At 47.0% G+C, this 70,694-nt stretch overlaps 2 protein-coding genes and 1 long non-coding RNA gene across 3 annotated transcripts in view; 1 reads left to right on the forward strand and 2 right to left on the reverse strand.

Annotated features, from left to right (window-relative positions):
* Positions 1-14,365: 14,365 nt before the first annotated feature.
* Morn3 (MORN repeat containing 3) lies at positions 14,366-28,637 on the forward strand. The gene is made up of 9 exons (XM_028766112.1): positions 14,366-14,480; positions 14,821-14,994; positions 15,244-15,350; positions 18,483-18,656; positions 24,065-24,222; positions 26,093-26,252; positions 27,709-27,893; positions 28,084-28,167; positions 28,577-28,637. The coding sequence occupies exons 2-8, from the start codon at positions 14,915-14,917 to the stop codon at positions 28,159-28,161; spliced, it is 942 nt and encodes a 313-aa protein (XP_028621945.1). The 5' UTR covers positions 14,366-14,480; positions 14,821-14,914; the 3' UTR covers positions 28,162-28,167; positions 28,577-28,637.
* A 7,060-nt stretch (positions 28,638-35,697) lies between these two features.
* Positions 35,698-50,239, reverse strand: Orai1 (ORAI calcium release-activated calcium modulator 1). Its single transcript, XM_028766114.1, has 2 exons — positions 49,846-50,239; positions 35,698-36,800 (listed from the first exon to the last, which is right to left on the reverse strand). The coding sequence occupies exons 1-2, from the start codon at positions 50,158-50,160 to the stop codon at positions 36,186-36,188; spliced, it is 930 nt and encodes a 309-aa protein (XP_028621947.1). The 5' UTR covers positions 50,161-50,239; the 3' UTR covers positions 35,698-36,185.
* A 19,584-nt stretch (positions 50,240-69,823) lies between these two features.
* The window catches only part of LOC114620173, a 5,778-nt gene continuing 4,907 nt past the window's right edge, over positions 69,824-70,694 (reverse strand). Inside the window, exon 3 of the long non-coding RNA XR_003711276.1 lies at positions 69,824-70,680. This is a non-coding gene — a long non-coding RNA (uncharacterized LOC114620173). The remainder of the gene's footprint in view (positions 70,681-70,694) is intronic.

Raw genomic sequence — 70,694 nt, forward strand, 5'->3', positions numbered from 1 at the left:
CATCAAGACTACAGAAAAAAAAAAAAAAAAAGAAGAAGGAGAAAAGGAACATAAGGATGTGTTTATAGATGACAAAACCTTTTGCTCTCCTCATTGGCTACAGATACAAGAAGCCCTGGATCCTAGACCCCAGCCAAATCCATTATTTTGAAGCAAAATTCAAGCAGCAGAGAAAACACCAAAATTGTCTATAGTTTTGTCTTTGCTGCAGAATTAAGAGAAATGCTTCTCTGATTAAAGCATATTTCTAGGGTTCTTTTATGTAATGGCAGATTCCTCTGGGAAATTCAAGAGAAATGTTTTCCAAACACATGGCCAAGGCTGGGGGTTGTGGCCTACACCTGTAATTCCAGCACTAGGAGGCAGGAAGATTAGGAGTGGTCCCTGGCCATCCTGGGTCAGGCTACATGAAACTACCTTATATCAAAATAGACAAACAAAAAACAAGGTACAGTGTTGGCTAGGCTGTTTTTTTTTTTTTAAATAAAAATAAGGATACAAGCTTAAATCTTGTTTCATTGTGCCCCCTGCTGGTACTTTTGTAGAATTTATTTTCTACCAACAAAAAGCACCAGTGTTATTCAACACAAATTTATCCCTGAATACCCTGTAAGGCTGAGATTGAATGAAAAGAAAAAAAAGAAACAAATTCATTTCTTATTCCTTTTGAAACGTTATTTCAGTAATCACACAACATACTGAATCTTATTATTATGTTTTATTATGATATTTGTATGTACTCAATGACACCCCCAAATAATTCTTTTTGTTTTGTTATGTTTTTCGAGACAGGGTTTCTCTGTATAGCCCTGGCTGTCCTGGAATTCACTCGGTAGACCAGGCTGGCCTCGAACTCCAAATAACTCTTTTTAAAAGATTTTTTTAAATTATGTATTTGTGTGCATATATGTGCAGGTGCCCACAGAGCCAGAGTTACAGGCAGTGGTAAGATGCCAAATATAGGTCCTGTGAACAGACCTTTTGTTCTCTTAGTGTTTGAGCCATCTCTCCAGTCTCAATTATGCTTTAGGTTGTGCGTGCGTGTGTCTGTGTGCGTGTGTCTGTGTGTGTGTGTATCTGTGTGTGTGTGCGTGTGTCTGTGTGTGTGTGTCTGTGTGTGCGTGCACGCACATGCGCGTACAGGTGGAGGCAAGAGGTCAACCCTGGGTGTCCTCAATTCCACTTCAGTTTATTTTCTGAGACGGGTTCCTAACTGAACTGGAGCTACATAGCAGAGTCAACCAGCCTGGCTGGCCAGCAAGCCCCACGGTTCCTCCTAGCTCCTCCTCCCTAGCACCAAGACTACCAGGTGTGCCGTCACACCTGGCTTTTTTAAAAAGGTCTTATTTTCTTTTTATTTATGTGGACATGTCTGTGTAAGTATATGTGCAGGTACCTTTGGAGTGCCCTTGGAGCCAATGAGGAGAGCAAAGGTTTGGTACCCAAACCCTGTACTGAAAAACAAAACAGGACTGGAGAGATGGCTCAGTGGTTCAGAGCACTGACTGCTCTTCCAGAGGTCCTGAGTTCAAATCCCAGCAACCACATGGTGGCTCACAACCATCTGTAATGAGATCTGATGCCCTCTTCTGGTGTTGTCTGAAGATAGCTACAGTGTATTTATATATAATAAATAAATCTTTAAAAAAAAAAAAAAAAAAGCCTGAGTAGCCACGACTGTTCTGGAACTCACTCTGTGGACCAGGCTTGCTTTAACTCAAAGATCTGCCTGCCCCTACCCTCCTAGTGCTGGGATTAAAGGTGTGCACTTCCATACCCAGCAATAAATACACACTTAAAAATTCTAGCGTGGCTATTTACTTAGTAAATTACCACAGTTATTCCTGCATTTAACAAATACATTCTGGCTGGGCCTTTAATTCCAGCACTCAGGAGGCAGAGGCAGGAGGATCTCTGTGAGTTAAGGACATGCTGAGACCCCCCATCTAAAACAAAACAAGACAAACCATCATAAATGCATTCTGAGTTCAGCCTCAATAGCCATTTGAGAAATACAAACCAAACTGCAATAAGATGCTTGTTCATAACCATGAGCAAGGCCAACCTGTGACAAACACAGAGAGGAGCTGGAAACATGGCCCATGGTTAAGATCACTGGCTGTTCTTCCAAAGGACCAAGTTCAATTCCCAGGCCACACATGGGAGCTCACAGCAGGCACCAGGCATGCATGGAGGGCACATAAAAATGAAAACACTTACATGTCACTAACACAAGTGGAACACAGCACAGCCACTTTGGAAAACAATCTGACAAATTTAAATACAGGACACATAATTCCATGTCTAGCTGTAGTTATGCTACCAAGAAAAATGAATGCATATATTCCTATGAAAACTTGTGTGTTATAAAAGCATCTTTGTTTGTTTGTTTGTTTGTTTTTCAAGACAGGGTATCCTGGCTGTCCTAGAACTCACTCTGTAGACAAGGCTGGCCTTGAACTCAGAGATCCTCCTGCCTCTGCCTCCTGAGTGCTGAGATTAAAGGCATGTGCCACCACTGCCTGACAAAAGCATTTCTGTCTCTCTTTTTAAAGAATTATCTATTTATTTTATGTATATGAGTACACTGTAGCTGTCTTCAGACACAGCAAAGAGGACATCAGAGCCTATTACAAATGGTTGTGAGCCACTATGTGGTTGCTGGGATTTGAACTCAGGATTTCTAGAAGAGCAGTCAGTGTTCTTGACCTTTGAACCATCTCACTAGCCCCGCAAAATCATCTTTCATGATGGTCAGAAAGAGGAAACAACTACTGGATACAGAGATGCCTCAGCAGTTAAAAGCACTTGCTGCTCATGAAAAGACCTGAGTTCAGTTCCCCAAACCCAAGTCCAAAGATTCACAGATGTCTATAACTGCAGACCCAGCACTCTCTTCTGCCCCGGAAAAACCTTAACAGTGTTACAGTAAGTGAAGATCAGGCTGTGTGCAAGTGCCCCTACCCCACTGAGCCATCCGGATCTCCCAATGCAGCCCAAGTATTTTCCTCATAAGTGAGACTTTCTAAAGTTCATTTTGATTTATATGCATGTATAGGAAACCCTGGAGCTGAAGTTCCAGTGAGTTGTGAGCTTCCCCATAGGTACGGGATTTGGAAACAGAACTTGGGTCCTCTGCAAATGCAGTATGTGCTCTAAATTGCTGAGCCGTCTCTCCAGTCTGCCTGCTTGAATCTTGCTGGGATCATAGGCATGCAGCAGCACACCAGATTTCCATTTTTCTTTTGCACCATCAGGCCTATCCCCTGCTGCATAGGACAGCAGAGATTCTCTATGCAGATTCACCGCCACCACTCCCCCCACCTACACCCCCCTTCCCTCCCCCACTCCTCACCCTCCCCTTCTCTCCCCTCCACCCTGCTAGACCACTGACACATTAGGGTGGTTTCCGGTTAAGGATTTAAAGAGAGTGCTACAGTGTCCCTTTCACCTGGTCCCTAATTGGAGACAAGCATCTACCTCTCCAGTCTCCAACCGCTTGACACTAACCTGTCTTTCATGGAGATTCACTCCCCAGAGGATCCCAGCCTCCTGTTCTCTCTAATTATCTTTCAAAAGCACTGTTACATTTTGGTTAGTGGTTTTTAAAAACATCCAAGTGTGTTTTCCTGAAAGCTGCCGGTGGACTAATTTGCACTAAAGCAGAGAAGTACCACTTGCCAGAAGACAAGCACTTGGAAGACTTGAGGGAACTCGGGCCTCTTAGCTCGGCTCTGTGTTTGACAACAGGGCAAACACCATCACCGGTACATTTCCCACACACCTTCCTGTGAAGAGCCGCTAGCTGTTTACAATACGCTCCCTGAACTACTTCACTTAATTCCTGTAGCTGGCCCGTTGGTCGGAGTGATCACTGTGTATTTTTAGGATGATGAAAGTACCCGCCCGAAGCATAGCAGCTGTCCAGTGGCCGCCCCGGTCAGCCACGCTGCAATGTTGTTGTGGTTTGTACACAAGGTTGTTTTCTTTTTCTCTCCTTTTGTTTTTCCATCCCCGGTTGTAGATTATTTCTCTTTATCACACCTTCGCTAGGAAGCTGAGATACAATCTTCCTGCACAGGAAATTCTATTTTTCTTGTTTGTTTTTGAGACAGGTTCATGTAGATGCCAGTGGAGACTAGAAGGGGGCACTAGATCCCTTGAAACAGGAGTTACGAGGTGGTCCAAGGTGGATGCTAGGACCTAAACCCAGGACCTCCGCAAGAACAGACAGTTCTGCAACAACTGAGCCGTCTCTCCAGCCTCTCATTTACGCGTCTTGTATTAAGATCTGACTTTGTGTCTCCCAACATTTTACAACCCTAAATCCCTCAGGGTTGTGGTGGTATAATGTAGAACACCTGAACAGTATCTACTCTATAATTTGTCAGGGCCCAGGGCAAAATGACAGTGAGAGAGTTCATGAAACCAGTTTGCCCCGTGTATTCTACTACCTAGTGGATCTTTTTGATTTTTTTGTTTTGTTTTTTGTTGTTGGTTTTTGTTTTTCCAGACAGCCCTGGCTGTCCTGGAACTCACTCTGTAGGCCAGACTGGCCTCGAACTCAGAAATCCACCTGCCTCTGCCTCCCAAGTGCCTGCCTCCCAAGTGCTGGGATTAAAGGCATGCGCCACCACCTCCTGGCTTTTTTGATACATTTAAGAGTTTTCTTGCCAGCCTGGTCTACAGAGTGAGTTCCGGGACAGCCAGGACTATACAGAGAAACCCTGTCTCGAAAAAAAAAAAAAACAAAAAAAGAAAAAAAAAGAGTTTTCTTTTTAATCATTTTTCTCTGCTATTTTTGAAGTTCATCCTCTTGGCCTAACACTCTTACAAACCCCTTCCTCAAGGCATATATAACTTAGGGAAACGCGACCTATGCCAACAAAAAACTCTTTTCTCCCACAGAACACCTGAGCAACTTCCTCGGGGCACCCATGAATCCCTAACCTTTCCAGCTTTTTAGGACAGTGATTAAGATTCGTATGGCTCATAGGCCTGAAGGGATTTTGGCCCAAGAAAGTATCTGTTCAGGACTTTCTTAGGGGGAGGGATGTAGCCGCCTGCGGCCACAAGTCGAACGGGTTCACCTGGAAAGAGGGCTGGGAACGAAAGGGGGACGGAGAGCGAGAAAAGATGAAGCCAAGACAAAGTTCTCTGATCAAGGCTCGATGGTTTAATGTTAAGCTTTCAATTTAAAGGGAAAGACCCCGCCCAAACCCTTCCTAGTTTCAGCCGGTAGAGTTGGGTGGGATAATCCGTTCTTGGTCACGGGTCACGGCTGGAGATGTCTCAAGGCAAGCCCAGGGGCAGTTCTTCTTTCAAGTTCCTGTAGCAGGATCATTGTGCAGCCAAGGTGGGTAACCCCACCTAGGTGTCTATTGATATGCAGCCAAGGTGGTTAGTTCCACTTAGGTCCTATTATCTGGTCTCTTGTGGTAAACAAGGTCTCGGGCCTGCTCAAGGCCGGAGGAAGGGCACAGAGGGAGAGGAGGCTCAGGGGCTAAGAGAGGATTTGCCACCAAGCCCGAGGTGCTGAGTTCAAATACGGAGACTTGCACGATAGGAGAGTGACTGATAGCTCTGGAAAGCTGTCTCCTGAATGCTATGCTCATACCACCGCATGGGTACAACACACACATGTACACATACACAGGTAAATACATGGAAACATAAACATGTAATCTTTCTTAGACAGTTTGACTAATTTCTCTCTTTTTAAATTGGTGATTTTGATCTAACAGTCACTTCCGTCTCATTCCCTACCACCCCTGAATGTTCAGGAACATACACGGCTTCTCACCCTTCACTTCGGTCCAAATATCCTCTCCTGGCATCTAGACTTCCTCTCCCCAAGTCCAGCAGCGCTGTATTGACTGGACAGTCTCTGATATTCGCAGATGTCATGACAGTCCCGCACCTACCTCTGAGACCGCCCCTACATCTGAACCACATGACCTTCTCCCAAGAACCCTTTAAGAACAGGGGCTGAATTACAGACTTCTTAGTGTCTCCAGCCGTCAGAACAGTATATACGCTGAACCAACAACCTTCAGGACACAAAAGCCACACATAAGTCTCTGCAGACTTCTTTACTAGCCTTTCTTTATGCAATGAATCTGCCTAACAGACAAGAACCAGGCTTCCACTTACTAATAATACTTGTTAGTCTCTTTGAACACTTGGAGGTGAAGTGAGTTCTGCTTGGAGACCTGGCCTCCTCACTTGTCAAAGGCTGGCCTCTTAGCTCCCTGTGTAGCTGAGGATTTTGAACTCCTGGGTGATCCTCCTCCCTCTAGCTCCCAGGCGCTGCGATTACTAGCCTGAGATACCATGCTTGGTCCCTAAAATGCTTCGTGATGTTTCAAGCATTCTAAAGATGTTAACAAATTATTAGGGATAAATACAAAACTAAAATTTTCCGGACCGAGAATCCCGGCGTGTGGGATAGCTGAAGAAGGAGGATTGGAGTTCGAGGCTTGCCTGGACTAGTAAATCGAACTAGTCCCAGAAACATATAATGAAAGAAAAAAAGTTTCTTCATGTAGGCAAAGGTAATTTTGTGAGACCTTTTAAAATCGAAAAATAATTTCTGTGTGGCCCTGTTCCGGTCTTCACGTGACTTGGAAGGGCGCCCCAGGCGGAGTCACGAACCTTTGACGCCCGGTCTGGCCCGCCCTCCGTAGGTTCCGCGTGAAAACGCGATTACGACCCCTCTCCCACCCACTTCCGCGAAGAGCACCCAGAGCGCAGGCGCAACTTCGGGCCGCCTTTCGGAGACTTCCCCGGCTAGTGGTGGTGAATGCGCATGTGCAGAGGGGCTAGGCCCGGTAACTACGCGGGAGCAGGTGGGTCTCGAGAACTCACGCGACTGGACTGGCTCCTCCCACCGAAAATAAGCAGGCGGAGCCGCTTCACCCTGCGCACGCGCACCGAGTGCAGGACTGTAGCGTGGTGGTGAGCTTTACGCATGCTCATTTAAAACCAGAGAAGTTTATGACGTCAGCCACGCCACTCTGCCTGTGTGTATCCTGTTGCCCACGATCCCGCTTTTAAAGAGCTAGAATCTCGTTCTACCCGATTGTGGTTTTGACTTATAATTTTATTTTATTGTGATTAAAAATTCATTATGATTCTTAGAAAATTGTAAGTTCGCATAGTGTGGTTGGCTAAATAAAACAAGATGTTTTGTTTAATATTTATGTGTATGAGCCAGGCGGTGGTGGCGCACGCCTTTAATCCCAGCACTTGGGAGGCAGAGGCAGGCGGATTTCTGAGTTCGAGACCAGCCTGGTCTACAGAGTGAGTTCCAGGACAGTCAGGGCTATGCAGAGAAACCCTGTCTCAAAAAACCAAACCAAAACAACAACAAAAAAAACGTGTGTGTGTGTGTGTGTGTGTGTGTATGGCTGTTTTGCGAGTACGTATTATGTACCACGTGTGTTCCTTGAGCCAGAGGAATCCAGAAGAGGGAGTCAGATCCCCTGGAACTGGAGTAACAGACGGTTGTAAGCTGCCATGTGGGTGTTGGGAACAGAACCCAGGTTGTCTGGGAGAGTAGCCAATGCTCTTAACCACTGAGCTGTAGATATTATGGTCGGTTCTTCCTCCCAGTCCCATGTTCTCAGAAATAAGACTCAGACTTAAAATAAATTTACAAATACCTTGGCCATCTAGATAGGCTCTTCTCTGACTTAAGATAACCCGTTTATTTTAATCTATACTCTGCCACATGGCTGGTTACCTGTGCTCAGGTCCCATGCATCTGTTTTCTCGCATCTTCCCAAGCCCATCTCCTGCCTGGCTCTATCCCAGAGTTCCTTCTCTCTCCCGGATGTCTCACCTCCTATTTGCTGTCTAAGCCATAACTCATCAGATTTACTGTTGACAGCTACCACAACCATACAGACACAGCTCCCTACACTGAGCGGTCTCCTCAGCTTTTGTTTTGTTTTTTTGTTGTTTTTTTTTTTGGAGGAAGAGTCTCCCTCTGTAGGCCAGGCTGTCCTTGAGTTTATGATACTCCTGCTTTAGTTTCCCAGGTGCCAGAATTACCACCATGCTTAGTCTAAGATGCTTTGGGAAATTAAGCATTTAGGGCTGGAAAGATGGCCCAGTGGTTAATAGTACTAGCTGCTCTTCCAGAGACCTTCAGTTTGATTCCCAGTACTCAACGTGGTAGATCCCGATGGTCTGTAGCTCCTGCAAATCCGATGTCTTCCTCTGACTTCCAGTAGCACTGGACATGCATACATGCATAGACCTGTCACCATACACATCAATAATAATGATTGTTATAATAATAATAATAATAATGTGTTTATTAAGGTCCTATTGTGTATACTAGGGCAGACTTTATAATATATAATATATAATATATAATATATAATATATAATATATAATATATATATATATATATATATATATATATATATATGTTTAAAGCTTTATTTATTTTATATATGTGAGTAACATTGCCTCCTCAGACACACCAGAAGAGGGCATTGGATCCCATTACAGATGGTTGTGAGCCACCATGTGGTTGCTGGGAATTGAACTCAGGACCTCTGGAAGAGCAGCCAGTGCTCTTAACCACTGAGCCATCTCTCCAGCCCCTAGGGCAAACTTAACATCTCCAGTATGCTTTAATAAATTTTCCTTTATATAGTCTGTAGTGGGCTGGCAAAACAGCTCAGCAGGTAAAGTTGATTCAAGCTGAGGTTGATCCCTGTAACCCACATAAAAGGAGAGAAGAGACTCTCACAAGTTGTTCACTGACCTCCATGTGTAATATGAATGTGTGCACACAAGTAAGATAAAAATTTTAAAATATGTAGCAGCTGAGTGTGGTGGTACATGCCTTTAATCCCAGCACTCAGGAGATAGAAGCAGGTAGAATTCTGTGGATTAGAGGCTAGCCTGGTCTACATAGTGAATTTCTATGTAGCCAGAACTACATAGAAGACTTTGTCTCAGAACAAAAAAATATAATAATTATATTTATAATTGTGGTTAAAAACTCAATTTTAAAATATGTGTATTTTTAAATTTTTTCTTTTCACACCAGACTGTACTCTTTCCTTGAATGTAGTTCTATAACATATCAATCAAGACAACATATTCAGATGGTCTTTCCAAGGTCAAGAAGTTTGACACTAAACCTGAGCCCCCTTGACCTTTTTTATTTTAAGAAATGTTACTTAAACTACTGAGTCTAAGGGTTGGCTGGCTTTCAAAATGCATATAGTGCTCACCCATCTCATAGCACTGTCAGAAGTAATTTTGTTTTTAATTTTATGTGTGTGTTTTTAATTTTATGTATGATTACAGGTGCCTTTGGAGGCCACAAACATCGTATCTTCTAGAGAGCTAGAGTTATAGTCAGTTGTAAGCCACCCAACAAGGGTGCTGAGACTCAAACCTGGGTCCTCAGCAAGAATAGTGTGTGCTGTTATTGTTGTTATTGTTTTGGTTTGTTTGGTTGTGGTTTTTATTTTGTTTTGCCTTTTTTTTTGTTTTTGTTCTTTTTTTTTTTCAAGATAGGATTTCGCTGTGTGACAGCCCTGGCTGCCCTGGAATTCGCTCTGTAGACCAGGCTACCTCTGCCTCCTGAGTGCTGAGATTAAAGGTGTATGCCACCACTGCATGTAAGTGCAAAATATTATCGCTCTTTCTAATTATAGATTATACCGTAATGTATTATAGAGTATATAACTATATCATATACTATAGTATATTATGTTTATACTGTAGTAGTCCATAAGTGGCATTCTTCACTCAGGAGATAGCAGTACTGCCCAGCTGCAGGCTTCCAGAAAGTTCCTTTTCAGGGTTTACCTAATTGCAAGAGTGGCCAGGTGTGTAATGGTCTCTCAGACCAAAGGGTAGTCATCATTATGGCCCATTCTTTTTCTGTACTTTCTCTAGTCTAGACAGTATGCAATAGCATGGCAAGGTCACTTTAACTTTCATTTCTTTAATTGCTGTTGAGGCCATGCATTTTTCCTCCCTTGGGATAACTTATTAGGCTTATTGCTTTGCCTAATGACTGTTTTTGGACCCTGTAATCTCCTGTAGACAATCATTCTTGGCTTTTGAAGGTTTTGCTGACTTTTTTTTTTTTTTTTAGAATGTGGGAGAGGCCGGGCATGGTGGAGGCTGACTTTTGTAATCGAAGCATTTAGGAGTTAGAGCCGAGAGGAAGCAGAAGTTCAAAAATTCGACCTTGGTTATATAGTGAGTTCAAAGCCATCCTGGGCTATTTGAGATCCCATCAGAGAGAGAGAGAGAGAGAGAGAGAGAGAGAGAGAGAGAGAGCGAGCCACAAACAGATGGAAAAGGGATGGAGGTTCCCAGACAAAGCTCATCCCTCTAAAGCAGTTCTGCAGAGTAGAACTTTCTAAGATAAAGGAGTGTTCTGAGTCTGCCGGATCCCATAGCACCAGCACCACAGAGATTAGTAATAAAGAAAGGAATGGGGGATAGGAAGAAGAAGAAATCTACAGACTTACTAGGAGGTGGCGCACAGAGTTGCAAAGGAACTCAGAAGAGTCACGTCTGACGTGGATCCTGAAAGAAAAAGTCCCAGGGAGAGTAGGTTTTCCCCAGAGGTAATGAACTGAAGCAAATGCTGGTGCATAGCTGCAATCCAAACACTTGGGAGGTGGAGACGGGAGAGTCAGGAGTTTAAGATCATCCTCAACTGTAAAACAAGTTTGAGCCTAGTGTGGACTGTGTGAAACCTTGTCAGGAAAAAAAAAATTCTACTCTCATATTCAGTAGAAAGTTAAACAACGGCTTGGACTGGGATTCACTGGTAGAACACGTAGCACTTAGCATACCCAGGGTCCCAGAGTTCATCCTCAGCGGAAAGACAATTACAATTACGGGGGGCGGGGAGACGCAGTACACACCTGTAACCCTAGCATTCAGTAGATTCAGGAGTTCCAGGCCAGCTTGGCCTACAAAGCCAATGTCTCAAAAACAAAACCAAGACTGCGCTGGATTATTGTTAGGTTTTTTGTTTGTTTGTTTGTTTTATTTTTTGAGACAGGATTTCTCTGTGTAGCCCTGGCTGTCCTGGAACTCCGTCTATAGACCAGGCTGGCCTCGAACTCAGAGATCCACCTGCCTCTGCCTCCTGAGTGCTGGGATTAAAGGCATGTATCATCCCAGCCCAGCCCAGAAACTATTATTTCAATATTTCTGTGATTTTTTTTTTGTTTTTTAGTAATACACCTCAAAAAGGAAGGAGGAAGATCCAGGATGCAGCTCAATTGTAGCTGTCTTAACCTGTAAACAGCTCTTGGTTCTATGCTTACCACCATTAAAAAAAAAAAAAAAAAAAAAAAAAACGACAGGGAATGCATGCCTTTAATCCCAGAATTCAGGAGGCAAAGATAGACAAACCTATTTCCGTTGTATAGCAGCCTGGTGCTACACAGTGAGTTCCTGTCCCAAGACCAAACCAAACCTCTGAGAGCCTCTAGAGGGCGCTCCTTCTGCACCAAAGACTTGAGAAACAGCTTTATTGAGATATAATTCATATATTATAAACTTCACTCATTTAAAGCATACGGTTGGTTTTCAGTCTTCTCACAGATTTGTGAAACCATCATCACAGTCAACTTTAGAACAATTTTATCACCCCTAAAAGAGAAGTCCCAATAAGCCTGGCCTGTTACATATTTCTGATCCCACCACCCTGGAAGCTGGGACAGAGGGATCAGAATCCCAAGGGCATGTGCAGCCGCATAGAGAGCTGGAGACCTGGCACAGTGGCACATGCTTTTAATGCCAGCACTCGGAGGGCAGAAGTAGGCTGATGTCATGAGACTGAGGCTAGCCTAGTCTACATAACAAGTTCCAGGCCCTCTGGGACTGCACAGTGAGACTCTGTCAACACACAAATGAACAGCACAAAATCAACAACTTGTGGTCACTAGATGTTACTGCCCGACACCCACTAATCTACTCTCTGTGTGGATGGATTGGCCCTTTATGGACTCTTCAAATGAACAGGGATGACATAAGGTGTCCTATGGTGACCAGCGCTTTCGCCCAGCGTTCTGTCTTTAAGTTTCATCCACGTTGCAGTACGTGTAACATCATGACTCTGTTCATTTTACAGCCAAATAATATTCCATTGTACAGACAAACTGTGTTTTGTTTATGCGTTCACCCATTGATGGATACTTGGGCTGTTTCCACCTTCTGTCCATTGTGTTCAACGAGACTGGCTGGTCCAGACAGGTAGGTCTTTCCTGGTACTTCTGGGAAGGCTGAAACCAAGGTTATTCTGATACAGGAAACCCCACACTCCATGTCAAGTCATGCTGCACACTTAATGTGAGCGGCACCCACTGACTCTGGACAATTCTGAATGAGGTCTTGGGTTTCTGTGCTAGGACAGATCATCCAGACTTAAGCCAAAACTTTGGAGTGGGTTAATGTCTACAGGATCACGCCTCCCCGAGGAAACACTTATTTACGTGTGGTGTGTGTGGGAGCCTTTCTCACTTCACATCCATGGAAACACCCTTTTCTCAAGCTGTAAATGAAGTCTTCTAGAAGAGTCTAGTCAAATCCTCACCTTGCAGATCCGGCAAGTGATTGTCATGAAGGTATTTAAGGGCTGGAGAGAGGGCTTCCAGGTGAAGAGCATTTGCTGTCCTTACAGAGGACCGAGGTTTGGTTCCCAGCACCAATATGGAGGCTTACAAGGAGGTGTAACTCCAGTTCCAGGGTATCTGGCACCCTCTTCTGGCCTCTGCCGTAAGTAGACAGGAATGGGGTGCATTTTACATAGGCAGGCAAAGCACTCAAGCACATAAAATAAAAAAATTAAAAGTCTTCAACAGAAGGGCATTTGAGATGAATGCTTGCAAAAGTCATATACTGACTGGCCAGTCCAAGCAACCTACTCACGGGCTTGTGAAAAATGCCTTTGGGGCTCACTGGTTAAGAGCAATCAATGGCTGCTCTTCCAGAAGACCAGGATTCCATTCCCAGCACCCACATGGTGGCTCACAACTGTCTGTATTCCCAGTTCCAGGGGATCTGACATCTTCTGGCTTCTATGGACACTACACTCACATGGTACACAGACATACATATAAATAAATCTCTTTATATTTCTTTTTTTTTCTTTTTCTTTTCTTTTTTTTTTTTTTTTAGGTTTTCGAGACATGGTTTCTCTGTGTAGCCCTGGCTGTCCTGGAACTCACTCTGTAGACCAGGCTAGCCTCGAACTCTCGAACTCAGAAATCCGCCTGCCTCTGCCTCCCAAGTGCTGGGATTAAAGGAGTGCGCCACCACTGCCCGGCCATAAATAAATCTCTTAAAAATGCAATCAGGGTGCTGGGGATTTAGCTCAGTGGTAGAGTTCTTGCCTAGCAAGTGCAAGGCCCTGGATTCGGTCCTCAACTCTGAAAAAAAAAAATGCAACCAGATTTTGACCCCATATGGAGAACAATCTCATATGCTTACAGCCTGCCCCTGTGGCTGGATTGTAATACAGATAAACTATGCATAGTTCAGATCTTTCTCTTCCAGGCAGACCTAGCTTCCTCCAAATTTTATTAAAAACTGTACAAACGTGCCACTCGCAGTGAGGAACTGAGATGCAGCACGTTGGAATGTCGTCTGGCCTACAAAGGGTAAGGACATGAAGCTGCCGCTCAGCAGGTGGCAAGGAGGCTCGGGGCAGGGCCACCAGCCAAAGGACAGTTTGTACCCAGCTGCTGGCCAGGTGCCTGAAGGGAAAAGCAGCATGCTGTGAGGAGAACCAGAGTCAGCCAGCGCAGGCTCTAGAAGCTAGCTGGGCCAACTGAGTACTTGAGATAGGAATTTGGAAACAGTTAATTTCTGCAAGTAATTAAAATCACAGTGATGGGGGGGCGGTGGTGTCACAGGCCTTTAATCCTATTTTGGGGTGAGGTAGAGGCAAGTGGAGTTCTGCGAGTTCAAGGGCAGCCTACAAAGCGAGTTCCAGGGCAGTTGGGACTACAGCCGAAAAACTCTGTCTTAAAAAAAAAAAGACACCGTGATGTAAAGAGCCGGTCGCTTTTTCAACAAGAGCATGAACAGGCTGATGGCGGAATGAGAGAGGCGTCTTGGCTCACGCCTATGACCCCAGCCCTTGGAGGCAGAGGCAGGTAGATCTCTCTGAGTTCCAACGATAAAAACCTACAAAACCTTGTCTGTTTTCAGATTAGGCAGAATGGCAGCGCGGGTTAAGTGCAGGAAGAGGAAGTCGCCGGTGTTTGTTTCAGCTACGTTTTCCTGAGTGTTTAAAACTTTTCTTCTGCGTGTGCATGTGCGCGTGTGCCCTGTGGAGGTCAGACACAACGTGCTGGCGTCGGCTCTCTCCTCCCGCAGCGCAGTGTGCGCTAGGGATCTATCAGGCTTGGCAGCGGGTGGCTTCATCCACCGAGCCACCTCACCGGCCTCCCTTTCATTTTCTTTTTACGTTTGAGAGGTTTGTTGTGGTTGTTCGTTTCTTTGTTTTTGAAAGTGAGGTTGCCTTTCATATCAACCCTCGGGAGGCAGAGGTGGGCGGATCTCTGGTGAGGTCAGCCAGATCTAAATAATGAGTTCCCGGACAGCCGGGGCTACGTAGTGAGACCATGTCTTTAAACGAAACAAAACAACCCTGAGAATGGAAGAAAAAAAAACAACAACTTTGTCTTTAAAGACGTACAATAACGATAGTGGGTTGGGGGATGAGCGGGTGAGGGAGGGCTCAGATGGCAGCCCGTGCTAAGTGCTTAAACGGAATAAACAGGAATGAAACACTCGGAGATTTCTATTTTAAACAGGGCGGTTCTGAGAACTCCTGGGTGAGAAGCTGACGTCTGAACAAACCTCTGACGGGAAGGAAGGCAAGATCCACGCTCTGCAGTGGAGGAAGAGATGTCTTGGCGGCTGTCCCAAAAGAGCCGAAGGCCTGCGGCAGGAACATGGCGCACTTTCCAGGAATACCAGAGAAGCAAGTGTGTAGTCGCTCCAGTAGAGGCTGAATGGGGAGGCTTAGGGGGACAGGACAAAGAGAAAAGTGAAGGGCCTAGGCAGGTATTTCAGGATCTTCAAAGCATTGCAAGCAGAGCACGAATTTGCATCTGTAATATGTATGCCATCCAACTTCCACGGAGACGGTCTCCAGATACTCAAAGCAGTCCTAAGACGAAGAACAAATGGGACTTTGTCTGTCTTTAAAATTTCCCGCTACCCTGCCTCTGCAGGAAGAGGCGGGCACTGCCAGTCAGCTTTGGTGTTGCCATAACAACCTCCCTGGGCCCAGACTCACAACTCTCGCAGCTGAGAGTGAAGCCCGAGGCTGCAGTTACAGGTGAGCCAGGTGGATGCAGGGGCTGGATCTCGGGAACGACCCCAGCTGTCTGTCCCCCCTCCTCCAGTGTCCACAGAGCTCTCCTGCGTTCTTAAGAAACAAAACCTGCGCAGGCTTGCAAGCCTTTTGTTTCCCGTCCACTTGAGCCTCTCCTTAAGTTCTGAAAAGTGGAGGAAAGAGTTGAATCTCTGATAACACAGATGAAGCAGTAATGCCTATTGACGCCTCTGGGTCACTGGAGCCTAGTGCAGAGTTCTCTTACAATTCTAAGCAAGAACACGTTGTCACTTGGGTGGCTATGGCACCAATACCTCACTTAACTTTTGCTCATCTCTCATTTATTTTACTTTTAAATTTTATGTGTATGGGTGTTTCACCTACATGTATTTCTGTGCAGAACTCGTTGCTATTGGATTCCCTAGAACTGCAGTTACACGCATTGTGAGCAGCTATCTGAGCGCTGGGAATCGAACCAGGTCCTCCACAAAGCGTGGCAAGTGCTGCTCTTAACCACTGGGCCATCCTCTCCTTTCTCTGGTTTCTGTTTGTTTTTTTGAGACAGGGTCTCACTCCCAAGCCGACCTCAGACTGGTGATTCCTCTGCCTCAGCTTTCCAGAACTTAGGTTTTCAGGTTGCATTACACCTCCCAGCAACTCTCTGCCCTTAGTTGAGAACCTACTAGGTGAGGGTACTAGGTGCAGTGAGAAATAGAAAAACACATGGCCCCTGTCATCTTTACTGAGAACAGTGGCCAGAGCAGGGGTGCTTTTCAGAGAGGAAAGATACTGCCAAGATTGTTCTTGAAGGCCGGGCGGTGGTGGCACACGTCTTTAATCCCAGCACCTGGGAGGCAGAGGCAGATGGATTTCTGAGTTCGAGGCCAGCCTGGTCTACAGAGTGAGCTCCAGGACAGCCAGGGCTACACAGAGAAACCCTGTCTCAAAACAAACAAACAAACAAACAAACAAAAAAAGATTGTTTTCAAAGGACATGTAAAGACACTGCAAATGCAGATTGGTAGCCCCAGGATTCTGCCAGCAGTGAAGCCTTCCATGCCAAGGTTCCCCTCTCAAGTTTCCCATTCTCTGTCTGAGGCCCCCTAGGAATCCAGATGTTTACACAAAAATTAAAGGGCATGTGGAGACCTGACTGTGTATGGGCCTGGAGAGATGGCTCGGCGGTTAAGACCACTGCCTAAGGACCAGTAAATAGAGTGCTTGCTTAGCATACATGAAGCCCCGGGGCTTGGGTTAAGCACTGTAAAAACCAAATGTGATGGCTAGTGCTTGCAATTCCGGCACTTGGGATCCTGCATAGTGAGTCTGAGGCCAGCCTGGGTTACATGAGACCCTGGTTCAAAAAAGGAAAAGAAACAAAGTCATTCTCAGCTACATTGGGAGTTCCAGTCTAACCTGTGTTACATGAAACCCTTTCAGAAACAGAGAGAGGCAGAGAGAATGAATGAATGATTGAGTGATGAATAAATGAACTTCAGTGTAGTGATACATGTCTGTTATCTCAGCACTCAGGACAAAAGAAGAACAATGCAAATTTTAGGCTAGCCTGGTCTATATGTGGAGTTCCAGGTCAGCCAGGGCTACAGAGCCATAGCGAGCCTCCATATAAAAAAAAGTGGGGGCTGGGCGGTGGTGGTGCGCGCCTTTAATCCCAGCACTTGGGAGGCAGAGGCAGGCAAATTTCTGAGTTTGAGGCTAGCCTGGTCTGCAGAGTAATTTCCAGGACAGCCAGGGCTACACAGAGAAACCCTCTCTCGAAAAAAAAAAATAAAAAAAAAAATTTTAAAAAGTGGGTCTTTTTTGTTTTTTGTTTTTTTTTTTTTTTTTTGGTTTCTTTTGGTTTTTCGAGACAGGGTTTCTCTGTAGCCCTGGCTGTCCTGGAACTCACTCTGTAGACCAGGCTAGCCTCAAACTCTCCACCTGCCTCTGCCTCCCAAGTGTGGGATTAAAGGTGTGTGCCACCACTGGCCGGCTTTTGTTTTGTTTTTTGTTTTGGTTTTGTTTTTGGTTTTGTTTTTTTTTTTCAAAATAGGGTAAACAACAAGGCATGAACCAAAAGTGATCCCTTCTGTGGGGACAGAGGCTGTATGACTTGCACAGGTGGCAGGCACAGTGTCCAACCTAAAGCACATGTTTTTGAGGCTGACTCTGTGGGTGGATGCTGAGATACCATGATCTCCAGGAACTGGCTTGAACCTGAGGGTATTTTGATTGGCAGCGCCTGTGTGTATGTGCTGCTGGTGCAAGATTTAATGGGAGTAGATGTGTATAGCCTCAGAACCTGTGGAGTATAGAGTCGTATTTGTTGAGGGAGAACAGGGACCCCAGGATTGACACAAGAACGTTGTTTATCACCCGTGAGCAAATTGGAGACAGGTGAAAAGACATGAATGTCCTTTCTGAAGAGTCTGGGGATGTGAGGGACACTGGTGGGGGCTCCCAGATGTGGAGAGGAGGCCCTGGGCTACCCACAGTTTCTCTCTGGAGTCATAGGGCTCAGATGCGGAAGGAAAACCATGAGCTGAGAACTTTCCTACTGTGTTTTGAGACAAGGTCTCACTGTATAGCTAGACTTTCAGTCTGGGACAGTTAAATCACTGTGGAATCAGTCTCTTTGGTTTGTGGGATCTCCTCAGCTGAAAGGCAACCCCTGAACTTCATCTGTCCAGTCTTCCAGGTATGTCGGGCAAGGGCTAACAGCGCAGGCGCTGGACCAGGGATGTCCACTTCCTTCCTACTTCACTCTTCTGCCAAAGTCCGTTCTGATGGGTCCTTCTAGTGATTTAAGTTTGTGAGCTCATTTTTCCTAGGGGCAGCTTCTCCCCAGTGTCATCACAAACCCTGAGTTCCTATTGGGTCTCCCTGGGTTCCAAAGGAATTGTGTCATCACATCCCCGACAGATGGATCCCAGAAGAATGCAAGGGAAGTAACTGTCCTGAGTCAGTCCGGCCCAGAAGGATCCCCACTGAGGGAGGGCTACTCACCTGCCCTGGGGACTCAGAACACACATGACCTCCCCTACTGGAACTCAGACAGGCACCTCCCCAGGAAGCGCCAGGATCCCAAGGATACACGAGATACACTGAGCCCCTGATGTCCCTACCTCCTGCCAGCACCCCCTAACACCACAGACGCAGCCAGCATGCCGGTCACCAAGTGTCCAAGAAAATCAGAGCCGCTGTGGAAAGGATGGGACCGGAAAGCCCAGAAGAATGGACTGAGACACCAAGTGTTTGCTGTGAACGGAGATCACTACGTGGGAGAATGGAAGGGCAACTTGAAACACGGTAAGCAGATTCTCAAGGGATTAGTGGCCAGTGTGGGGTCGGAGTGGGTGGACAATGCAACTCCTGCTTAGTGGTAAATAATGTTTGACCAGGACCAGCAGGGGGTGGGGGCGGGGGCGGGACTTTCCATGCTGTGGCTCTGAAGCCCAACCCAGCCCTGATTTCAACTGAGCAAGAGTCTAGGGACAAAACAAAACACGGGATTAGGGATCAGCAGCAGCCAGCCCAAAGCTGGGGTTCTGGGGATGCTGGGTCGCTTTCTGTCTTTTGACAGGGTGTCTGAGCCTGGGACTGGTTGGCAGGAGAAAAGGTCAACACATTAAGAAAATGACTTGTAGTAGGCATTGTGGGCTTCAGACCCAGCCCTAATGCTCTGCAGATGGTGGAACGAACACAAGGTCTGGGCCTCAGGACACAGGTTGGACCTATCCAACCCCCAGAAGTAACTGGGTGACCATGATTACTCCCGTAAGCCTGAACTCAAGTCTTAGCCAGCAGGGGGCGAATGGATTCTGGCTATGTAAATTCTGATTGTGGGGGAGGGATGGGGGGCGGGGAATGGCATGACTATTTAAAAACTCCAGTCTTGCAACTCCAAACTTAACCACCTTCTTCTCCTGCCTTTCTGGGTTATCGACACTAGAATCCCTGAGCCTGCACTGTTAGAATCCCAGGTCTGTCAGTTTTCTCATCTGTTAAGTGGCAACAATGTCTCTTTATATAGATAAGATCTGTAGGCTCACGCAGCAAGAGGGCTCAGAGAGTAAGGGTGCTCGCAGAGAATCTGCAAGGTAGACTACCATCACGTTTCCCAAATGAGGCAACTGGGGTGCAGGGGGAAGAAGAAACTACTCAAGAGGTGGTGGTGTTAGGCTATGAAGGGCACCAGAGAGGGGAGGGGAGGGAGTAAAGGGAAGACAGTGGGGAGCAGTTTGAGCTGGGCAGAAAGGATGAAGATGCTGTGTCCAGGCTGAGGGGCATTTCATCTAAAATGTAGAACTTAAGCTGTAGAATTAGAATCGGTGAGGTCAGTGTCACTTGATTGAGGGACAGACTTGAAGTCAGTGTAGCTGGAGCAGAGAGCAAAGAAAAGAGAGCGGAAAGTGGGCCAGAATTGGGTGTAGTTTTATTGTACATACCTATAATCCCAGTAATTGGCTCAGGAGGCTGAGGTAGGAGATCAAGGCTGGACCCTATCTCTATGCCCCCCCCCCCCCAAACCCCGGGCTAAGCAGTTCGGGTTGGGGAAGCCAGGTGTGATGGTGCATTCCTGTGGTTCTCAAGTGCTTGGAAGACAACATAGGAAGATCAGGAGTTCAAGTCCAGCTTCAGCTACATAGTGAATTCAAGGCCAGCTTGAGCTACATGAGACCTTATCTTAAAACAAAATAACATTTAAAAAGAGAGAAAAGAAGGAAGGAAGGAAGGAAGGAAGGAAGGAAGGAAGGAAGGAAGGAAGGAGTAGCCAGCTATGGTGGCTCATACCTTTAGTTCCAATACTCCAGAGGCAGAGGCAGGATGATCACTGTGAGTTCAAGTCCAGGCTGGTCTACACGGCAAGTCCAGTGCAGCTGTGGGTGCATAATGAGACCCTGTCTCTGGCGGATTCTGAGTTCGAGGCCAGCCTGGTCTACAGAGTGAGTTCCAGGACAGCCAGGGCTACACAGAGAAACCCTGTCTCAAAAAACCAACCAACCAACAACAACAAGAAAAGACCCTGCCTCAAAAACAAAGCGCAAAACAGAGAGAGAGCAAGAGAGAGAGAGAGAGAGAGAGAGAGAGAGAGAGAGAGAGAGAACACACACCACTCAGGTGCCTGTAGAAGGAAGAGTTTAATAAATACATTGTGTCTCATGGATCGTGATGAGTCTTATCTTTTTTAAGGTTTATTTTATGTGCATGAATGTTTTGCCTTGATGCATGTATGTATGTATGTATGTGCACCATGTGAGCGCCTGGTGCCTATCGAGACCAGAAGAGGGTGTCAGATCCCACTGGAACTGGGATTACAGGTGGTTGTGAGCTGCCATTTGCATGCTGAGGACAGAACCCAGGTCCTCTGCAAAGGCAGCAAGTGCTCTTAACCACTGAGCCACCTCTCCCCCAGCTCCGTCTCTCTTTGTTGCAGGCTAAACATTACTGAAAAGAAGGGGACAGGCTAGTCAGCACTGTGTGTGCCAAGCATGTGCTGGATGAAGGGTGAGTCTGCCCTTGTCAGGGAGAGCCTAGATCGAAGTTTTATCTCCCAGTGTGAATATCTTATTTCACAATATTTCAAATAATATTAAGCAAATGAGATAAGCCTGAAGCCCTACCTACTCTAGATTTAAAAACCTAGGGTTGGGCTGGAGAGATAGTTCATCAGTTAAGAGCAAGTGGTGCTCTCTGGTCTTGATGGTGTACACCTTTAAGCCCAGCACTCAGGAGGCAGAGGTAGGTAGATCTCTGAGCTGGAGGCCAGCTTGTTCTACATGGTAAGTTTTAGGCCAGCCTGTTATACACAGCGTGACCATGTCTCAAAAACAAAAACAAACAAACAAAAACAAAAAAAGCTGAGAACCTAAATTCAGTTCCCAGCACCCCCATCCAGTGGCTGACCGTCACCTGGAACTTCAGCTCTGGGGGTTATCGCGCCCTCTTCTGGCCTCTGTAGGTACTACATTCACATGCCATATTCACACAGACACATAAAACTAAATGTTTAAAAAAAACCCTTTTTTTTTTTCCCCCGAGTCAGGGTTTCTCTGTGTATCTCTGGCTGTCCTGGAACTCACTCTGTAGACGAGGCTGGCCTCGAACTCAGAAGTCTGCCTGCCTCTGCCTCCCAAGTGCTGGGATTAAAGGCGTGCGCCACCACTGCCCGGCCAAACATTCTTTTATAAATAAAATTTAAAATACAAGGGCTAAAAATTTAGCTCTGTGGCTGTCTTACTTAAGTTTCAAGTTTCTGTTGTTGTGATAAACACCATGGCCAAATGCAACTTGGAGAGGAAAGGGTTTATTTTGGCTTATACATCAAGGGCCATCATCAAAGAAAGTCTGGGCCAGAATTCAAGGCAGGAACCTGGAGGCAGGAGCTGATACAGAGGCCTTGGGGGAGTGCCGTTTACTGACTTGCTCTTCATGACTTGTCCATCCTGTTGTGCTGTCTTCTTTTAGATTTACTTATTTTATGTGTCTTAAGTATTTTGCTTGTATGTATGTGTGTGTACAATGTTCATGTCTATGGATGGTTGTAAGCCAAAAGTGCTGGGAACTGAACCTTAATGCTCTGAAAGAACAGCAAGAGTGTGCTGGAGAGATGGCTCAGCAGTTAAGAACACTGACTGCTCTTCCAGAGGTCCTGAGTTCAATTCCCAGCAACCACATGGTGGCTCACAACCATCTGGAATGGGATCCAATGTCCTTTTCTGGTGTGTCTGAAGACAGCAACAGTGTACACACATAAATTAAAAAAAGAAAAAAAGAAGAGAGAAGAACAGCAAGGGTTCCAATCATTGAGCCATCTCTCCAGCCACCCCCACCCAAGCCTGCTTTCTTACAGCACCCAGGATCTCTAACACGGAGGTGACAGCACCCACAGTGAGCTGGGCCCTCCCACACCAATCATCAATCAAGAAAATGCCCTACGGGGCTTGCCTACAGGTCAATCTTGTGGAGACATTTTCTCTGTCTTCAAAAACCGACTCTGGCTTGTGTCAAGTAGCTTACATAGCAGTAGACAGCTTTTCTGGCGTGAGTGAAGGCCTGCATTTGATCCACAGCAATATAAAGATATAAAAATTAATACATAAAAATCCAAGGGAAAAACTCTGATTGGCTCAGTCCTGGGCAAGAGGCAGTTTACTTTCTTCTTGGAGTTTGTAGCCAGTAGATGGCAGAGAAAACGCCAGGAAGGAACAATGGGTGATACCTGACACTAAGAAGAGTTTTGTTCATCAAAAAATTTCTTCGTCAAAAGAAATTTTCAGAGGGGTGTAAGTAATCCTATTTTTCTTCATGTCCCTACCCCTACTGGGAGGCACCTGGTTTTCATTGTTCTGGTGGCTGATCACTCTTCAGAGACCCTGATCAAAAAGCAAGGACACTTTTCCTTGCTACCTCTGGTGCCTGCCAGCAGCTCTTGATTGAAGTTTGTTTAAGGAATGAGAAGGAGACAGAAAACTCTGGCCTGCTAATGAGTCAACAGGGCAGCTGAGGAATTCTGTATGCAGACTTGACATGGATGCTTGCTTGCTATGCTTGCTTTCATCGTGACTCATTCATTCATTCATTCATTCATTCCTTGGATTCATTCATGGAAATCAAACTGATTGCCAGGAATAACAGTACATAACTACCAAGCCCTTAAGAGGCATAGGTAGGAGGATCATGAGTTAAAGGACAGCCTGGGACATAGGACAAGATCCTATCTTAAAAAACCCATAATACAGGGATGTAGCTGTGAGTTGGTAAAATGCTTCCCTGGCAAGCTCAAGGCCTTGGTTTAGCCTCAGAATGGCCTAAGTCATGTATGATGGGTACAGGTGAGCACGGGCATTACCACAGTATGTTTATAGATGGTAAACGAGGAACTTACAGAAGTAAGTCCTTTCCTCCCACTGTGGGTTCCGGGAGAGCAAACAGCAGGGATCAGCTTGCAAGGCTAGCGCTTTTTCCCATGAGCCACCTCTCCAGTCCTGACTTGCTTAGTTATCAACTATAATCAGAACGCTGTCCTCAAAAATGTAGTCACCTTTGGCCCACATCTCCCTCTCTCTCTCTTCCCAGTTGCTGGCACCCATCATTTTGGTCTCTCTCTTTCTATGACACTGATTTCCCCATGTTAAAGTGGTATCACATGGTGCTGGGCTTTCTGTGTTTTTTTTTTTTTTTTTTTGTCTTTTGAGACAGGGTTTCTCTGTGTAGCCCTGGCCGTCCTGGAACTCACTCTGTAGACCAGGCTGGCCTCAAACTCAGAAATCTGTCTACCTCTGCCTCCCAAGTGCTGGGATTAATGTCCTTCTTGTTCATCCATGTTGTAAAGGGCAGGATTTTTTTTTCCCCCTTTGTTTCATTGCTGGGAATTGAACCTATGCCATCACACCATTTCCTGGCCCCTTTTTAAGACAGAGTCTCTAGACATTGTCCATGCTAGACTGGAACTCACCATCCTCCTGCCTCAGCCTCACCTTTACTTAAGGTTTGTCATATCAGTCCGGCTGTTAAACAATGGTCAGGAGAATCACTGTTTTTAGACATGGAACTTTCCTTTCTTCTGCATGCTTACAGTCTAAAGATGAGGCACAGACCCTATTCTGAAGAAACTGTTCAGGGCGGAGGTCCCTGAGGTCTGAACTAGTTAGTATATGGCTTCCAGCTTCTGGGTGGCAGCTGTCTGCAGTGTTGGCCCATCTGTGTGTCACCAGGGAAAGGAACACAGGTCTGGAAGCGGAGTGGAGCTGTCTATGAAGGGGACTGGAAGTTTGGGAAGCGAGACGGTTATGGCGTCCTCAGTCATCCTGACCCAGAGACTGGAAAGCTCAGGAGAGTGTATTCAGGCTGGTGGAAAGGCGATAAGAAATCGGTGAGTGCTTTCCCAGTATGCCTTGTTTGTAGGCGAGGGTAAGAGCCAGGTTGTGTGTGTGTGTGTGTGTGTGTGTGTGTGTGTGTGTATGTGTGTGTGTGTGTGTGTGTGTGTGTGTGAGAGAGAGAGAGAGAGAGAGAGAGAGAGAGAGAGAGAGAGAGGGAGAGAGAGAGAGAGAGAGAGAGAGCGCACCCTCAGAGTGAGAAGGTGGGCCTAGACCCAGTGGTTTGGTGGGTGGGAGAAGGAAGAGGTGGAGGAACTGTAGTGCTTTTTTAAAACAAAACCAAGAAAACAGGAAGCAAGAGAAGTGGGGGCCCCAGGGAGGAACACTTTAAAAACTCTATGGCTTCAAGGAGGCAGCAGAAGAGGTCTCCTCCACCCTCTTCCCCCTTGTTTCCTGGCTTTCTTCTCCCGGTACCCCATTCTGAGAATTCTCCTCCTCCTGCTGGCCCGAGGCAGATGGGAGGCTAGGAAGCAGGGCGTGGAGATGCAGAGCTGGGATCTCAGCATCCTGAAGGTGGAGGCAGGAGAAGAGTGAATTTGAGGCCAGTCTGGGTTACATAGAGAAAGACCCTAACAGAAAACAGGGAGCAAGGACAAGGGAGGAAGAAGGGGTGTGTGTGTGTGGGGGGGGGACAAGCTAGCCAGAGGAAATTCCACAAATATTCATTCTACTGCAGACATTTAAAAACAAACAATTGATCCTTGCTATAAGCCATGAAGTCTGATAATTATCTTTTTTAAGGATTTATTTTATGTATGTGAATACACTGTCGCTGTCTTCAGACACTCCAGAGGAGGACATCAGATCTCATTACAGACGGTTGTGAGCCGCCATATAGTTGCTGGGAATTGAACTCAGGACCTCTGGAAGAATAGAGGGTGCTCTTAACCTCTGAGCCATCTCTCCAGCCCGGAGTCTGAAAATTATAACAGTGTTGCTATTGAACAGTTACTATATATAGTATTTGAACTCTTGTTTTGTTTTTTTGTTTTTCGAGACAGGGTGTCTCTGTGTAGCCCTGGCTGTCCTGGAACTCACTCTGTAGACCAGGCTGGCCTCGAACTCAGAAATCTGCCTGCCTGTATTTGAACTCTTATATTCTTGTAAAAGCCTTGTCATTATCAGACTTTCAGTTTACTAAGGAACAAGTTCAGGGAGGTGACGCACCTAGCCTGGGGTTGGTGACACAGCTAGCAGAGCCCAAGATTTCATGTTCTCTGCTCCTGGTGAGAAGACTGAGCCTAAAACAAAAGATTTGCCTTTAATGGAGAATTAACAGTGTTTTCCCGGTGGCTGGAAGATCATGTAATCTAACCTAGAAAATTCAGGGCAGGAGGTCATATCCAAAGCAGCAAGGAGCTAGCCAGGTAGACATGAAGTGGTAGGAAGAAATAACAAAGATAACAAACATCAGGTCTTATTTGCCCTGGGGGAGGGAAAGAGAATAGTGAAAAATGGCATTGGGATTTTGAGGTACAGACTTATGCTACTTAACCAAGTCATTTTGAGCGGGGATCTCCAGTGGTCTCTGATTTCCTACGGTTGGTCTCCAAATGTAACCTTCATGTTTCTCAGTAGTCACCTGAGTAGAGACTGAACGTAATCAGATTTGGGTGGGCGATCGATCCTACCGGGTATAAAATATCCTTCTGGTGGCTGTATATAGAAGCATAAAGGGTATATAGAAGTGGGGCTAGAGATAAGGGGAACCAGAGAAGAGAAATTATGCGGGCGGTATGAAGGCGGTGCACGAAATTAACTGAAATATGCAGCTAGAATTCTTTGACCCTCTGCTAGGAAAACCGGCGACAAGAGGAGACTCAGGTGTGAGACTTGGCAAATAGTGGGACACCTTCCTGCTTTCAGGGCTATGGGATCCAGTTTTTCGGACCCAAGGAGTATTACGAGGGTGAGTGGTGTAGCAACCAACGCAGCGGGTGGGGACGCATGTACTACAACAACGGAGACATCTACGAGGGCCACTGGAAGAACGACAAGCCTGACGGGGAGGGCATGTTGCGCCAGAGTGAGTGTCCCGCCCCCTAACACCACGCCCCATGGCTTCCTGGCCCCGCCCAATCCCGGAAAGTTGGCGACCCAGACTCGGTGCCCCACCAGCTATATTACTTGTCCCATAAATACCAGTCTTGTTGGCCCTGAAAATGTGAGATTCTGACTTTCAACGACATCCAACTAAGCTGAGGCCCTGGATCAGCTGGGAGGGCAGAAGCGGTCAGTCTGTCTGTCTGTCTGTCTGTCTGTCTTGTGGTCTCAATACTGAGCCAGGAGCCTGCCTTCAGCGAGCTTCCACTATGCATAAGCTAAGCAGAGCAAATGTTCCAGGAGCTTCTCAAGGCCTGGACTCGGGGCAAGTGTGCATGATTTCAGATCCTGGTGTGAGCCGGTACTAGTTCTGGGACCCCAGGGAATTTTCTTCAGTTTCCTTGTGGTTAACGAATGGCTGTTTATTTTATTATTATTATTTTTTTTTTTTTTAATGAGAGGGCCTGTAAGTTGGCTCAGTGGGTAATGGCGCTTGCACACAGGCCTGACCATCTCAGTTTGATCCTGGATCCCACAAGGTAGGAAGAGAGAACTGATTCCCCAGAGTTGTCCTGTTACCCCCACATGTGTATTACACATGCACCGTGGCATACAAGTGCCTGTATTTAACACAAAGACACTAAAATAAATAAATAAAAACGGGAGGTGAGCAGGGTCCCTAACACTTGGGATCAGCAGCTTTGCTTCGACTTAGAGCCCAGCCTCTCTTAGCTAGGAGGCGAAATGCTGTCTCAAAAAAATAAAACGTACATAGCTTTAATCACAATACTTGGGAAGCAGAGGCAGGTAGAGCTCTGAATTCTTGGTTTACATAGGGGATTTCAGGCCAAGGCCCGGGGGTGTGGAGCAGTTGCCTAGCACGCTCCAAGTTTCTTGCCCTACAGAGCAAAACAAAGTAACAAAATAACAACAAAAACTCACACCACAAACCAGAGTTAGAGCCGTAACCCAGAGGCCGAGGAACTGCTGAGAGTGAGCATGCGCCAGGTTCTGGCTCCAACATCAAAAAATAAAATCAGATCACTCCTTCCCCCTCCCCCTCCCCTCCCCCTCCCCCTCCCCCTCCTCCTCCTCCTCCTTCCTCTCCCTCCCTCTCCTCCTTCTTCTTCCCTCTACTCTCCACAGGTTTTCTCTGTGTAGCCCTGGAACTCTCTTGGTAGGCAAGGATGGGCTTGAACTCAGGGATTCACTTACCTCTGCTTTCTGAGTGATCATAGGTGTGTGCCGCCATAACGGGCAAAATAAACTCTCTGGAAGTGGTTGAAGTTAAGTGACGTTGATGATGCTTATAAAACGCTGCATCTCCTGCTGTGTGCTTAATGACTCTCAGATAGGTAGTGCACACTGGTCAGCAGCTGGGACCAACCTGGATGTCCTAGCTGCTTCCCTGTGCCTAGCACCCATGCTTTCCTGTCTAGAGAACGGGAACCGGTATGAGGGCGGCTGGGAGAGAGGCATGAAGAACGGGCATGGGCGTTTCTTCCACCTGGACCATGGTCAGCTGTTTGAAGGCTTCTGGGTGGACAACGTGGCCAAGTGTGGTACCATGATCGACTTTGGCCGTGATGAGGCCCCTGAACCCACCCAGTTCCCCATTCCTAAGGTGGGTAGTCAGTCCTCCTGGGGCCCTGAAACCAGAGACAGAATCCAGCATCCATAGCCCCACGTGTCAAGGGGCTAGAGATGAGGTTTTGTTTTCAAGTATCTCTAGCAAGGAAGCTTGGGGGCCTTCCATGCTGTTTATACCAACAAACCAGTCCCCCCCCACACACACACACCCCTCTTCCCTCCAGGTGGAGATTCTAGACCCAGATGGTGTGCTGAAGGAAGCGATGGATAAGCTGATGAAGCCTGAGGAAGAAGACGACTGAGGTGAGGTGAGAAGGCACAGCTGTCTGCCATCTCCGATGAAGCCAAAGCCTCTCTGAGTCCCGAACAACGCTGATCTTCGGGTATCACTAATGGGCTCAGGGCAGGACCGGAGAAGGCAAATTTCTTGCCTCCTATAGTCCAGCTTTTCTTTTCTTTTTTTTTGGTTACTCCTCTTTGAAACACTTGTTCTTAGAAAACCCAGTGCATTCCAGTCCTGCCTAGTTTGCCTCAGTTGTGTTCTTAGCCTCCTGGGGTGGGCACTGAGCTGCAGTCAGGCGGTTTGTCCCTTCTAAAGGATGTCGGAGGAGGCTGTGGGACCTTGTCCTGGGGGTAGCTGTAAAGCTTTATGGCGAAGGTGTCGGTGGGGTGGTTGTGTTTCTAATCCTAACTCCAACATCATCCCCACCCGTGCAGAGATCGAATCAAGGCTCAGGAGAAAATCCAGCCCTTGTCACCAAACTGCTCAGACCGGTGCAGCTCCTGCCGGAGGAGCAGGCGGCAACTCTGGGCATGCCCTTGGCTCCCTTGGAGGGTACCCGCTCCCCCAGGCACTAGGTTATTTTTACCAGTAGAGGTGGGGTATTGCTTCTCCCTGGCTGGTCTTGGGGACCCACTTGCTTAAAGCCTTTGCTCCTATGGCTTTATATCAGAGTGCATGAAAATAAAGAACGTGGTGGCCTTAATCTAAGGTCCTATAGCTTGAGCAGGGGTGGGCGGGGTCTGTGGGAGAAGAAAGATAGCTTCACCAAACTGCGTGGATTTCTCCCCTCGTGTGTGTGTCAGGGGGGACTTGAGGGTGCAAGGCAGAGGAGCAAGGAAGTGGCTTTCTGCCTCTGAGCTAACCCAGAGAGGACAGTGAGCCTGCACTCTGCCACAGTGGCTACCAAGATTTGAGATTTAAACAGGTCCTCACCTCCTTAGCCTAAACCAAGAATTCCGAGGAATCTTTAAAAACTATGAGCATCCAGGGCAGTCATGGTGGCTCGTGCCTTAAATACAGGCACTCGGGAAGCAGAGGCAGGTAGATCTCTGAGCCTGAGGGCCAGCCTGGTCTATACAATGAGGAGGGGGTTCGTAGTGAAATCTTGTCTTAAAAGAAAAAAAAAAAAAAGACAATGGTAGCCAGGTGGTGGTGCATGCCTTTAATCCCAGCACTCGGGAGGCAGAGGCAGGAGGATCACTGAATTCAAGTCCAGTCTAGTCTACAGACCAATTTCCAGAACACACAGAGCTACACAGAGAAACCCCGTCTAGGAGAAGAAAGAAAAAGCAGACAGTACTTTAAAAGCAGCTAGAATTTTTGCTCTCCCCCAGTTACTTACAGACATTTGGTAATGCCTGAAGACACGATTCTCTCGATGGACAAAGATGAATGCTACTGTCTCTTAGAGCATCCTCTAGAGCAAGGAACATGCTATAATGCTTTTTGTTTTGGTTTAGTGGTTTTTTTTTTTTTTGTTTGTTTGTTTGGTTGGTTTTTGGAGACAGGGTTTCTCCGTGTAGCCCTGACTGTCCTGGAACTCACTCTGTAGACCAGGCTAGTATCGAACTCTCGAACTCAGAAATCCGCCTGCCTCTGCCTCCCAAGTGCTGGGATTAAAGGCGTGCGCCACCACCGCCCAGCGGTTTAGTGGGTTTTTTTTGTTTTGTTTTGTTTTTTTTTTTTTTTTGGTTTTTCGAGACAGGGTTGTTTCTCTTTGTAGTTCTGGCTGTCCTGGAACTCACTCTGTAGACCAGGCTGGCCTCAAACTCAGAAATACACCTGCCTCTGCCTCCCAAGTGCTGGGATTAAAGGCGTGCGCCACCACTGCCCAGCAGTTTTGTTTTTTTTTGTTGTTTTTTTCTTTTTTTTTTCTTTTTTTGAGATAGGGTCTCACTGTGTAGCCCTGGCTGTCTTGGAGCTCACTATATAGACCAGGCTGGTCTCGAACTTACAGAGATCTACCTGCCTCTGCCCCCTGAGAACTAAAGGCCTGCAACTACTATGCCAGACTCAAATGTCCTACCGTGTAAACAGGCTACAAAGGAATGATTCGATTCCAAGTCTGTCCATAAAGCTCTCAGCGAACACCCCAACTTAGTGAGGCACGGTGGATCATCACACCTATAATCTCAGCATTCTGGAGGTGGAGAGAAGAGACCCAAAGGGTTTGACCGCAGCCAGGCCTCAGGAGCGAGTACAAAGGACAGCCTCACCAAGACAATAACGCTCACACTATGAGGTTTTCTCTGCGCCTAAACTCCCAAGTGTGGTGGCCTGCTTCGGAGTGTATGGTGCCATCTGTAGATGCAGGATCAGCATAACCGCAGGTGCTGAGTGCTAACTCAGTGCCAGGCCCTGGGGACAGTTTCAGTTGCCTCTCCTGTGACTCCGTAACCCGTGTGGTAGCCTACTATTCTCTCTGCTGTTTTAGAGGAAACTGGTTCAGAAGTCTCCAGGCTAATCCTTAACCTGATCTTAGATCTATATATTCTTTTAAATTTTTTTTGTGTGTTTGGATGTTTTGTCTGCATGCACGTCTGTGCACCACGTGCATGTCTGGTGCCCAAGAAGATGTTATAGACAAGTGTGAGCTGCCACATGGGTGCAGGGAATCAAGACAGGGTCCTCTGGCAGAATGGCAAGTGCTCTGAACTGCTGAGCCATCTATCCAGCCCAGTAAAAGGATTTCACGCGCAACTTGGATGGATCACAACAGGCCAAGACGGTTCCACGAGGGGAGGTTTATTAAGAGAATGGGAGAGCAAGAGGAGAGAGAAGTAGAGAGTAGAGGCCAGCCATGACCATGTGGAGAGAGGGGGAAGGGAAGGGGGGAGGGGAGAGGACAACCTGCAGGTGCTGGGTTGAGAAGCCAAGAGAGAGAGGAGGGGCCAAGCAGCCCCTTTTATAGTGGGCAGGGTTACCTGCCTGTTGCCAGGTAACTGTGGGGTGGAGCATACCTGGCTGTTGCCAGGTGACTGTGGAGGTGGAGTTTAACAGATTACTAACACCCAGGCCTCTATATTCTTAGGGAGTGGAAGTGTATGTGTGGACTGTTACTAGGTATGGTGGTGCACACCTCTCATCCTAGCACTTGGGAGGCCAAGGCAGGCAGATCTCTTCAGCCTGGTCTACAGAGTTACCCTGCTCCACAAAAGGATGGGGAATGAGAGATTCCCTTGTCTATTTATAAAAGTGATAAAATGGCAACAGTAGTCACTTCTGGAGACAACAACTGGGGACGGGGATGGAGAACAACATTTTACTGTTGAAAAATGGAAGCAAGTAAAAAGGTAATCTCGTGTATCCAAAATAAAAAGTAATGCCAAAGCCGAGAGACTGCCCTTTGCCTGTTTTGGTGCTGGGTGTAGCATACAAAGCCTGGTGTAGGCGAAGCAAATGCTCTACCACTGAGGTACCCCTGGGCTGAGACTGGGTTCTTGAGGGGTATTTGCTCAAGTTGCCTGGGAACTTGTTAGAAATAGATTCCAGAGATCAGCATGTCAGCCCAAATCAGCAGCTCATGGGCTGACATTTACTGTGTGTGTGTTTGTGCGCGCGCACGCGCGCGAGTGTGTGTACAAGTTCCACGTTTCACATGTGGCACACAGAGGACAAGTAATAACTGACTCTCTCTACCTATCATGAAGGTTCTGGGAAACCAGGTGGTGTCAAACTTCGGGTGTAGCACTGTAAAACATTCTGTAAAACAGGCTGGCTTTGAACTCAGAGATCTGCCTGCATCTAGAGTGCTGGGCCGCCAGGCTTTGGGGCAGGTTCCTTTATCTGCTGAGCCATCTTGACCAATCTTTCAAGGGAAGTAGTTCAAAGTGACCTGGTGTGAGACAAGAGAGAGTGGGGGGAAGTGTGGCAAAGATAGGCCCTGGGTCATGCATGGTACCTGCTCACTGGAGGTCTGCAAGGTAGGCCCAGTGCCTCTGGAATTTCTTATTCTTCCAGCAATGCCAGAATCCACCCAGGGAAGAGTCTTTCGAGGCCCTGGGCTCTGAGCCGCCTTCCAGGTTTGCATCCTAGCAAGTTACTGGTGAGAGTTAATCTTCACTGTCAACTTGACTGGATTAGGAAAAGCCCCAGGGATTAATAAAGCACCTCCAGGACTGTGCGAGCATTTCCAAAGGCGATTAGCTCACAAGGTCTCTGACCTAATCGATGGCAGGGAGTCATTCCTCTGTGGCTCACAGGCCAGTATTATTGGGAGGTGATGATATGTGGGGGGTGGGGCTTGACCAGGAGGTCACAGTATCTTGCTATGGTAATTTCCTACATCCCTTTGTTTGACTCTTGGCTGCCACCACACGTTTCTACCCTCATACCCTCTCCATCACGATGATGTAACATCCCTGAGACCATTAACCACGATAAATCCATAAATCCTCTAAATTGCCTTTTTTTTTTTTTTTTTTTTTTGCCTATCTGGTCATGTGACACAGAGGCCTGCTACCTTTAACTTTCGTGTGCATCAACTCTGTCTGCTGCATAGTGATGATTGACATCCTGAGAGGAGTATGGGAGGGACAAATGAGCTCCCCCTCCCCCAACACACACACACTGGCTAACTAGTCCTAATTTTGTTGTTTCAATTGTATTGACACCCTCGAGGGTATTTCCTGCCAAAATACACAATCTGATTATAACCATGAAAAAAACATCTCCAGAGAAGCTAAAACTACATGGCATTCTGTAAAACCATAGGTCTGATGGCTTTAGGAAAAAATAAAAATGTTAATATCTGGGCTGGACAGATGGCTCAGGGATAAAAGCACTGGCTGCTCCCACAGAAGACCCTAGTTTTGTTCCCAGCACCTACACAGTAGCTAACAACCACCTGGAAGTCCAGTTGTCAGGTGATACTGCGCCCTCTTCTGGCCATCAGCGGCACCGAATATGTGTGCGATACACAGTCATGCAGGCATGCACAATCCACATGATAAAAATGATGATACGGTGGGGATGGTGGCTCAGTTCAGAGAGAGCCTGGGCAGCATTCCGGTGGCTCTGAAGTTGGTCTTTAGTTCTGTAAGACACTTGGTATGGCAGTGTGTACCCGTAAGCCCAGAATTTGGGAGTTGGGAGGAGTCTTGCAGTTCAAGGTAATCCTCTACTACCTAGCAAGTTTGAGGCTAGCCTGGGTTACATTCATCATTTTTTTTTAAGATTTATTTATTTATTATATATGAATACACTGTAGCTGTCTTCAGACACACCAGAAGAGGGCATCAGATCTTATTACAGATGGTTGTGAGCCACCACGTGGTTGCTGGGATTTGAGCTCAGGACCTCTGGAAGTGCAGTCAGTGCTCTTAACCACTGAGCCATCTCTCCAGCCCTACATTCATTATTCTTAATAAAACCTCCAAAGGTTCATATTTGAAACAACAAAAGCCATGTGACTGTCCCAAATCAAAGGAGACAAAAAGGCGACGACTCATTTCTACAAATGGAGGAAAGGGCTTGCTTATCAGGGGCGTTCCCAGGGCAAGGAGGAAGCTGACCAAGAGTTATCAGATGCTGACTTCAGTACACAAAATTCAATTTCCTAAATTTGGGGTGGCGATTTAGGCAGTACAGAGCCCTTGCCTAGCATAGAAGTAGTAGCCCTTGATTTAACTCCTAGCACCTAATCAAGTGGATGTGTAGCACCATTGTTATTCCAACCCGTGGGAGGTGGATGTTCCTGAAAGACCAAGGCCAGCCTGGGCTACATAAAATCCTGTTCTCAAGAGTTGTGGCTATGTAACGTAATATCCTTAGTCTTAGAAGGTCCTGCTTAAGATAACAAGGATTACCTGTGTGTTGGTGCGAGCATACATCCATCATGTGTGTGCTGGTGCCCAGTGAAGCCAGACAAGGCTGTCAGATCCCCTGCAGCTGGAATTACAGGCTGCCTTACGTGGACACTGGGAACTGAATTCAGGTTTTCACGAAAAGCGGCAAGTGCTCTTGACCACTGAGCTATCTCTCCGATCTCAAGTTGTTCTAAAAAGGATTTTGTGTGTGTATGAATATATGTACGTATGCCACATGTGTGCAGTACCCTCGAGGCCAGAAGATAGCAATGGGTGTCCTGGAACTGGAGTTATGGGCAGTTCTGAGTTGCCTGATTTGGGCACTCAAAACTGAACTTAGCAGTATGTGCTTTTAACCACTGAGCCACCTCTCCAGTCCCAATATAGCTTTTTTTTTTTTTTGGTTTTTCGAGACAGGGTTTCTCTTTATAGCCCTGGCTGACCTGGAACTCACTCTGTAGACCAGGCTGGCCTCGAACTCAGAAATCCACCTGCCTCTGCCTCCCAAGTACTGGGATTAAAGGCGTGCGCCACCACCGCCCGGCTCCCAATATAGCATTCTTAAAAAAAATTTTTTTAATGTGGCCAGGTGGTGGTGGTGCACGCTTTTAATTTCTGCACTTGAGAGTTGATTTTGTGTAAGTCTGAGGCCAGCCTGGTTTACAGAGTAAGTTCCCAAGACAGAACTACAGGGAAACCCTGTCTCAACCGCCCCCCCCCCATCCCCACCCCGCCAAGGGAAAAAAAAGCCATGTCTGTTTCTGCAAACCACATGCATGCCTAATAATCATAAAGGCCATTGGATCGCCTGGCTCTGAAGTTACAGACGGGCTGCAACTGGGATATTAGGTATGAAACCTGGCTCTTCTGGAAGAGCATCCAAATGCTCTTAAATACCAAGGCATCTATCTCTACTACCCTACAATAGATGCAGTCCTTAAATTCAATGACACCTAATACAACACAATGTCTTAATCACATAAAAAAATATTGTGACTACAGGTTTGCAGGAACCTATCCTTGAATTTCTCCTACTAACAGTGGCTCAGTATGTACACACCCGTTTCTGGTCTTCTGGGGGGACTTTGTAGACTGTAACTACCTCCAAAGGAAACAACTAGGTCCACATTTTAATTACCATCCCTGAAGGTTTCTTTTGAATAGAAATTTTCCAAGCAGAGGAGTGGAACTTAGTGGGAGAGTAACTTGTCAAATTCCTGGGTTCTATCCCCAGCAGCACAGTTTTTGTAGAGTTGTTGGACTGATCCCAGGGCTTTGACCATGACAGGTTGGTTTTGTCCTTGAGACACTTCCTCTCATTTTTTTTTTTTTTTAATTTTTTGAGACAGGGTTTCTCTGTGTAGCCCTGGCTGTCCTGGAACTCACTCTGTAGACCAGGCTGGCCTCGAATTGAGAAATCCGCCTGCCTCTGCCTCCCAAGTGCTGGGATTAAAGGCGTGTGCCACCACCGCCCGGCCTCTCATTTTTTTTTTGTTTTATTTATATGAATATATTATAGCTGTCTTCAGACACACCCGAAGGCGGCATCGGATCCCATGACAGATGGTTGTGAGCCACCATGTGGTTGCTGGGAATTGAACCTCTGGAAGAGCAGTCAGCGTTCTTCACTGCTGAGCCATCTCACCAGCCCCCCTTCTCAATGTTTAAAAAGCCTGTGTAGTGACTCCCCTGACTGGGGCATCCTATCAGGTAGTCCAGACCCAACAAACACAGACACGAAGAAGAGGTGTCCCTTGTGAATATATTTTATGTGTATACAAGTGCGCATGAGTATACACACGCACACACGTGTACACACAGGCAGAGAGGAGAGACATGCACACGAGATTTTCCTCTGTGTGTAGGCGTCCGCGCGCGCACACGCACACACACACACACAAGGCCAACAAGTAAGGAGGTTGAGGTCAGGACAGGAAGCATCCGGGTGGCACTGGTGCAGGGGAGAAGGGACAAAGAGAGCAACTGTCCCCACTCCACCCCCCCACTCCCCACCAGGAGGGGGACGGAGAGCTGGAAAAACAGGGAGTGCTTAGTCTCACAGAAGAAAATCTCGAAGTGCAGCGACTTTTTTTTTTTTAAAAGCCTCTTCCTGTCACACACTCTGCCCTGGTGAAGCCAGCCGCCTGCACAGGCCGTCCTCCAGACTGGGCCAGGACAAGGTCATGGGGAGGGGCTTAAGGCCAAGGCCTCAAAGGGCCAGTGAGGAGGTGAGGACTTAGGCATAGTGGGTGCCCGGTGTTAGAGAATGGTCCCCTCTGTGGTCCAGCTGGTCTTGCAAGCGGGCAAACTCGGCCAGCTCGTTGAGCTCCTGGAACTGTCGGTCCGTCTTATGGCTGACCAGCGAGCGGTAGAAGTGAACTGCAAAGACGATAAAAACCAGGCCGCAGGGGACCATGATGGCTGTGGAGGCGATGGCTGCCGCCTCACCCGGGGTGATGCCACCACCACCACCACTGTCGCTGTTGTTGACATTGACAGGCGATTCAGGGGGAAGCTTGGTGGGGCTTGGCTGTCCCGCCTGCCTCTTGAGCGGTAAGAACTTGACCCAGCAGAGCAGCACGACCTCAGCCAGGAAAAGCAGCGTCCCGATGACGGTGGAGAAGGCCCAGGCCAGCTCGATGTGGCGGTGCATGCGCTCGTGGGGCGACTCTTTGACCGAGTTGAGGTTGTGGACATTGCTTACAGCCTCGATGTTGGGCAGGATGCAGGTGCTGATCATGAGGGCAAACAGGTGCACGGCCACCAGCACTGTGGTGCAGGCACTGAAGACAATGAGCAACCCTGGTGGATAGTCATGGTCTGTATCCAGCTGCACTTCCACCATCGCTACCTAGGAGAGGGGAACAGGGAAGTGAACGGCTCGCTCAAATCCTATTCCTCTTCCCATCTGATCGGCCATTTGGCCTCTGAGTCTCAGTCTCTGGGAATGCTAAACCTCGCCCTCTCTGGGTTGTGAAGTAGCATATATACATGTGTATATACACACATATATATGAGGAAAGCAAGCGTGAATCTATCAGGTGTGTCCTTTGGAAGTTAGTGTCGCCCAGCCTTACCATATATAGAGAAAATAGGTATGACCCATTAACTCACAGAATTATTTTAACAAATGAGAGTTCCCGGTGTACAGTAACTATCTTACCATTGGGAACACTGCACTGTCAATCATAAATAGTGTAGGCAGTAGAGTTAAGGGTATTATGCATGCTGTAATTTTTTTTTTTCCTCAAGACAGGGTCTCTCTGTGAAGCCTTGCCTGGTCATCCTGGAACTAGCTCTGTAGACCAGGCTGGCCTTGAACTCAGAGATCTACTTGCCTCTGCCTTGGGAGGCCGTTCTTTCCTTCTACCGAGAGAGTCCTGGGGATCAAACTCAGAATGTCAATTTTGGCAGTAGGCACCTTTACTTGCTCTCTCTCTCCAGACCAAGAAAAATTTAAACTACATTAAAATTTTTTAACAAAATCAACTACCAACTGGTGGTGGTGCACGCCTTTTAATCCCAGCACTCAAGAGGCAGAGGCAGGTGGATCTCTGAGTTCGAGGCCAGTCAGGTCTACAGAGTAAGATCCTGAACAGCCAGGTCAACCCAGAGAAACACTGGAAAAACCAAAACCCAAACCAAAACAATTACAAATAAACTACCAACCACTATCCCTATCTGTCTCACACTTTTGTACCTACACAGAACTCAGTTTCCTGTCCCACTCTGAGGACAATAGGTTGGAGAAGTGAAGACCTTCCCACGTCACGTCCAGATCCATTCTGAGAACAGAGTGCACAGGCCAACAGGGAACTGAGAGAGGCTTCTCAGAACAGACACTCAACCCAGCGCCTGTATCTTGGCTGGCTGGGCGCCAGCGAGCCCCAAGGCATCTCCTCCTCCAGCCCCAGGGCTCACACACTGGCTGCTCCCCAGTTCCTGGAGACTTGAGGATTTGGGGTCACTGAGGGCATAATCTGGACCTGCCACCTGCTTTTTACACTTGGGTCTCGAAAATCACCCTCATACAAAGGAGCTAACTCATCAGAATTCTGCCAGGAGCAGCAGGCAATTGGGGACATTGCCAGGGTCCACTCATGTGGGCTGGAGGATCAAGGGCACCAAAGAAACAGGGGAAGAGACATGACCATTAAGTGAGGCTGGGGACTGTACCTAGGTGGACAGAATGTGTATCTCCCATGTGTGAAGCCCCCAACACTGACAATAACTATGTGTGGTGGTTCATGCCTGTCATCTCAGCACTGGGAAAGAAGAGGCAAGAGGGTGACAAGTTCAAAGCCATCCTTAGCTACAGAATGAGTTCAAGGACAGGCCAAGCTACATGAGACCCCGGTCATTAAAGGGGGGGGGAAGCAAAATGTTAGTAATTGCCTGGGATGAAGGTTATGTTACTCCAAGCCAAAATACCTGCTGCATGGGGGCACAGAAAAAGCAGTATACAGGTTTTACCTTCAGCTTTGCAATGTGGCTCTGTGTGCTTAAAGTTCTACGGAGGGAACAGTATGTCACTTGGAGGTCACTGGGATGCAGGGACGTACACAAACCCACCCATAAACACCCCCAGCATCCGACCCACAGACCAGCCCCGCACACTGGCCTTCACCCCAGTGGATGTGAGCAAGTGGACCAGGGCAGCTCCACCAAGCTCTCTGGCTTGTCTTTTCTCAGGTTTCAGGTTCTGGGACAGAAGGTCAAAACAGGAAGAAGAATGGGGGCAGGAGGTGCTCCTGCTGAGGGTACCCAGCTTCTCTAGGCTGCAGGGGGCGGGGAGTGCCTCAGATGTGCCATGCCTTTGCTGTCCTGTGTCCCTTACCCGCATGTGCTGAGCTCCCCGCTCCCTTGCCCGCATGGGCTCAGAAGAATTCTCAGGGTTGGCGTTAGGCCACCAGGGAAATCTTAAACAACAGTCAAAATTCTCATGGCAGTGCCCCAAATTTATATGAACTTGAACCATTTTGTAAATTCTCAAGCTGAAGTATCCTCACTCTTGGTGGCTGTGGCAATTCGTAGGCAAAAGCCTTTAAGCCTGGTTGAAATGTTCTGAAAAGGCTTAGGGATATGTTAACTGGACTGTTTTAACGCAGCCGTCCACTCCTTTCCCCAGGAGCGTGGCTCCTTCTCTGCTCTGTCTCTAGTGTCACTCGTCCATCTAACTGAGAGGGCTGGCTCTGGACCAAAGCTCTAGAGTGAGACTTGGGTTGGCTCTGGCTTAAGAGCTAAGTCTACTATTGACCTGCTTTGCTTGAGCTGAGTCTGCCTCTCGGAAGGAGGAGGGTAAGATCTGGAGAACTTCAGGTAGCCTGGGAAGTGACGTCAAGGTTTTAAACTAAGCAGTGATAGAAGCCATTTTTACTGCTTTTCCTGTGCCCCCACGCAGCAGGTATTTTGGCTTGGGGTAACACAACCTCTGTCCCAGGCAATTACTGTCATTTTGCTTTTTTTTTTCCCCTTTAATGACCGGGGTCTTCTGTAGCTTGGCCTGTCCTCAAACTCATTCTGTAACTAAGGATGGCTTTGAACTTGTGGTCCTCTTGCCTCACTTTACAAAGCTGGTGTCCCATAGGCAAGTATCTAAAATCATCAGTACCCTAATTTTCGCATCCATAAAATGGAGGCCTACTTATGACAGTTATGAAGTTTCAGACCTAATGAACTTAAGATGTTCTTTAAGCAAGATCGGGGACATGACGTATTTAGAGTAATGATGATTCTTTTTTGTCTGTTTTTGGCTTTTCAAGATAGGGTTTCTCTGTATAGCCCTGGATGTCCTGGAACTCACTCTGTAGACCAGGCTGGCCTTGAACTCAGAAATCCACCTGCCTCTGCCTCCCAAGTGCTGGAATCAAAGGTGTGCACCACCACCCACCGCCCAGCATATTAGTGATTATCACTGGGGGCAGAGGTTGTAGGTCAGCAAGAGCTAGCTAGCCTAGTGTAGTGAGGGCCTTGGGTCCCATACACACACATACACACACACACACACACACACACACACACACACACACACACAGATGCATAGACAGACACTCACCCACATACTTGTTCACTCACTACTCAATTTCAAATTAAGGAAACCGAGTCTCAGAAATGAGATCAGTTATAGGACGGCAGCTATCCAGCTCTAGGGTGGGGGCAGGGGAACTCACTCTAAAGCCTGTGTATAATGGTGTGTTTTTTTTCACATGGCCACTGAGGTTAAATGAGGTTTGGATGTGTAAATGTTTAGCACAGACTCCGCTACTGGTGAAGCTCAATAAATCTTAGTTAAAAAGAAAAACAAGGAGCTAGAAGTGGAGGAAGGAGAAGAGACTGTGACCTCCCCGGGCCTGCATGCTCTTCCTCATTCAGGGGCTCCAGGCCTGCTCGCTCTTCCTCACACAGGCTGTGCAGCTCTTTCTGAGCTATACAGGCAACACTAGCTCCCAATGTGGGCATCTGGGCAAGCACACCACCCAAGACCTGGTCAAGGGAGCATCTCTGCAGGACAGCATCACCAGGACCATAAAACCCAGCCGAGGCACACATGGTCTGGGTATCCTCACGTCCCTGGGCTGAGGGAAAGCTGAGCTCTCCACAGAAGAGGAAGGACCTGCTGCTGTGCTCCGGAAGAAACCCTATTACCCTCCTCTATCATTCCTGGAAATCCAACCACACAGGCTGGCTGTTTGCACCGCTGCCCCAGATAAGACCAAGTTCAGTGCCACAGGGCTGCATACAGGAGATGATTCTGGCCAGGTTGGTGGTGGCCCACGCCTTTAATCTCAATACTAAGGAGGCAGAGGCAGGAGGATCTCTGAGGTGAAGGCCAGTCTGGTCTACAGAATGGCTTCTAGGACAGCCAAGGCCAGACAAAGAAACTCTGTCTTGGAAAAATGTAATAAAACAAAGCAAAAAGAAAAAAAAATGACTCTGAACAAGAAAGGGTGGCTAGTACAATCATGAACCCTAAAGAAAACTATTCACAGGCATTAAGGGTCTTCTTCCAGAATGACTCCCGCCAGGGATCTGTCCCGCGGGGTGGGAAGAGTACATCAGGGGAGTCCTGGCAGAATCTAGCAGCTGACATCCAGGGCCCCAGCCCTGTCCCAGAGAGATCACATCAGATTAGATTGCATGCAGCTTCACAAGGTAAATATAGCTGGGAGGAGGGCTCTTAGCCCAAAATAAACAGCTCCTAGGCAGCCAGCAAGCCTCCACCAACCCTGCTGTACAGGGCCTGACAGAACAGAAGGGTCAGACCATGGGCCCCAAATCACACCAGTTCACAGATCCTCGCAGGAGATCCTGGGCATCTTAAATTTGAAGCGGGGGCTAAAGATTATTAATCTTGCTGGGCAGTGGTGACACATGCCTGTAATCTCAACATTCGAGAGGCAGAGACAGATCTCCAGGTTTGAGGCCAGCCTGAACTACATAGTAAGTTCAGAGGCCAGTCAGGTCTATAGAGCGAGTTCCAGGACAGCCAGAGATACACAAAGAATCCCTGTCTCAGGAAAAAATTAAATTAAAAAAATTACAAAAGGATTATTGATCCTGTGGAGGGCAGTCTCTGGCTGACATGGTCACACATGTGGCCACCTCACATAAACATCAACCACTGATACCTTCCTGGACTCCGCAGACACCCTGAACACTTAGATCCTGGTAACCCTGATACTTTTGAGACAACTCCCTGCCCCTTGCCATGCTCAACTCCCAAACCACAGTGGGAAACACAGCTTTCTTCACTCCGGTTCTTCCTGAGAGAGTAGATAGCTACAGTATGTTGGGTAGACCCCCAAGCCTCAGTCATATGGGCTTCACCAAGTTGTCCGGATTTGCTAACTCCATTCCAAATCCAGACCATCTGGTAAGAGAGACCTGAATCCAGTCCCGTGGTTTACAGACTCTCTTGACTATGGCAGTCCAGTACTCCAAATGGTTCTAAAAATAGATATGCACTCTTTTATGAAACAAAAGTTTCGCGAAACACCACGTATTCTTGAGGCCTGCCAATGCCGTCTATTCTTATGAGCCTGCGCTCACTGCCCCGCCCCCTTTGGTTTAAGTATTAAAATTTTTATTGAGAATTCCTGGGATGGTGGTTACCTCCTCCTCCCCTTCTGAAGAGACAATACTGTAGGAAATCACTGGGAAATCAAACACTGTCCCAACCCACCCTAGGCCAATAAAGGAAAGGAGACAGCCCTCTTTTTTTTTTTTTTTTTGGTTTTTCGAGACAGGGTTTCTCTGTATAACCCTGGCTGTCCTGGAACTCACTCTGTAGACCAGGCTGGCCTCCAACTCAGAAATCCGCCGAGACAGCCCTCTTAAAGGGTTGGTCTTCAGTCTTCCTTAATTCAAGAGGGCAGATGCAAACGGATCGCCACATGCTACTTAGGTCAGAGTGAGGTGTGCTGACCCTTTAGTTGGCTTCTCAAAAACTGGAGGAGAGAAATACCTCCATTTTCTGGGGTTAGAGATCCTGATGTCTATACTCATTTATTGTTTTGAGATAGGGTCTATTTGTATAGCCCTGGCTGCCCTGGAACTTGCTATGTAGACCAGGCTGGCCTCAAACTCAGAGATCCACTTGTCTTTGCCTCCTGAATGCTGGGATTAAAGCCATGCACCCCACCTCCACATTTATCTCTGACCCTTCAAGTTGTCACTTCACCGAGGAATTTGATCCTGCAGATTGAGCAACCGTGGGATCCCTGACCTTTTTTTTTTTTTTTTTTTTTGACACATTTGGTAGTTCATCCCAACTCTTTTCACATCTTTACTTTGGTGACTTTTTTTTTTTTTTTTAATTTTTAGATGTACTTTCTTATTTTATGTGTATTTTACCTGAACGTATGCTATGTACATGTCTGGTGGCCTCAGAGGTTAGAAGGGGTGTTGGACCCCTAGAACGGGACATAATACATGGCTGTGAGCAGCCATGTGGGTGCTGGGACTCGAAGCTGGGTCCTCTATAAGGACATTGTCATGGTTTGAATATGCTTGGCCCAGGCACTATTAGAAGGTGTGGCCGTGTTGGAGTAGGTGTGTCACTGTGGGTGTGGGCTTTAAGACCCTCATCCTAGCTGCTGGAAGCCAATATTCTGCTAATAGCCTTCGGATGAAGATGTAGAACTCTCAGCTCTGTCTGCACCATGCCTGCCTGGATGCTGCCATGCTCCCACCTTGATGATGATGGACTGAACCTCTGAACCTGCAAGCCAGCCCCAATTAAACGTTGTCCTTTATAAGACTTTTCTCGCTCATGCTGTCTGTTCACAGAAGTAAAACTCTAACTAGGATAAGCATCAAGTGTTCTTCATCACTGAGCGAAGTCTCCAGCACCCATTCTTAGGTGTTTTTGAGACAAGATTTTACCATGTAGCTCAGGCAGGCTTCAAACTCGTGGTCTTCCGGTCTTGGCTTCCTGGGTGCAACCTTACCACTCTCCTTTTTCTTTCTGGTGCTAGGATTCAAACCTGGGGTTTTGTGCACAGTCTACGACTGAGCTAAATCCCCAAGCATCCTTGTAACTTTTCTTTTGTGTCAAGTACATTCAGAAAAACAAGAACTGTTCATTTTTTCTTATTCAAGAAAGAGTCATCTGTACGGCAGACTGGCCTCACATTTGCTATGTAGCTAAGGATGACCTGGATCTTCTGATCTTCCTGCCTCAACCTCCCAAGTTCTGGAATGACAGGTATGAACCCCAATGTCCTTTTTTTTTTTTTTTTTGGCTTTTTCAAGACAAGGCCTTTCTGTGTAGCTCTGGCTGTCCTAGAACTCACTCTGCCTGCTTCTGCCTCGGCTGCTGGGTGAGAGGCACACGCCACCCCTGCCTTTGCTTTAACTTTTCTATTTTTTATTTTCAGGTATGCTCCTAACAACACAGTATTTTATTAGACTGTATGTATTATTTATACATAAATACCAACAGGTCCGGCTGTAGTGGTGTATGCCTTTAATCCCAGCACTCAGGAGACACAGATCTATGAGTTAGAGACCATCCTGGCCTCCAAAGTGAGATCCTGTCTCAAAACTAAACAATTTTAAGGCTTAAACTTAACAATTTTGTAAGGCTGGCACTAACATTTTTTTAGTAGAGTTCAGACACCAACATTCAGACCAAAGGTTAGGTTAGTCAACTAGGGCCCTCAGACTATGGTCTTGTATTTGACCACACCCACTAATTTACATATCATCTAAAGCCAATGACAAGAGTGATAGCTACCTGGAAAACCACATTGCCCTGACACACAAAGTTGGCTGACCCTACAGCAGGACAAACACTCCCCAAAGGAGATTATTAGATAACAGTCACACAAGAACCCTCTGGGGGGGAGGGAGAGGGACTAATTTGAGCACGGTACAATGAATGATACATGAATGGAAATGTCATAATGAAATCCATCACTTTATATGATAAACTTCAAAGTAATTACATTTTTTTTTCTCACCAGGTGTGGTGGCATACACCTTTGGTTCCAACACTTGGGAGGCAGAGGCAAGCAGATCCCTGAGTTTGAGGTTGAGGACAGTCTGGTCTACAAAGTAAGTTCTAGGATGGTCAAGGCTTCACAGAGAAACCCTGTCTCAGAAAAAACAAAACAAAACAAAACAAAACAAAACATACACACACACACACACACACACACACACACACACACACACACATTTTTCCCTCTCTCTCTTCTGATCCAGGTATGGTGGAATATGTCATCCCAGCACAAAGGGAGCTGAGGCAGGAGGATTAAGAGTTCCTTGCCAGACTGGGCTATAGAGAAACCCAATCTCAAAGAAACAAACAAAGATCCCCCTTTAAAAAACAAAAACATCAACACTGTCTGTGGCCCTATCTGTCTGAAATGTCCCCCTTCAAGAAGCACATTAAAAAGGCCCTCAGATGCTCTGTCAGAGAAATCAGCTGATTTTACATTTTAACTTCATATCCCGTTTCCTTCAGACTACCCTCTACCCAGTGCAGATCAATAGAGCACCGCCTTGGGAAGCCTACTTAAAAAGAGCTTTTCCTTTCCAATCAGAAACCCATCAAGGGAAGGGCCCCTCACTGTTCCCAGCTGAGAATTCCAGAAAGTGCCACAGGCACTTGTGAAGTTTCACAAAGGGCCTCTCTGCTGAGCAGGCATCCACCTCCCCTTGGGAGATCCAGCAGACTTCCATTTATACACTGACCAGCATACAAATCTTGCATGCAGAATTGGGCATCTGGCAGACTCCAAAGGCCTGGTTATTAACCAGCTCGGGGGATACTGGCAAAGCGGAGGGAGAAGAAGAGAGAGCTCGAGTCCTCCTAGCTGGTGATCAGAGCCTTTCAGAACCCTGGTTTTCCTGTGTGGCTCTCAAACTTTTAAGAGCTATGGTGAAGTTTAAACAAGAATGGAAGGAAGGAGTCCGAGCTCATACTGGACACAGTAAGAGTTACGTAATAACCACTTCAACCACCACTGTTACATTATTCACGCCTCAGCTCTGTCTATAATCTTCCATAGTTCCCTGCTACCCACGGGAGAGTTCAAACTTCCTAGATAAGTCCTCAATCAAGGTCCTTTACCATAGGGTACAGGTCTCACTTTGTAGACCAAGTTGGTCTCAGACTCAGAGAGAGCCGCTTGCCTTTGTCTCCTGAGCGCTGGGGCTTAAGAGGTGTCAGCCACCAGAATGACTTGGTGTGTGGCATGACGCCCTATTTTTCCCTAGAGACCCCATGACTGATTGAGACTGTTCTTGCTGGATTCCTAGGCTCTTCTCTGGACACTTCCGCCATCCTCAGTGATTGGTTGGAATCGCAATCCTTCTATCCTTCAGAAAGCAGCCCCCACTCCACGGCGACTGGCGTAAACAAGTTTCCTAGACACCTAGGCAGGTATTCTAACTTGCAAATACCAACTCAACAAATCCGCACACCAAAGACGTTCTGTTGTTACTACTTCGTTTATGGGTGCGGGAACTGAGCTCCAAAGAGGCTAAGAAACTTCCCCCAGATTTGACAGTTTGAAGGGGCTGGGCTGACACTGGCACCTGGGTAGCTGCTGTTCCTGTGACCATTTTGCTACCCTAGAGCTCAGGGGCTCTATGTCCTTACTACTCTCTGAGGCTTGCTTTCCCATGGACCACCCAGAGGGATATAAAGGCTTCCAGACCAAGTGACTTCATTGCAGCATGTCATTCATCCAGGACAGCCATGCTTGGAGGAAAAAGCCATGATGACACCTCTGAAGCATTTTCCACTGTTGCTAGCCTGGTACAAGAACCCCAATCAGGTCCAGCACTAATGATCAGTTCTGGGGATTAGTACCAAGTGGTAACAGTAGCTTTGTGCTCATCTCCGGGCACCCCGCTCTCCGGGTATGTCATAAATACCCAGTAATGTCTCATGACTCGAGTGCTTCCTTCCAGTTCATTTTCCCAGAAATCTTAGCCGACTTCTGAACCTGCTCTGGAACCTGGAACAAAAGGGGGCTGGAGGGCAGAACTCGAGGAGGAAGATAATCCAAAACTAATTGATCCCAGGTCGTGGAAAGCATTTTGTTTACTGCACCAGGCTGACTTTCCCAATTACCGTCTGCTTAGGCTAATGTTACAGCCTGCCTTCCATGCATGAATACCATAGACCTGTATAGGGGCAGCGGCAGGGGCAGGCCCAGGCTGTGCTGTGGTAACCTTAGGTACAGACAACCTAAAGCTAGGCTCTGAAGGAAGCGTTTTTTTGGTTTTTTTTTTTTTTTGTAAGATAGTGTTTCTCTGTGTAGCTCTGGCTGTCTTAGAACTTGCTCTGTAGACCAGGCTGGCCTCAAACTCATAGAAATCAGCCTGCCTCTGCCTCCTGAGTGCTGGGATTAAAGATGTGTGCTACCACATTCCCAAAGGATGCTCCTGGCTCTAGGGACACTGTAAAATGCACATCTAACCTAGACTGAGGTCCTTTTTACTTTGTATCTGCTGAGTCTCATCATCAGACCAGATACATCATCAGATCCTGAAACCCATCAGCTCCCCAAAGGCCCATGTAATGAACTCTCATTTAGGTCAAGAGGAAAACAGGGTCCTCTCATCTCCACACAGAAGAAAACTAACCTCGAAGACGCTTAGACACTTACCCTCAACATGTTACAGGCTCCTGGCCTACACCCTTCCATCATGAAGCTAGGACTGGCTCAATTTCCAGCAAGCCTTTTGGGAGAGACTCTCCGTCACCTTCATGTTATGGATGAGCAGGTGAATTTGACATTCTATGCTACCTGGCTCACCCTGGAGAGCAAAGGTCATGTCAGCAACTCTACTTTTCCAGGTTTGTAGGAAGGAAGCCCTCTGGGGGCAGGAAGTTGGTTGTGCTGACTCACAAGCCAAAGGAAGAGTAATCCAGGAAACTTGTCACTCCGTTACCATGGCATCGGGGCAGCCAGGCACCCCTTCCTCTCTTGAGGCTCACACAAGGGCTGGATGTCAGCACTGGGGGAAGGGCATCATCAGCCCTCAGACCACGAATCCAGAGTTCTTAGAAGTCCAGCTTCATGGAGCAAAGTACTTAGCTGCCCTCTTGAAACTGCTGCTCAGAATGGAGGCAGTCCTGGGACTCTACCCTTCCTAGTCTGCAGAGTTTAAGGGACGCCAACCTGGAGTTAAGGAGCCCATTCCATCCAGGCTGAGCAAATAAGATTCCCAGGATAGAAAAAAAAAAAAAAAGTCGGACAGTGGTGGTGCACACCTTTAATCCCAGCACTTGGGAGGCAGAAGCAGGCAGATCTTTGAGTTCGAGGCCGGCCTGGTCTACCAAGTGAGTTCCAGGACAGCCAGGGCTACACAGAGAAACCCTGTCTCGAAAAACCAAAACCAAACAAACAAACAAACAAAAAAAGATTCCCAAGATAGACAGCGTGGATGCACCTATGTCCATCCAAGGTTTTTAGTTACCCCAGCCTTCTAACTTCCTCCATGCTTTTAGCGGAGGCCTGATCTTCTGCAGAGGAGAACTAGCAAAGGAAAGGGTAGGGAAAGGGTAGGAAAGTGTCCCCTGTCTGACCCTCACCCCTCCTGGAGTCTAGAGAGTTACAATTTACAAGCCCATGGAGGGGCATACAAGTGGTGGCTCCCTGTCCCCCTCCCTCCATAAAGCGTAAAAACGTTCTCTCTTTAGCTTCCAAAGAATCGTTCTGGCTTTGTTTCTCATTCCCCTTGGCCTGGTGCTACCTGCCTCAGGTAGTGGTGTGTGCTAGGCAAGACCTAGACCCTGGCTGACCCAAGTTCAAGGCTGACCCAAGCTATTACCAGAATAGCTGTGTAGAACAGGCAAGTCTTGAAGTCTTGGGAAATCCTCCTGCCTCTGCCTCATGACTACTATAATTACAGCCCACACTCAACTTTCTTTATCCTGTTTAAAGGACTCCTCCAACTCCGTTTTCTAAAGTCGGTTTTAAGAATAGTTTATAATCTGCCTTTTTTTTTTGTTTTTTGTTTTTTTTCGAGACAGGGTTTCTCTGTGTAGCTCTGGCTGTCCTGGAACTCACTCTGTAGACCAGGCTGGCCTCGAACTCGGAAATCCACCTGCCTCTGCCTCCCAAGTGCTGGGATTAAAGGTGTGCGCCACCGCTGCCCGGCTATAATCTGCCATTTAAGAAATCAAGGTGGGGGGGAGAGGGGGGAGGAGAGACAGGGGAGGGAGAAAGAGAGGGAGAGAGGGAGAGAGAGAGGGAGGGAGGGAGAGAGAGAGAGAGAGAGAGAGATATTGGAGATTTGCCTGAGTTCATACAAGCAGCAAGTGGCAGAGCTGGGAAGAGTAATTTATTTCACTCCTTCTCCTGGCCTTTCCTCCCTGGCCTAGTGCACCGTGGGTCTCTAAAGCATTCAGACTCACAACTGGGCTGACCCACTTGTTTGCAGATGATGGGGAAAGACCCAGACACACTCCCTTCCCAAGAAAACACATGGGTGCCAGCCACTCCCTTCCTCAAGGCCAAAGGCTTAGCTAATTCATGGGGGAGGTAGGAGTACTGGTGAAGGGGAGGGGGGGCAGACCCCATGGATGCAGGTTGATGTCATGAAAAGATAATAACATAGTTATGTCGCTTTAGCTCCAGGCAAACAGGCCTGAAGGTATTCCTAGAGTTATTGTCTGGTGCCTAACCTGCAGTCTCCAGGGACGCCTCCTGCAGAGGCTTTTTGTATCACCTTCTTGGGACTTGAGGGGAGGAAAATATGCCTACCTCTTAATCAAGCAAGAGCCCGTTCAAGGGGAACATGTCCCACCCTCCTCCCCCACACCCAGTGACTCAGACGCAAGTTTCTGGAGAAGAAACTGAGGGTGGGGAGTGGCTGTCAACCCTTAGGCTGAGGCTCTTGGAAAATGCGGTGGGGGGTAAAAGGGGGTGAGAGTTAGTGGATGAGTACGGGGAGGTGGAAAGTATTAGGAAATCCTCTCCAATAGCTGATAAGGTCTCGGTAATACCTTCCGGCCTTAGGTGTGTGGGAAGGTGCGGGCACAAGGTAGCTCTCATCTTCATCTCCTGAGACCTGTCATCAGTGGGCTGGACCTTTTGCGTCCTTCTTGTCCCCCTGATTACATGCAGGGAAGACTTCTTACATAGCAACTTCATGAAAGCAACATTCTTTGTAAACCCTAACCCCTTTGCCGCAACAAGGTGTCCGTCTGAAAAAACACACCTGCGCCTGAGTATCTCTATCTCTGGTCGTCCACCTCGCCCTCACAGCTCAGCAACCTCTGGCTCCCCTCCGGCGCCTAGGACGGCTTATCCCAGCTCTTCCCCTCACCCCAGGCACGCCCAGCCCGCTCCCAACTGTGGGCCCCGTCGGGGCTGCGAGCGGGAGCGGCCGAAGCAGGAAGAGGGGAGGAGGGCAGGGAGGCCCGAGCTCACCATGGCGAAGCCGGAGAGCAGAGCCGAGGTCCGGCTGGAGGCTTTGAGCTTGGCGCGGCTCAAGTAGAGCTTGCGCCAGGACAGCGCCTGCATCGAGTGCTCGTTGAGGCTCATCACCTCGGAGTAACTCTGGCCGATCCAGTCCGGGTAGCTGACGGCGGGCGGCGGCGGCGGCGGCGACAGCGGTGGGGCCCCCGAGGGCTCCCCGTCCCCGCTGCGGCGGCGGCTCCGGCGGCTGCCGCTAGTGCTGCTGCCGCCGCTCAAGGGAAGCTCCGGATTGCTGTTGCTCGGGGGCGGGGCAGGCTCCGGATGCATGGAGTACGCTGCGAAGGAGCGGCTGGCGGCGGGCGCCTGCGAAGGCTGCGGCCCCGGGGCCGAGCCGCACCTCCGCCGGCCTCCCACTCGAGCCTGTCTCCCGCAGCCGGACGCACCGGATCCGGAGACCGAGGAACTGGCTGCAGAACCGCTCCGCAAGTTCCAAGCGGCCGCGACCGGAGCCTGCGCGCCGACCGGCGTCCGGTCCCAAGCCGGCACCTCCGCGAGCTCCACGATTGGCCGGCGACCCGCGGCTATTTGCATACGCCACACCCACTAATCTACCCCCGCCCACAAAGCAGTGGGCGGTGTCCGTGCGAGTTACGTGCCCCGCGCCGCCCCCGACGGCTCCGCCCACAGTCCCTGGCTCGCCTTCCTGGAAGCGCCCCACGCTGACAGGCCTCGCTTCTCCTCTCTGCAGCTGCTCCTGTGGCTTTGCTCCCGGAGCTCTTGACTTGGGCCATCCGAGGTCACCTCTGGGCGCCTCCTGAGGCCTATTTCCTCCTTGGAACAAGGTGGCAAAAGGTCTGTTGGAAAAAGAGCAAGCAGAGGTCTACTAGTGTTCAGTGAGCGGTTATTGAGCACCTATTGGGTGCCAACACTGTTCCAGGCGCCGAGGTCAGGGTGTAGGCTTATGATTGAGAGGGACAAAGTCGATCCCGAAGATGTCATACATGCCTGGAATCCCAGCACAGAGGAGACTGAGACAGGAAAATAATGAGTTTGAAGGAGAAGTGAGCTCCTGCCTTGGAACACAAGAGGAACAAAATTCCCCGCTCCCTTGCAGCCAACACTCTTGTAGAAAAGACACACAAACAGCGAGTAAATTATAGTTCAGAAGACTGTAAATGTGTAAAAAAAAAAAAAGGATAAAAAAAGGTGGATAGTAACAGGGTTGTATTTTAATTTTAGAGTGCTAGTCCCCGTTTGTATTTATTATTTTTGAGACTACATAACTCTGCCTGGCTTGGAGCTTGTTATATAGACCAGGCCGGCTTCGAACTCACAAAGAGCCATCTGTCCAAGCCTCCGGAGTGCTGGCATTAAACATGTGCCTGCCATTCCCAGACCCCTTCGTGGGGTTTTCTGTTGTGTTGGGGCAGGCTAAACAAGTTCACACGTTTGGAATCTCATCTGAGCTGAGACCTGGGCCAGCAATGTAAGGAGCCAGGACCTAAGGGAAGAGGAAAATATGGAGGTTAAGTGTGGGGCTCAAGTGAGGGAGGGTACTGGGCTAAGGAACTCTAGGACGTTAAATCCAAAGCAGCTGCGTTAACAGCGGTCTCACCTCTTTAACCCCCAGCTTTCAGAATGTTTCCTAGCATATACTCCACACTGAAGAAATACTTGTTGACTGCATACATGTGGGAAAAACGAGAACAAATAATAAATTTAGACCCCGGTCAAATCCTAAACTTGTGACACTCCTGGTCTACGGTGTGATAGTTAAAACTCTTGTACAACCACTAGAGGGCAGCCCTCCACCCAACCACATGGCACAAAAGAGAGAAGGCTTCCTGCCTTCTGAGTTTCTGAGACTCCCTTAACCGCTGCCTTCCCTGGTTTACAAAGATTGAGAATTTGGGGCGCGGCATGGTGGCACAAGCCTTTAATCCCGGCTCTTGGGAAACAGAGGCAGGGCAAGTGGATCTCTGAGTTCTAAGCCAGCTCCGTAAAAAGACTTTGTCTCAATTACATAAAACCAAATGACAACGAAAAGACTGAGCACTTGGAATTTGAAATCTCACCCCAGTGGGTTTGTTTTGTAGGTGGGCTTTGTGCTTATTTCTCCTGACTACCACCTGCATCTGTGCTCAACTATCCCAAAGACCTTTCCTTTCTGCCTACATAGCCTCACGCAATGGTCACCCTGCTATCTCTTCCCTTGCATAGCTCTGATTGTGATAACATCTGTGCTGGTTAGGGTTTTTTTTTTTTTTTTTTGTCAACTTGACATGAACTGGAATCATCTGAGAGGAGGGAATCTCAGTGGAGAGTGTGTACCCTTCAGACTGGCCTGTAGACAAGTCTGGAGGTCGTTTTCTTGATGAATGATTGAGAAGAGATGGCCCAGCCCACTGTGAGTGGTGCTGCCCCTGGGCAGGTGGGTAATCCTGAGTTCTATAAGAAGGTGGGCTGAGCCAGCGAGTAAGTGAGTAAGCGTCCTTCCTCCCTGAACCCGCCTGGGAAACGTAAGTCAAATAAACCCTTTCCTTCCCAAGCTGCCTTTGGGAACTTATCCTTTGTCACAGCAATGCTAGGACGGCCTCTGAAATTGTCTAGCCAATTTATGTATTGATCTGACCCACACCCTTAGAGTTTGTGTAGAAACAGGTTTAGTGAATAAAGTAACAGACACCCTTGGTTCAGGGAAATGTCTAACTGGAGAGAGGGCCTGAGATCTGGAGGTTAAAAGTCTGGGAGACAGAGAAGAAAGTCTGATTTAGAGCAATGAAAAGGTCTGGCAGGGATGGCTAAAACGGGGCCTTTGCAATGGAGAACGTTTCCTCATTGCAACATTGTAACCTCTCCCCTTCTCATCACTCTGACTTGGCATCAGCCCATCAGTATAGAGGAGAAAATAAAACAAAAAGCTCAGTATGTAGTTCTGGGTTCAATCCTTGCACCAAAAAGCAAAGCCAACAAACAAACAAAAGAAAATAATAAAGATATCCAGACCTAGGGTGGAGGGGAGGTTCTAAGCTCAGCCCCTGGCTCCAGAGTATTGAAGAACCCACGGTAACATTTGTCTCCCTTACTAGATCCAGCTGGGACCATGAGTCCCAGCAAAGCCTCCCTTACCTGTACTTCAACACGTGGAAAACTTGAGGCTCTAGTGAGAAAGCAGAGGATTAAAAGACAGAAATGGCGGCAGCGCTGGTGCTGGTGGGCAAAGAAGATTGGACTTCAGGCTTCTGATTCTACCTTAGCTTCAAACAATGCGGTTCACTCCGGACAGCAGAAGGTATGCTATCAACCTCTGGGGTTGCTCGAGAATGATCCATGGGGCTAATGGCCATAGCCTGAGGGCTGATGGGAGACTGCTGCCATAGGTGGCTTAGAGGGTAGCAACATCCTCATCCTGTCAGAAGAAAAAAGTTAACATCAATGTAGTACTTCCCAATGACCAGGCCCTGTCCTAAATTCTTTTATTAACACCTATAGTTATGTAAACTCTATTATGTATTATTTCATTATATATTAAGTATTATATTAAACTCCTTACAACCTTGTAGTATTAAAATCACCATTTTACAGATGAGATGGAAGGAGGCTGTTAGGAAGCAGTACTATCTCATTTATGATTCATTTATTTTTAGTAGGACAGATTTTTTTTTTTTTAAACTTTATTGGTCCAACATCTGGGACATCACTGTCACTCCCCTCAATCCTCATTTCCTAGATCAGAGTCGTCAGGATATTTTTTTCTTTAAAACTACCATTAAGTTATAAAAAGCCATGGGAGCGGGGTGTTAGGGAGTTGGCTCAGTGGTTAAGAGCACTTGCTGCTCTGGCAGAGTATTGGGGTCTGTTTTCCAGCACCTACATGCTGGCTCACAACTGGCTGTTCAGTGCAGTTTCAGGGTCTCTAGCACCCTCTTCTGGCCTCCACAGACCCTGGATGCACATGGTGAATATAGGTGCAGGCAAAACATTCATACACGTTAAATAAAAACATATAAAATCTTTAAAAAAAAAAAAAAGAAGCCATCCGAGCTATTTTGATTTTAGCAAAATAATCACTCAGTCAGCTTGTCTTTAGCATTCAAGAGCTTATTTGAGTCTCTTACCTGTTTAAGATCTAGTGTACTTTTGTCTGCTCCATAGCACTGTGACCTCGGGGCACATTACTTTCTGAACCTTGGTTCTCTAAGCAAAACTGAGATGTCAGCCTAGCATGGTGGTGGCTCACGACTCCAATCCTGGCACTTGGCAGGCCGAAGCAGGAATACTGCTGGGAGTTCCAAGCTATCCTGGGCTACATAGTGAGTTCTAGGCCAACCTGGGCTATAGACTCCTAAAAATACACACGTGGGGCTGGAGAGATGGATCAGTGCTTAAAGGCAATTCTCAACACCCACGTGGCAGTTCATAACTATTTAATTCCAGTTCTGGGCTTCAGACACTTTCTGACCTCCTTGTGTGCCTGGCACATATAAGATACACATACATATGTGCAAGCAAAATACACACATGAAACCAAAATGTCTGAAACACACACACACAGAGCACACGCTGAAGGGAGATGTGAACAGACATGGAAGTAAACAGAAGGACTCAGAAGCTAGGGGAAAAACCCTACGGCAGATCTTCCCCTAAAACCTTAAGAGAAGGTGTCCCTCCCAACACATGGATGAGCTTGGATGACCTCACAGTTATGTGACTTTAGTTGCTGGCTGCAGAACTGAGAATAAATCTGTTCATTGGGTGTGGCTGGGCACCTCTGTAGTTCCAGCCCTTAGTAGGCTGTGGTAGGAGAGAAAAGAGTTTGAGGCTAGCCTAGGCTATATAATTAGACCACAGCTCAAGTAAAGGCGGGGGCAGAGGGAAGCCTAAATAAATAAATGGATCTCTGAACCCCCTGAATTGCAGCTCTTCCTTAAGGGCAGCCTGAAGAGATTAATTCAGGACCCTGGAGTGGCTCAGAGAGGTGGCTTCAGCCAATCCAGGAGGTTGAATCCTTATTCATCAGAAATAAGGAAAATCACAGACTGTTGGGTGAGGTACACCTGGATTTGGACTCCAGTTTCATCCGTGTGTAACTCTGCTACATTGGCAAACATCCCAACCTGTCTAGGCTCCATCTGTCAAGTGGGAGTCTTGATGGCACCAGGCAGCAAGGGTTGTTACAAGTGACTCGTGACAGAACATTTGTCTGGCAGTCGGCACAATGCTCAATAAATGGTGACTATCTTCCCTCTCACGGGCTCTGCCAGGATCAAAGAATGAAGGCAGCTCCATCCCACATCTAATGAGTTGGCTAATCTGTATTTACCAAGGGCCGTTCATCTCTGAGAATCCAAACAGGAAAAACAGGTACCAGGATAAAGGAACAGAGATGAACTGTCTGGAAGTGAAAGGCCTGTGGGAAAAGGAAAAACTAGAGGGGTCTAACATGATGTATGTCAGAAACAGCAGCTGCCCTCCCTTCCAGGAGGTCCCACTATTTATCTCTGCCTCCTGTTGGTCCTGTCTGTACAGAAAGCCTGCTGACTGAGCAGCCGTAAGATGGTTCCCAGCGATCCAGTCCAAAGTAGGCTAAAAGGATGGGAATGCACTCTAGGCAAAGACGCCCAGGCCTGGCAGTTGGGTGTGGAATTATACTGACCTCCGGAGCCTCAAATGCCATATGTAGAAATCGGGTATAAAGATATCTTTCAGATAGTTGGGTGCACAGACAGCATACATACCAGTTTGGCCCAGGGCCTGGCACACAGTAGACAGTACCTACAAAAAGAATCAGCTGTTTGCTGCTCATAGGATAAAAAGGGGAGAGACAACTGAGGCCGAAAGTAAACTCGAGATCAAGTCCAGCATTAGTGTGAGGATATTTTTATCCAGACACCCGTCCATCTGTCTTGTGTCCATTCTAAGCTGGTGAGTCTATCAGACTCCTTTTAGAAGTCCTGAGTCAGGGCTGACCACGCCACGTTCAGGGTAGTAGGAAGTTTGGCCTCACAGGTTCCTCAAGGGGATTTCAAATCCAGTTGATTTTTTTTTTTTTTAAGTTGGTGTCTCTGCCTTCAGCTGCTGTTGCCAAATTTCCCTTGCCTCCTCCAGTCTGGAGCTGGGCCATTTCCAGGATCGTTCTTTGTATAATTAAAAAGAAAAATAGAACAGTTGATGTTGCCAAACACGTATTTAAAGTGACACTCTGAACCGAGGGAGTGAAAAATCAAAACGTTTTAAGGTTTAGATTAAAAGTCTCCATCCTCGGCAGTCCCTGACCCTGGGATTTCTCTGGAGCCTGGCTGCCTTTAATCCTCTGCTCTGGCTCATAAAAACCCTTTAGACTAAGGGTATTTATTTCTCAGAGAACTATTCCAGGCTAATCATATAAAAATACCCTGCTTCCCAGGCACGCCCCGTGCAGTGCAGGTCCCGGGAACAGTGGAGTATTTGGAACGATCACCTGAGGAGACATCCAAGTCCCCCTTCCCTCACTTCCTCTTCCCTTCGTGTATCCATTCCACTAGAAAAGTCTACCAGGCAATTGTGGTCCTTAACAGTTCCTTAGGATCAGAGCTCTTTCTTCCAGCTGTCCCATGTCCATTGTATCTAGGAGGCCATCAGGATTCACCCAGATGTCAGCCGTCACTTGGTCACTTACCTAACTCTTTTGTGGCTCTTTATTCTCCTAGAGCCCACCCTGTAAGAGCAAGCAGAAAACCTTTCTAAAAGGTACAACTTGCCAGGCCTAGCACCACATTCATTAAATTCCAGCACTTGGCAGGGCTCTGTGAGTTTGAGGCCAGCCTGGACTACATAGTGAGTTCCAGAACAGCCGGGACTACAAAGAGACCCAGTCTCTAAATAAATGGTCCAGTGGATCGTGTGTGTCCTTTCCATGGATACATTAACTTCCCATTGGTGCTTAACAAGTAATGTAGTTACTTAATATAACATAAGTGGATTTTTATTTGTTTACTTACTTTTCTGGGTATTGAGAAGTCAAAACGAAGTTGCGGGTTTTAAATAAACTAAAAATGATAGATTTGGTTCCTTCTGGAGGCTCTGAAGAGGAATAATCCATCTCCTTCCCTCTTTTACTTTCTGATGGATTCCTGTAGTTCTTGTCTTCTGGGCCCTCCTCCCTTTGGTATTCGAAGGGCATGCTCTGATCTTGGCTTCTGTTGGTACATCTCTTTTTCTGCCTCTCCTGAATACTTCCTGACCGGATACTTAAGATCACATTGGATTCACCTGGATAGTCTCCCGCTTTCAAGATCTTTGATTTAAATCACCTCAGTAAAGCCTTTCCTATCTAAGATACTGTGGTCACAGGTCGGTTCCAGGGGATTTGGAAATGGGGGAGCCACTATTTAGCTTACTACATTGTAGAAGGCCCTTCAGTAGCTATTCAGGACCTCACTTGGGAAGCTTTATCTAATCGACTCCTGCCTCCTCCCTTATAGAACTCTTATGACTGGGATGCATGTGTCGTCTACCAGGAGACATAATGTGACATAAACGAACCAGGAAACAAGTTCTCATCAGATACTGAATCTGATGGCTTTGTCTGTTTGTTTGAGACAGGGAGCCTCATGAAGTCCAGGCTGGCTTTACACAGCTGAGGTTAACCTCGGATTTCTGATCTTGTCCCCCACTGGAGTGCTGGGATTACCAATGTATGCCAACACACCTGGTCTATGCAGACCTTTCATGGAGGAAACTATACCAATTGAGCCTCTAGGTTCTAAAACTGAGAGTTAGGTTTGCTTTGCTAAGCCTTGTGGTCTTATGGTAGTTTGCTATGGCAGCCGAAGGGGCTAAGCTGGCTGCTGCTTTCCTTTAGACCATGTCTCTGAAGTCATTTTTGGTTTTGAGTGCCTCCCTTTTTTTCCTAGCTCACCAGCCCACCCCCATCCTCTGGAATGTCTTTCTGAAGCCTGACCTATGCAGGTTGGGCTAGCCTCAAACTCACAGCCACCTCTGATTAAAGGTGTGTGCCAAGCCTTATTTTTAATCCTTTGTAGATGTGGGGGGAGCTCTGTGCATATAAGTACAGTGGTATTAAATCTCAGAAGAGGATGCTAGATCCTTTGGAGCCATAGTTACAGGTGGGGTGAGTCACCAGACCCGGATCCTGGGGACCGAACTTGGATCCTCTGCTGGGATTAAAGGCAGGAACCACCACTGCCTGCTGGTTTGGTGTCTAATGTGGTATGAATCTAAGCATCTCAATAAAAGGTCAGTTTAATCACAACACTGAGGAGGCAGAGGCAGGCAGATCTTTGAGTTCAAGGCGAGCTTACTCTACAAACTAAGTTCCAGGATAGTCAGGGCTACACTGAGAAACCCTGCCAACAAACCAATGACAACGACAATGACAACAAAACAATCAAAGGGCAGGTTCCAAATTCTTTCATGTAGTCCAGCAGTTAATAAATGCCTACTTGCTAAGCATTGTGCACACAATTTATTATTCCGTTATAGAAGCATTTATTAAGCACCTGTTAGATGTTAGGTCTCAGGTCATCATCCGATGCAATGTCCATTCACCAACATCTACTGTCCCCAGTCAGTATCTGGGTATACTGTAGTTCAATAATGAAGGATCCCTGGTCTTCCTGCTGAAATGCTCTGTCAATAAATAACACAGAAAGACTATAATGTAGGCATGTGTACAGGCAGGAGACCCTTATCTCCAAGGACTGCCCAGTACCTTTCTTAGAAACTTATCTTCTCACCTGGCAAATAGCTCTTTGAAGATGAGGTCAGACAGGTTCTGCTCGCCGCTTGTGGGTCTCTTGTGCCCCGGGGCTCTGCCTGTGGCACACCTTTATCAAGGTCTGGGGCCTGATGACTGCCACCTTCTCCCACAGGCTGTCTGTACCTCATTCATCAGGCAGGAGAGCAGCAGCTGGGCTCCAAACCTGGTGCTGTTGGCAGTGAGCCGAAAGCTGTCCGCCCTTCATTTGGCCTGACTTTCCTTGCTCTGAAGGATGTAACTCTTCCCCATCAGGACCCCTTACCTAGCCTTTTGTAATGGCGAATTTAAAAAAAAAAAAGCAGTCTCTTCTGTGTGTGAGTGGTGTGTGCATGTGTCTGCACTTCCAAGTGGAAGCCAGTTGATGTCCTTTGTCTCCCTGGATCCCTCTCCTCTTCATTTACAGAGGCAGGGTCCCTCACTGAACCCAGAGCTTATGATTTGCCTCTTCTAGCTAGCTAGTCCCAGGGATCTAGTCTCTGCCTCACACATGCTGGGGTTTCAGGAAGTCCAACAGACCAGCAAGGCTTTTGTGTGGGTACTGGGAATCCAAACTCTGGTCCTTTTAGTTGCCAGACGAGTGCTTTATCAGCCGGTGCCATCTGCCCAGGCTGGAAAATTAACAATTTTAATGAGGGCTAATACATTAGGTGTATATAGAAGTGATTCTGAATCAAATCCTCACCAGTCACAAAGCTTTAGCACCATATGAACACGTGCCTCCCTCCTACCCCCCAGAGGTACTAGGGATAGACCTGGGTTTTACCATTCATGTCTTTCCCTGCCTAGAGACAAGGCTGCTCAGGCTGCTATGGGTTTTCCTCTCCTCTCCCCACTGCCTCCCTCACCTTCTCGCTAAACCTGTAGTATGTAAACTAATCTCAGCACACAGGGGAGATTTCTGTGAGATTCAGGCCAGCTTGGTCTACATAATGAGTTCTAGGCTAGCCTAAGACCCTACTTTATTTGTTTGTTTTTCAAGACAGGGTTTCTCCGTGTAGCCCTGGCTCTCCTGGAACTCACTCTGTAGACCAGGCTGACCTCTAACTCACAGAGATCCAAATACCTCTGCCTCCCGAGTGCTGGGATTCAGGCATGTACCACCATATTACCGCCCAGGGTGACCCTGTGTGATGTGGGGATACACATGCCAAGATTTGTGTGTGGAGTAAGTTCCCTCCTTCCGCTATGTAGTTTCAGAGGGTCACAGGCTTGGTGGCCAATGCCCTCCCCTGCTGAGCCAGCTTGCTGGCTTCTGGCATTATCTATCTCTTTGAATGCTCAGAGTATAGGGTAGTGCTAACCTGGCAAGCCTCCCTTATTTCCATGTATAGTAGATATACATTGTAATATAGAAGATAGTTTTAACCAAAAGCATGCAGCACCACACTTGGCTTAATCTTATTTATTTACATTTATTTATTTATTCATATTTATTTATTTATTTGAGACAAGATCTCATTCTGTAGCCTAAGCTGACTTCGAACTCGTGGTGATTGTCCTGCCAGTGAGCCACCTCATTAATTTTACATTTTTACTTTTTATTTATTATTTTTTTAATTTTATTGGTTATTTTATCTATTTACATTTCAAATATTATTCCCCCTTCTCAGTTAAACCCCCATCTTCTCCCCTCTCCCCACTGCTTCTATGAGGGTGGGTATTCCCCCATCCACCCACCTCCCTATGTTTTCTTTCTTTTTTTTTTTTTTTAAGATTTATTTATTTTATTTATGAATATACTGTAGCTGTCTTCAGACACACCAGAAGAGGGCATCGAATCTCATTACAGATGGTTGTGAGCCACCATGTGGTTGCTGGGATTTGAACTCAGGACCTCTGGAAGAGCAGTCAGTACACTTAACCACTGAGCCATCTCTCCAGCCCCCCTATGTTTTATTTCTTAAAGACTCATTTTTATGTGCATGGGTATTTGACTGGCTGTATGGTCATGCATCACATGCATGCTTGGTGTCCTATGCGGAGGTCCAGAGAGGATACTGGATCTTCAGATGCCTGTGAGTTGCTGTATAGGTCCTGAAAATCCCATCCTCTACCAGAGTAGGAAGTGCTGAGCCGTCTCTCCAGCCCTCATTATAAATTGGACATGACTGTAGGTGCCCGTGGAAGCCACGGAGAGAGCATTGGAACCTTGTAGCTAGAGCTACAGCTGGTTGTGAGCCATCTGCCGTGGTTGCTGGGAACTGAATTCAGATCCTCTATAAGATGGCTTTGAACTGCCAAGCCGTCTTTCCATCTTTTCTTTTTTAAATTTTTTAATTTTATGTATGTGAGTACACTATAGCTGTCTTCCGAAGAGGGCATCGGATCCCATTCCAGATGGTTGTGAGTCACCATGTGGTTGCTGGGAATTGAACTCAGGACCTCTGGGAGAGCACTCAGTGCTCTTAACCGCTGAGCCATCTCTCCAGCCCCCTCTCCATCTTTTTAAATGTAAACAAAACAAAACAAGATGAAACAAAACCCACACACTCACACATTGCCATTTGTTGTGGGTCTTATCAAAAAATGTCAGCTGAGAGCATAATTTATAAAGATAACCTAAACAATGTACCAGTTACACAGAATAATAAAAAATTGTACATCTGTGAGCAGGTGTGGAAACCAACATGGTGGGATTCTAAGAATACAGGAACAGACATAGTCTCCTAGAGTCTCATAAATATAAAACTTTTGTGACCTCTGGTCATCAAAGCTTGGGAATCCCTCCTAAGTACCGAGTAATCTGTCAAGTCTCCAATCTACAGGGTACACTGGCAGGGTGTTTAATATTCTAATTCAATTCTGACACTATGTGGGCTGGGGATGTTACCATGGGTAAAGCCCTGGGTGCAACCCACAACACCGCAAAAGACAAAGAATAAAATTGAAACAACGACAGAATGTGGTGGCCTATTGCTGTAACCCCAGCAATTGTGAGGCAGAGACAGGAAGATTGCTACAAATTTGAGGTCAGACAGGTCTGCACAGCAAGCTCTATGCCAGGTTATGTTACATAAGAGACCTTTTCTCAACAACAACAACAACAACACACAACCAGCACAATTAGATTATCTTAAACAGCCTGATGCCAGTGCTGAGTCCCAGGCTGCTTTATCTGTATTTCTGAAGGAACCACTGCAAACTGGGGGTCTTCCACTTCTCTCTCTCTCTCTTTTTTTTTTTTTTGGTTTTTAGAGACAGGGTTTCTCTGTGTAGCCCTGGCTGTCCTGGAACTCACTCTGTAGACCAGGCTGGCCTCGAACTCAGAAATCCACCTGCCTCTGCCTCCCAAGTGCTGGGATTAAAGGCATGCGCCACCACCGCCCGGCTCTTCCACCTCTCTTAATCACTGCAGTTTGGTAAACTCAGGGCAAGTTCACTGGCATTCACCATTATCGAGGGCACTGCCAGGAACACAGATGTAGCTCATTTCAGAGAAGGAAACCAAGGTCGTCGTAACACTGCTGTGACCAAAGGCTGAAGGTCTCCACAGGATTCCATTCCCTTTATAGTGTTATATTTTCCTGAGATAACGGATGAGGTAGGCAACCAAATAAAAGATCCAAAGTCAAAGCAACAAAAAAACAGGACAAAGAATACACATGAAGAGAGACTGACTTTTTTTTTCTTTTTTTTTTTCTTTTTTGAGACAAGGTTTCTTTGGGTAGCCCTGGCTATCCCTGAAATTGGCTCTGTAGACCAGGCTGGCCTCAAACTCACAGAGATCCACCTGCCTCTGCTTCCTGAGTGCTGGGATTAAAGACTACCACCATCAGGCCAGATTGATCCTCTTAATATCATCTGAGTACTCTTTCTTTCTTCTTTCTTTCTTTCTTTCTTTCTTTCTTTCTTTCTTTCTTTCTTTCTTTCTTTCTTTTTCGAGACATGGTTTCTCTGTGTAGCCCTGGCTGTCCTGGGATTCACTCTGTAGACCAGGCTGGCCTCGAACTCAGAAATCCACCTGCCTCTGCCTCCCAAGTGCTGGGATCAAAGGCGTGTGCCACCACTGCCCAGCAGTACTCTACTTTCTTTTCATTTTTTTTTTTTTTTTTTTTTTTTTTTTTAAAGATTTATTTATTTATTATATATGAGTACACTGTAGCTGTCTTCAGACACACCAGAAGAGGGCATCAGATCTCATTACAGATGGTTGTGAGCCACCATGTGGTTGCTGGGATTTGAACTCAGGACCTCTGGAAGTGCAGTCAGTGCTCTTAACCACTGAGCCATCTCTCCAGCCCTCTTTTCATTTTTTTAAAAAGATTTTTTATTTATTTATTATATGTAAGTACACTGTAGCTGTCTTCAGACACCCATATGAGGGCATCAGATCTCACTGCAGATGGTTGTGGGCCACCATTTGAACTCATGACCTCTAGAAGAGCAGTCAGTGCTCTTAACCGATGAGCCATCTCATCAGCCTGGTACTCTACTTTCTAGTAACTTCTTTTTGGGATTCATTTTGCTATGCTGGGGATAGATCCTAGGGCTTTGAACATGAGAGCAGCTGGACCCTGTCGGAAGACGCCTCCTGGGTTTTTATCGTGATTTTATTGCATACCCGTGATTGCTTAAGTCATTTTTTATTGGTGATCAACTTTACCTCCAGCATAACCCCTGTCCTGAGGTGGCAGGTGGGACTGATTCCCACCCTTTAATGTGGCTTTAGACATGCTGGTCACCTAGCTTTCATTCTGAAGCTACCAGGAGGCTGCCAGGCAGCATTTGACTCATTAGCATATAAAAAGACAAATCACTCTGGAGATTCAAAGGCTTTTTGAAGTCGCAAGCCAGGAAACTGGGATGAAGATCACACATATTTCAGAATATCACAACTGCTAAGCTTAAAAAAATTAGGATACAAACATATGCGTATGGTCTAAAAATAATGTATCTCCATCAGTCTAAGAAAGAAAATCTTAATGGTGTGCAGTAGTCCCAAGGGAGGAAACACAAAAAAATGTCCATCAGTGGGTGAATGAGAAAATAAAGTGGGGTGTACTGCCAACGGTGGCAAGGGGCCATGCTGGTGATCTCTAATCTCAGTACTTGAGAACCCAGAGCAGTAGGATAACTACAAGTTTACAACTGCCCTAGGATACACAGTGAGTTAAAGGCTAGCCTGAGCTATGTAGCCTGGCCTTCGTCTCAAAACCAAACCCGAACAACCAAAAATAACCAAACGGCAACAGAACTACCAAACCAAACCAAGACAATGGAATTTACCTTCAGAAGGAAAGCCAAGCATGGTAGTGTATACCTAGAATACCAGCACTTCTGTAACTCCAGTTCCAGGGGGCCCGACACGCTCACGCAGACATACATGTAGGCAAACAGCAATGCACATAAACTAATAAAGAAACCGAAGATGGTGTATTACATTTGCCTCAAACTGAATGAAGCAGGTTTGATCGATGCTACAATGGCATCTTGAAGGTATGCTAAAGTGAAATACACTAGACACAGAAAAATACAATACAGTTCTTACAGTCTCCAAAGTAAACAAATATAGAGACAGAATGGTGGGTACCACTAGTGATGTGGGAAAGGAGACTTTGGGATAGATAGTTTTTGATGAACACAGAGGTGGGGCAATGGGCAAGCCTTTGCTCAGGAACCAAGAGATGAATCCTTCCCTAAAATGCCTCTGTAAATAGAGACTCTCTTCAGTTCCCTCCCATTGTCTTCCTCTCCTTCCCTGCCTCAGCCGGGCTTTCAGTCTCTCTGGACTCCAAAAGCCCATGTTCTACAGCAAGGCAGGCCCACAGAAGCTTAGCAGTTTCTTCCTCCTCTCCCACCCCCTTTTCTCAGAGACAATCTCATGTAGCCAAGGCTGGCCTTGAACTCCTGATCTTCCTGACACCACATCCAGCACTGTCTTCTGCAGAACCCAAACCAAGATACACTCTGCCGGTCACCGTCTCTCCCAGTGCTGCGCATTTGAACTGGCTCATATTTTCCTGGTGTTGCAGACGGTGGTATTAAGGTGCATCCTTGTTGATTATCAGGGTTTCTCCAGAACGTGCTGAGCAGTAAGCCTGCTAGATTCTGGGCTACAAGCACTTCCAGCTCCAGTGCCCATCATTCAGTTCCCTTCTGCTAGGCCTGATGGGCCTTCCTTCTGTTCCCACTCCCTTAGCTCATGAGCTGCTCTGTGGAGGACACTCCCCCACACACAGCTCAGCTAAGCTCGGGTTTCCCTTAAGAGTCCAGCTCTCCACATCAATGCTTGGAAGTTTTCCCTGACTTTCACCCAACCTCAGACTAGGTCGGTCTTCGGTCTTCCTTAATTATGTACCTGTAAGCATATAAATAGCACCCTGTAGAGTGCTTGCCTCGCATTTGAGACCGGCTGGCCTTAATCCTCAGTACTTGTGTACACATACACGTGCACACACACACTACCCTGCAATATTTACAGGTTGCAAGGTTCCATTGATCTGCGCAACTGTTAGGACACACTGTCCCCTGACTACATCGTAGGCAATAGTTAACCCCGAGTCTTTCTCGACTTCAACTCATTTGTGTAACTTTTCTAGTATCTCCCCTCCTACCGCCACAGGGTCCTACTATGTAGCCCAGGTTGGCCTGGAACTTGGTACACAAGACCAAGCTGGCCTCAAAGTCACAGATATCCGCCCCCTTACCCTTGCTTTCAGAGCGCCAGGCGTTCCTGGTTCCCGCTTCCATGCCTGGCATCAGCTGGGCTGTTTTATTTTTAAATCTATTTTTGTTTTTTTCGAGACAGGGTTTCTCTGTGCAGCCCTGGCTGCCCTGGAACTCACTCTGTAAACCAGGCTGGCCTCGAACTCAGAAATCCGCCTGCCTCTGCCTCCTGAGTGCTGGGATTAAAAGCGTGTCCCTTCCAGCCATGTTTATTTATTTATTTTTTTTAAAGATTTTATGTGTATAAATATTTCTCCTGCGCTTATGTAGTGCAGTTGATACCCTATGGATGCTAAAAGAGTGGCTCCCGTGGAACTGGAGAAATGATTGTGAATCGTTACGTAGGTGTTGGAAATCAAACCCAGTCCCGTACAAGGGTAACAAGTGCCCTTAACCCCTGGCCCATCTCTCCAGTCTCACAGGTTGTAATCACAATTTAGTAACACTAGGATCAGTGGTAGAGCTTTCCTTGGGTTCTATACTTAGCACTGAAGGGGGGGGGGCATCTTCTGGAGCCAAGATAACATTATAGACATGGTCCTTCTCTCCCCTTGAGTTCACAGATTCAAGCCAATAAACATTATTAGCTGAGTGTACTGGACTGTGATGTGTCTTAAGCACTTAGAAACTCTGTAATGAACTCCCAGGTCCCTTCCATTTGTTTTACCATAAGGATTAATGATGGCCAGTGTTTGTTGAGACCTTAATGTGTGCCGGATACTCTGTGGGGTGCTTTACCTTCTGCATTTCATCCACCGTCATGGTCTACCTGACAGTTTGTATTACTGCCTCCCTTCCGCTGGAGAGGAAACCGAGTCCCAGGAGGATGAGGCGCAGCTGGTAAACCACACAGACAGAACCTATCAGCCAGAGTTCCCAACATGCACCCCTGATGCAATTACATTGCTTCAGTTAGGTTCCAGAGACTTTTTTTTTTTTAAGTTTTCTGACGCGTGGTCTTGCTGTGTAGCCCAAGCTAGGTGTAAACTATTTTTGATTTTTTGTTTGTTTGTTTGTTTGTTTCTTCTTTGTTTTTCAAGACAGGGTTTCTCTGTGTAGCCCTGGCTGTCCTGGAACTCAGAAATCTGCCTGCCTCTGCCTCCCAAGTGCTGGGATTAAAGCCGTGTGCCACCACTGCCCGACTATTTTTGATTATTTAAAGCAGTGTTTGGCTTCAGAAATGCTAGGCAAACACTATACTGAGCCATAGCTCAAAGGTCTTAAGCTTTGTTTTTTACTTTAAATTTCTGAAAAAATTTTTTTGCTATTGTCTGTATGTGGACTCTGGGGATGATGGTCAGGTTTAACCGGCCAGCACCTCTCCTGCTAAACCATCTTGCTGCTCTTGAACCTGCCTTAGCCTTTAAAATCCATTCATTCATTCATTCATTCATAGACAAGGCTTCACTCACTGTATAACTGGAGCTGTCCCGGAACTCACAGAGATCCACCTGCCTCTAATTCAGGAGTGCTGGGATTAAAGACGTGCACCACATCTAACTCAGAGACCACAAATTTTCTTTTAAATCACATTTTTATTTTTTATGTACAGGTGTGTGTGTGTGTGTGTGTGAACATGCACAGATGGTTGTGAGCCACCCAGGTCCTTTGATAAGAACAGCAAGTGTTCTTAACCACTGAGCCATCTCTCCAGCCCTTAGTATTTTTAAATGTGTAGTTTGTGAGCCAGATCCATGGGGCTGAAGACAAGATCTGCCTTTGCAAAGAATTTTGACTTAAACAAGAGAGGCAGATGTAGATGATTAGGAGTGTCTCTTGGAGCTGGGGAGAAGAGCCAACTGTCTTTTTTTGGAACATTCCTTCCTCCCCAGGGGAAAGCCTGTTCTCTGCCAGAAACAGGTGTCAGGGAATAGGAGGGTTTCCTATAAAGGCTGATGTATGTGTGTGTCTGTCTGTGTATCAGATAGGTTGTGTTTCACGAACAACCTACAAATTACTGAATGCCATTTGAAAAGGGTTAGAAGCCAGTGTCACCACCTGCAAAAGCTATTACAGTTATTTATCCAGGACAGAGAAACTACACACTGTGGGAGGGATTGCATAGTGTGGGCACTTGGAGAGAAATGGTAGGGTGGTGGGCTTCCATTTAAGTTGTAGTTTTAGAGTAAACAGACAGAGGTCCTGTTTGGGATACGAAGTATATTAAAGACAGTGTCAGACAGGGGTGTGGCTGATGAAGCTAAGCAATTTCCTATCGTGCACAAAGCCCTAGGTTCCGTCCCTAGCACTACACAACCAAGGCCCCTGGTCCAGAATGTCTCTGGTCTCAGGGCAGAAGGCAACAAGACATATCTGCTCTCTCCACAGCTACAGGCTCAGCACTTGGGCACTGGATTATTATGTGTTATGTGCAGATAAGCTTGGACACCTGTACTCACGGAGGCCAGGGGAGGGTATAGGTATCCTTGTTCTTCACCTCATCCTTTTGAGGCAGGGTCTCTCTCTGAAAGTGAAACTCATGTTATTCCAATAGGCTAGCAGCCAGTGAGCTACAGCAATCCTCCTGTCTCTACCCCCATACAGCACTGGTATGTGTAAGACCAGTCGTGGCTTATGTGAGTGCTAGGATCCCCATGGTTACTCAGCAAACACTCTTAACCACTGGGCCACCGTCCTTGCCCCATCTATATTATAGACTTTTTTTGTTGTTGTTGTTCTAAGGGTTGAATGTAGGACTGTATACTCACTGAGCACTCCATCTCTAACCTCAGAAAATAAACTTTAAACAATTCCTTCTGGAGTTAGGTGTGGTAATAGTTTATGCCAGTGGCCCTGTCATTTACAAGACCGAGGGTAAGAGGATCTTTCTGAGCTTAGTGAACAGAGTGAACACCAGGCCAGCTAAGGCCATCCAGGGAGGCCCTGTCTCAAAACAACTATGAACACGCTAGGGCCTGGCAAGATGGCTCAGCAAATAGAGATGCCTCCTGCCAAGTGTGATAATCTAGGTTTGGTCCCGATGGCCCATGTGGTGGAGTGACAGAACTGACCACCTCCTGCACGTTGTTCCTGTTTCCACATATGTGCTACGATGCATCCCCCTGCCCCCATACAACAAAAGCAATTAAAACATAAGGAAAAAAAGAAACATACAAACAATACCACAAAGAATCCCATCCGGCTGAGCCTTAGGTAGGTCTGCAATTGCAGGAGAGGATGAGCGTCATAAGCTGAAGGCTAGCCTGGGCAATTTAGCAAGGCTATGTTTCAAAAGAAAAAGAGAAATGGGGTTGGGGATATAGCCCAGTGGCAGAGTGCTTGCGTAGCTTGCTCAAGGCCATAAGTTCACCCAGGTGCGGGGGTGGAGGGGGGTTGTGGGGGAGAATTCTATACAGGAAGGGGTTTTATAATTTTTTCTCCACAACCCCCATGCTTTCTGCCTTGTCATTATTTCTTTTTTTTTTCTTTTCTTTTTCTTTTTTTTAGTTTTGGTTTTTCGAGACAGGGTTTCTCTGTGTAGCCCTGGCTGTCCTGGAACTCACTCTGTAGACCAGGCTGGCCTCGAACTCAGAAATCCGCCTGTCTCTGCCTCCCAAGTGCTGGGATTAAAGGCGTGCGCCACCACCACCGGGCTGTCATTATTTATTAAACAACACAACTGTATCATAACTATTTACACAGCATTTAAGTATTAGGTATTAAAAATAATCTGGAAATAATTCAAGGACTACCAAGAAGATATAAACACACCACCATTATAGGACCTGAGGATTGTTTCATTTTGGTTCCTGCTGGGGTCCTGAGTCTGATTCCCTGAGGAAATCTCAGGACAACATATGTTCAGCATTAGAAGGTGAGAGGAAGTGAGGTATTCAAGCAGATTCTAGGAGAAGGATGTTGGAGCTAGCAGGATAAAATGCAGAGAGAAAGGACCAGCAGGTGCAGAGGCCAGGAGACAAGAATAGTCAAGGGACTCAAAATACACAGAGCAAGGAGGTTAGGTTTAGAAGGAATCTGGCAGGGTAAAACAGCTATTATGTCCTTCCCAGATGACTCTCTCCTGAACCTTAAACTCAGCAGAAAGCAAAATGTTGGGGTTATGGTGCCCAGACCATCAGCTTCCTTTGAATACCATCACTGAATGCATCCCTTTGGAATATTGGATCATATAGTACCTGTGTGACTGCAGTGGGTTTTGCATTATAACTTCCATTTCACATGTGAGAAAACAGACTGTCCGGCATCTTGTAGGTTAACTGTGTCCCTTTCCATAAATGCTTTAGTTCTAAGTGCCTTTGTATTTTTTAGTTCTAAGTGCCTTTGTATTTCTTCCTCAAAATAGAGCCACCTAAACACGAGGTATTATGATTTCATTGGACTTCTGACTCCCTCAAGTTTGGCCTGCTATATACAGGAAACCCAGGAAGGGGCAATAGTTATAGCCAGAAGGCCAAGTGGCCTCTCAAAATTCCCCACATCTATTCTGGTTCTCCCTCTGGGGCAGCTCTTAGATACCATCTTCTGCCAAATAGAGTTTGTTTCTCAGAAGTTGTTAAGAAGTGGGAGGTAAGAGAAAAAAAAAAAAAAACCAACTGCATCAACAACTACAAAATCCCCTGCAGCAGCCTGTGCACAAAGGGTTTGGGTTCTGAACAAAGGGCTGGGTGAGACGGGAAGGCAAATGCTGACACATCCTCTCTCCAGCTGTGAACCTGGGGTCTGAGGGCCGCTGCAAAGGTCATCCGTCTCCACATCTTTGGGCAGGAAATGCAATTCAATCCTTTCAGTGACTGATCACTTCACAAGATTAATGGAAATGTCTCCAACATGGGTCTGTGTTCTGACAGCACAAAAAGCAAATCAACCTTCTCCCCTGGCCTCCTTCTCAGCAAGGTCAGCTGATTCCTGGTCTTTAAAAAGCTCAAAACTTTACTCTAGGACATCTGTTCAGGGGGAATCCCTTGGATAGGAGAGATCCCATCTCCAGGGGTGAGACCCAAAGATAGCACCTGAAGGTGGGGGACTTTGGAAGCTCTTCAGTTTGTACTTCATCTTTCCAAAGTAGAAGATATGTAAAGGGCATGGTAGGCCCTGAAGGGTTAACTGCCAGCCTTCTTGTCCATCCCTCAGGGATTGTCAACCAGTGACAAGTGAGCATGATGAAGTAATGCCTGCCTTTCCCTTCCCATTGGCTACCGCACGTGTCCATCAACCTCAAGATGCAAGTTTTGAAAGAATCTTTGAACTTTTATGACTCTCTTCAAGGCATTAACCCTTTAACTCACCTGTGGCTTCCAGGGTCCTTTCTAGCCTTCACACAGGAAGAGGTACATTGGAGAAAAAAAAAAAAAAGATCATACTGCTAAGTAAAACATTAAGCCTTTCTCCAAGGGTCAGGCCTGACAGTCTTTGTACAGCTTTGTTTTTCTTTTTGACTTCAATCCACAGGGCACTGAAGACTGCAAAACAAAAT

The sequence above is a fragment of the Grammomys surdaster genome, unplaced genomic scaffold (genome assembly GCF_004785775.1).
Source record: "Grammomys surdaster isolate TR1022 unplaced genomic scaffold, NIH_TR_1.0 166, whole genome shotgun sequence".
In the NCBI taxonomy this organism is placed as follows: domain Eukaryota; kingdom Metazoa; phylum Chordata; class Mammalia; order Rodentia; family Muridae; genus Grammomys; species Grammomys surdaster.

Bases quoted from the DNA above. Each gene is read 5' to 3' on its own strand.
- Morn3 (XM_028766112.1), top strand. From the start codon at position 14,915: ATGTCTTGGCGGCTGTCCCAAAAGAGCCGAAGGCCTGCGGCAGGAACA. The intron at 14,995-15,243 runs GTGTGTAGTCGC...CTGCCTCTGCAG, and splicing joins CAGGAATACCAGAGAAGCAA to GAAGAGGCGGGCACTGCCAG. The intron at 24,223-26,092 runs GTGAGTGCTTTC...TCCTGCTTTCAG, and splicing joins GGAAAGGCGATAAGAAATCG to GGCTATGGGATCCAGTTTTT.
- Orai1 (XM_028766114.1), bottom strand. From the start codon at position 50,160: ATGCATCCGGAGCCTGCCCCGCCCCCGAGCAACAGCAATCCGGAGCTT. The intron at 36,801-49,845 runs GTGAGCTCGGGC...CCCCTCTCCTAG, and splicing joins TGCTCTCCGGCTTCGCCATG to GTAGCGATGGTGGAAGTGCA.